This window comes from Fistularia commersonii, chromosome 1 (assembly GCF_037954325.1).
Source record: "Fistularia commersonii isolate RoL2024-O1a breed Wild chromosome 1, RoL_Fcom_v1.0, whole genome shotgun sequence".
NCBI classification, from domain to species: Eukaryota; Metazoa; Chordata; class Actinopteri; order Syngnathiformes; family Fistulariidae; genus Fistularia; species Fistularia commersonii.
Window position 1 is genome coordinate 12,874,009 of NC_141284.1, and position 72,089 is coordinate 12,946,097.

General features: G+C 41.2%; 2 pseudogenes across 1 annotated transcript; both read right to left on the bottom strand.

Moving 5' to 3' along the window:
* Window positions 1-28,386: 28,386 nt before the first annotated feature.
* LOC147237413 (cytochrome P450 1B1 pseudogene) lies at window positions 28,387-29,962 on the bottom strand (annotated as a pseudogene).
* Window positions 29,963-31,459: 1,497 nt separating this feature from the next.
* Window positions 31,460-34,461, bottom strand: LOC147237414 (cytochrome P450 1B1 pseudogene; annotated as a pseudogene). The gene has a single exon (XR_015106323.1). The product of XR_015106323.1 is annotated as a cytochrome P450 1B1 pseudogene (transcript).
* Between the last annotated feature and the right edge of the window lie 37,628 nt (window positions 34,462-72,089).

Consider the following 72,089-nt stretch of genomic DNA (forward strand, 5'->3'; position numbering starts at 1 on the left):
CTATCCATCCAGCTTGGTCATTTTCAGTTTAAGTGTGACGTGTCTCTTGTGTTATAGTTGGAACACGAACCAACGAGGTCATGTAATTAACACATCTCATGCTAAACTAATGTTTGCTTTTTTCCAAGTACAACATTAATGAGCCATTTCCAAAAAACTGTAATAGCGCTGGCAAACCTATGTTTTTTGTCATCACTTTTTTTGCTTTTTTCTTTTTTGCTCTTGTTTCTTTTCTCCAACCTATTATTTGCTAACTCCTCGATTCAATACGGGTCAATATCAAGACAACAAATGTCATAAAGATACATTGCATGTCTATCATTGGACAACATAGACCCAGGTATCCAGAAGGTCTGAGAGTGCCAAAACAGGAAAGTCGGTTTAGAGCAAAAAAAGGGGAGATCAAAGGTGAGTCACAGAAAAGAATTTCCCCTGCACTCCATCACTGTCAGGTAACGTCTCCTCACAACAATAAATGAATATGTTATTGAAATGAATATATCTTGTAAATTCTAAACACTGTGAGACAAAACAAACAGCAACACAAACCACATACTTAAGCACATCATTACATTCCAAATAGTCTTGACAGTTGCTTTTTTTAACCGTCTTACAATAACATCAAGTAGGATTAAACCATCTTTCAAAATTTTCAACAAGACCTCTTTATTGAAGTACTATTTTTCAGGGAGTATTACTGCATGTAACACTGACTTTTATGACATCACCAAGGCACACAGTGTAATATTAATTAATTTAAAAGTTGAATGTATGGTATTACATGATCAGGTGTTATACATTAGAAAAGGTTATGAATAATAACACATCTTCTGATTAATCATGCATGTCAACATTTCAAGGGTACTATTTGATTGTACTATACATTTATTTTGTCGCATTTCCCCTTTCTTTTTGCTTTGTAATTGTTCTCTCTTCATCAAATATTTCTTGCTGATTTAATGTAAGTTAGAATTACAAGGTTAAATACTTGAAAAAAATGAAATAAATTCTCAAACGTTAAATTCTTGAAAAGATCAGTGTTTGTTTTCCTTCGTCTTGAATTCGTGTGTGCTAAACAATAAGATGGAGTGTGCTAAAAAAGAAGCTAAAATAAGCAAAATAGTACTTTTTTTTAATTTTTTTTTTAATCAAACTAGGAGTCACTACAGTGCACACAACCTCAATGAGTCTGGTTATGGGATAGGCAAGTAATGACTGTCATTTGCAGAACAGACACATTATGGGTTGAAATCAAAAGATTAGTGTTTACAAACTGAAGTATAATGAACAGGATGGCTATTTGAAAATTCTGTTGTAGTGTCAGTAGGTACAGTATTCTGTGAGATTTAATAATTTCTCTATTTAAAATACACCCACCATTCATAGTAACCACCCTGCTCTAATTTTTGTTGCTGTGTTGATGAATACATTGAGCAAAAGGATTGGTAATCATCTAGAATAAATCATAAAAATTAGAGTTACTTTTTGACCTCCAATAAGTAATCTTTATAACACCACAATACCAGAACAGTATAAGAACATAAGTAACAGAAGTATACCAGCTTAGCATGTTCCAATATTAATTTATTAGGCATCAAGCAAAAAAAAAAATCTGCTCGTTTCTCATATTTGTGATTTTTTTTTCTTGTGTATGAAGAATAATCAAGTGAGCGTGCTGACTACTAGATATATAACACGACCCTGTTTCATCACAAGTCCAACTCCATTGGTCAGTGTGAAGTGTTTCTTATTGACCCCTCTGGTTGCAAGCATGGATCTCTTTGTATTTTCAAGACTAGCCATTTTTTTATAATTGAATACACTTCTTCTCCTTTCAGCTTTTCCCTTCAGGGGTTGCTTCAGCAAATCAACCTTCTCCATCTGACCCTATTCTATGTATACTCCTCTCTCACACCAACAACCTTCATATCCTCTCTCACTATGCCCTTAAATCTTCTCCTTGGTCCTCCTCTAGACCTCCTGCCTGGCAGCTCCAATTCCATCATCCGTCTACCAATATATTTACTATCCCTCCTCTGTACATGACCGAACCATCTCAGTCCTACCACTCTGACCAAAATATCTAACATGAGCTGTCCCTCGAATAGACTCATTCCTGATCCTATCCATCCTGGTCACTCCCAAAGAGAACCTTAGCATCTTCATCTCTGCGTCCTCTAGCTCTGCCTCCTGACGTTTTGTCATTGTAACTGTTTCTAGTCCATACAGTATTCGCTGGCCTCACCACTGTCTTGTACATCTTTCCTTTAATTCTGGCTGATAGTCTTCTATGGCATTGTACCCAGGACACTTTTCTCCACCCATTTCAACCTGCTTGAACCCATCTCTTCACCCTTTTCCACACTCTCCGTTGCTCTGGATTGTTGACCCCAAATTCCTGAAATCCTCCAACTTCTTGATCTCTGCTACCTGTAGCCTCACCATTCCACCCAAATCCATTCCTCTCATTCACACACATATACTCTGTCTTGCTGCGACTAACTTTCATCCCTCTCCTTTCCAGAGCATACCTGGACCTCTCTAGATTTTCATCAACCTGTTCTCTGTGCTCACTGCAGATCCCAATGTCATCCGCAAACATCATGGTCCATGGACATTCCTGTCTAACTTCAACTGTCAGCCTGTCCATCACAAGTGCAAACAAGAAGGGGCTCAGAGCTGATCCTTGGTGGAGTCCCACCTCCATCTTGAACTTCTCTGTTACCCCTACAGCACACCGCACCACTGTCTCACAGCTAGCATACATGTCCTGCACAAGTCTAACATACTTCTCAGCCATTCCAGATTTCCCCATACAATACCAGAGCTCCTCTTTTGGCACCCCGTCATATGACTTTTCTAGGTCTACAAAAACGCAATGCAGCTCTCTCTGGCCTTCTCTGTGCTTCTTAGCATGCTCCCTGAGGCTCATCGGCGGATGGTAACGAACATGGTAACGAACACAGGAACGGAACAGACTACGAAATCAATGATCAGCATACCTAGGGCTCCACCAGCTACAGCAGGACACAGGCTCCGGAACTGCTTATGTGGCTGGACAAAGGTTACTTCCACCCACAGCCTGAAGATACACCACGACAAGAGCTGGTGCCTAAAGAAAGGTCAAAAGGGATGTCGCATCAACCGCTACTTTTTGAGAAGCAGGCCGAGTAAGTCGACTTAAGTCCAGCAGCAGGACACACACCACAGTCTGCAGGACATCAATGCACCTGTCCCAGAGGAGGAAGAGCTAGGCACAATAGAGGAACCTGAATCCAACACAGCACCTCCGTTCAGCAGAGAAGAAGCTCCTGGGGTGAAGGCCATTAGAGAAGTGGCCAAAGTCCTGCGACAAGTCACTGTGGAAGGAGATCAACACTGATCTCTGCAACATCGTAGAGGGGATCGAAAGCACCACCATGAGGAAGTTGGAGAGAATGGGCGGGTTGATCTATGCCTAAGGAGCGGAACGGTTCGGTGTGGTTGAAAGCAAACGATTAAATAGAACAGAGGAGGAGAAGGGGGGAATAAACCTGCCGCAGGAAGAAATTCAGAGTAGGCTTACAACACTGAGGAGAGCTGAAAACCTCCGCAAGAAGCGGCGAAGGAAGGAGCAAACAAAATCACGCTTCTACAAAGACCCTTTCCACTTTGTGAAGACTTTCTTCACAAAGAGTGGAAGTCTCTCAGTGTCAAAGGCTGATCTGGAAAAACATCTGGAAAAGACCTGCTCAGATGACCGTCACCATGAAGAGGTTCCACTTCCAACTGACATGCCATCAGTCAACCCACCAGAGCACGAGCTAGACATCAGCCCACCCAGATGGAGCAAAGTGGACAAAATTGTGCTTAGAGCAAGAGCAGCGTCGCCTTCAGATCCGAACGGAATACCATACAGGCTCTATAAAAACGCACCAGATGTCCTGCGATTTCTCTGGAGACTGATGAGAGTCGTGTGGCAAAAGACGGAGATACTGACGTCCCGGCGGAGAGCTGGAGGGACCCTTATTTCCAAAGAAAAGGATTAATCGGAAATCTGCCAGTTTCGCCAGATCAGCCTCCTAAATGTGGAGGAAAAAATCTTCTTCAGCATGGTCGCTCACAGACTGGCAGGATTCCTGAAGGAAAACAACCTGATCGACATATCAACCCAGAAAGCAGGCATCTCAGGCTTCTCCGGGTGTGTGGAGCATGCTAGTGTCATCTGGCATCAGATCCAGGTTGCCAAGAAAGAGGGAACAGATCTTGATGTGGTGTTCCTGGATCTTGCGAACGCCTTTGGCTCAGTCCCTCACAACCCCCTGTGGACAGCCTCCAACTACTTTAGTGTCCCACCAGCTCTTACAACCCTTGTCAAGGCCTACTTTCAGGACATTCAGCTTGTGCACCACAGCATGGCAACAGCTCGCGGTGGAAATCATGGCTGGCTGCACCATCTCCCCCTTGGCCTTCACATTGGCCATGGAGGTCATCATACGGGCCTCGTGGTGGGTGGTTGGCGGACAGCGAATAAGACCTGGACTGAGGCTGCCACCAGTCAGAGCCTCACAACACTCACCACAACAAAGACTTGAACAGTGCAGCGACTAGGCAACCTCCAAGATAACATCGAGCTGGCTCGCATGAAGATCAAGCTGAGCAAGTCTAGAAGCATTTCCATTGTCAAGGGGAAACTGTTAGACCACCACTTCTACATTGTCGAGGAACTCATTCCAATGGTCTCTGAGAAGCCTGTGAAGATGATGATGCCTCCCTCAAGGATAAAGAGCAAATAGAGCAGCTCAGGAAGGAGGTTACCAGCAGCCTGGAGAACATTGACAGAACCCTGCTTCCTGGCAAGATAAAGCTCTGGTGCATGCAGTATGGACTACTCCCACACCTCCGGTGGCAGCTAACCCTATATGAAGTTCCGCGCTCAAAGGTAGAAAAGCTGGAGAGACTGGTCAACTCATATGCAAGGAAGAGGCTTGGGCTTCCCAGGTGCTTCAGCAAGTTTTGGCTCCATAGCAAAGGGATGCTACACCTGCCCATTTCCAGTCTGGCAGAGGAGTACAAGTGCGCCAAAGTCATATTGGAGATGATGCTATTGGATTCGAGCGACCCATTCGTAACCCAAGCGCCCCCCATCCTGGCAACTGGGAGGAAGTGGCTGCAACTGAACAGGCAAAGGCAGCCCTCAGACACAGGCACATAGTGGGCCGAGTTCAGGAGGGGAGGAGTGGACTTGAGCTCGGGGCCAGTACACCAGCCTCGAGCAAGGCCAATCCAGCCCAGAGATGCAAGCTGGTGGTCCAGGAAGTTGGCTGGGAAGAGGAAGCAGGAAGGTGAGCACAAGCTGTGTCACAGGCAAAGCAAGGGCAGTGGATGACATGGGAGGGAGTTGAGAAGCGGTAGATCTCCTGGAAAGATCTGTGGGAGATGGAGGCCTTCAGGGCGAGCCTTGCCATCAGGATGGCCTATGATGTCCTGCCTTCTCCTGCAACTCTAAACCAGTGGTATGACGAAGACCCCAAATGCCCTCAATGCTCAAGCCCAGCAACGATGAAGCACATCCTAGTGGGATGCAAGACCAGCCTCACCCAAGGTCGTTGTACCTGGCGGCACAACCATGTACTAAAATGTCTTGCAACGGTGCTGGAAACTCCCTGGACAAGCATGAACGCCCTTTTCCCCTGTCATCCTGTTGGCATGCAACTCCATCTGTGCGGTAGGGGCAAGCCACCCTCGCTCTCATGAGAACTGACCTTGAGCAACCGGGCAGTGCACGGGACCTCATTCTGTGGTCATCGTCACTCAGGCTCGTCTACATCATAGAGCTCATGGTGCCCTGGGAGGGTGCAGTGGAGGAGGCCTATGAACGGAAGAAGCTGAGATATGCTGAACTTATTGCAGATGCTCAGCAACAAGACTGGAAAGCAAAGGTTCGTCCAGTGGAAGTAGGCTGCAGAGGTGTCATAACCACCTCAACATCTAGGCTACACAGAGAGGTGGGAGTACAAGGACATGCCCACAGACAGGCAGTCAAGGACCTCTCCAGGGCCGCTGAGAACGGGAGCCGGTGGCTGTGGCTGAAGATCCAACCTGGGCCTTCAAGTGAGCTGATTGCATCGAGGGAGTGAACCAGGGACGCTGGGATTCATTGCTGAACCCTCTGGAGAGATCGTAGGCCAATCAGCGAAACATCCATGAAGGAGGGCGCTCACTTGACAACCCACAGGAAGCCATCGCTCACTTGAACCGCACAGAGTCTCATCAGTGTCTTAAGTATGCTTTTATTGAGGAAAATCAACACCTAGTCCTACACAACAGATTTCAAAGCAAATACTGCATCTGCAGTACTCTTTCTAGGCATGAAGCTATACTGCTGCTTACAAATGCTGACTTCTGCTCTAGGTCGAGTTTCCACTACTCTTTCCCATAACTTCATCGTATGGCTCATCAACTTTATCCCTCTATAGTTGCTGGAATTCTGCACATCCCCAGTATTCTTAAAAATGGGCACCATCACACTTCCTCTCCATTCTTCAGCAGGCATCTTCTCATTGTGTAAGATCCTGTGGAATAAACTAGTCAGAAACTCTACCGCTGCCTCTCCTAGACACTTCCACACCTCCACAAGTATATCATCAGGACCAACTGCCTTTCCCCTCTTCATCCTCCTCCATGCCATCCTCACTTCACTTTTACTAATCTCTGCTACTTTGTGGTCTACAATAGTCTCCTCTTCTACCTTTGCCTTTCTTTTACTTTCCACATTCATCAGCTCTTCAAAGTACTCTTTCCATCTTCCTATTACTCTTCTGGCATCTGTCAATACATTTCCCTCTCAATCCTTCATCACCCAGACCTGTTGTACATCCTGTCCATCATGAACTCTGTAACACAAACCTGTGCAGATAATTCTCTTCCTCCTTGCTTTCCAACCGAGCATACAAGTCATCGTATGCCCTTTGTTTTGCCTTTGCTACCTCTATCTTTACCTTACATTGTATCTCCCTGTACTCCTGTCTGTTCTCTTCGGTCCTCTCCGTGTCCCACTTCTTCTTTGCTAATTGCTTTCTCTGTATGTCCTCCTGCACTTCCTCATTCCACCAAGTCTCCTTATCTATTTTCCTTCCAGATGACTCACCAAGTACTCTCCCACCTGTCTCCCTGATAACACTAGCTGTAGTTGTGCAATCATCTGGAAGCTCTCCCTGACCACCCAGAGCGTTTCTTTGACCTACAGAAGCCCAGTATCCATTGGTTTCCTGTAGGTCATCTGTACCAATGGTGGTCGTTGTTAACCTAGGCCTCGATCGATCTGGTTTGATCTGGTTTGATCTGGTTATTATGATTGATTAGCATGTTTGGTTTTGGCAAAAGTTTTATGCCGGATGTCCTTGCTGACGCAACCCTCTGTATTTATGCAGGATTGGGACTGGCTCAGGGAGACAGCAGCCCGTGCCGCCCTGAGGCTGCATTTTTATAATTCAACACACAACAGTGTACATTTTTGCAAGGTTTACAAAAGTATTCTTTCCAAGGATTCTATCCCTGAAAAGAAGGCCATCTATTTGCTGCCAATGTCATTCACCTTTGTTCCACCTCATGTGTGGTAAAATGCCCCTTGTATTCTATTTTGGGGGGAGTGCATAAATAATGTTACTGAGAACGCTATAATTTGACCTATTACTTTAAAAAAATATTGACATATATGACCCCCCATGGGAGCCCTCCCTCAATTATGAAGAATGATGAACTATTCATCTGCTGGCCCCATTTTATTCTGTTATTTGTTAGTGAGCTTCCAAAATATCATGTACACCAAACTAGGTTTTCCCACATCATAGACGTTATATAGTCCAATTGGACTTTAGTAGGAATATGTTTAAGCTGGAAAATCAATGGGCATCCATCCTGTTTTCACTTGGAACTCAAGACATACAACATTAACAATGTTACAAGTTGCTTATTTGCAAGTTATAGTTTTGCCTTGTTGTGTTATGAGATTTGCAAAAGCTGATAAACAGTTAGATGTGAATCGCTTAATTCAAGTTTTCATATCAGTTGATTCAGTTGCATACCAGAAAGAAAGTGTTTTACTTAATGTGTCAAAATCTTCTTGTTGTTGCAACTGGACTTGAGTTTAATTAAAGACATTTCACCCCTCATCCAAGAGGCTTCTTCATTTATAATGGCCTGGGGGGCGAGGGGGGTCCGAATATAACTATCAGGGCTTGGGGCGGGTCTAGGTTACAATGGCTAGTTATGCAAATGCAGGAGTTGATTGGCAGAAAGTAGGTCAAAGGGAGTTGTTATGGTCATGGTGGTGTCAATAGGTAGGAACAAAACTACAACTTTTGGGGATTTACCTTGATTAGAATCTGAAACCAAACTTCTCAGAATGTGAAACAAAGGAGTGAGAGCTGTTCGATCACATGGACTGAGGCTCAGGTGGAAGTTACGGGGGACTGGTTCTGGTGGTGGATCCTTCCAGGTTGTTTGGAAGGTGCAGATAGCCCTGGTTGGAGTGTGTTAATCTATCTTAGCATTGATCCTAGTAAATCTTTGCATCGAAGAAAGGTTGTACCCAAGGACCGCGCCTCTGTTCGAAGATGTGTTTTCCGTTTTGACAAAGATGGGTTCTTTGACTCCTCTCTTGAACCATCTTTCTTCTCTTGCCAGAATGCGGTCATTGCTGTCTACAAAGGAATGGCCCTTATCTTTCAGTTGTCGGTGGATCCACGAGTCCTGTCCTGAAGTGGTGGCTCTCCTGTGTTGGGCCATCTGATTGTGTGGTAGTTGTTTAGTCTCCCCAGTGACATCACGATCCTCAGTACAGGTAACAGCATACACCACATTTTCTGGGTGGGTGTTTGGTCCTTCGGATGCATCAGTCTTTGCCTCAGGGTTGCTTCATGGCTTCTCCTCAATACAGTTAATCGCAAAGTAGTTTGTCTATGGCCCCATTCTTTTCAAGATGCTGTAGACAGCTGATCACTTTCTTCTTGTATGTGTTGATCAGGTCCCATTTCAGGGTTTCATAGGTTGTTGTGACCCCGAAATGATTGTCCACCTTTGCTTGGTAATCTTGCTAAGCTTCTGTATTGGAGATGTGGTTGTTGAATGTGGCTGTTTCTGTTGCTGTGGAAAGGTCTATTATTGGGATCCAGTCTGGTGTGACTGCAAAGCTTAGACCCTTAGACCAGCCTTGGTGGGGTTTAGCTGATGGGTGGACATGTTCCTAACCCAGTTCTTGTTATTGCCGTTGGTCCTTTCTATTCCATGTAAGGGTTGTTTTGGATTGGGCCTTGTTTAGTTATTTCTGGAGGGAGCAGAATTTCCATCTCCGTACTTTTTTGCCAATGTTGTGTTGAGCTGTCTGTGCCTTCACTACAATCCTGCTAACTTCATCCATGACTAAACTGCAAAGAAGTGATATTGTTTCTTCCCTTATCTGTGTGGATTTGGTTTCCCAACGTCTATGATGAAGTGATAGATGTATATTCAGAAACTGCCCACAGGCCATTAGGACTGAAGAAGTCTCTCAGATGAGGTGAAACATCTTCAAGAGAAGAAATTCAAAAGAAAATTTTGACAAGAATTTGCCGTCTCAGTCATCCGTCACCTGGAAGACTGAGAACCTCCACAGACACTGACTGTGTTTATTCATCTTAATATAGATAATGAATAAATACATTTTTTTCCTGGTCAATTCAGAAAATCAGGCAGTGATCCCTTTTAAACTTAAACAAACAAATAAATATACTATTAAAAATTCATGCCAAGGCTTCATGTTGAATGCTCATACACATCCCACGTGGGGGGGAAGGGGAGGGCTGGTGTGGCAATGAGGGATTTGCAGAATTGCTGGGAATTGAGGAGTTGGGCGGCTCTGGGGACAAAGGTTGCTCTTCTCCTCTGGGCCACCCCTTCTCAGCCAACTCATGTTCATATTTGTGTTCATATTCACATTCGCGTTCGTATTCGCGTCCGTGTGTTAACCCAGTCAAAGACATAATGTGCAACTAACTGAAAGGTTGGTATTCGACCATTTTTAAACCATAAAAGAAATATGTATCCCTGTTTAAGATTGGCAAAGCACGGTGACCTAAATTTCACGCCTCTTTCTCTAACTATTTTCATCATGACCACATTGCTCAAGAGGACTATAAATAACATCTTTTAAGTTTAGACAGTATTGCCATTATTTCAAAAAGGGGGCTGCTTGTGGTTATGAGTTATGATTAGACTCATTAAATTTAGGGTAAAGATCACTGTTGAGAACTCCATTGTTCTGGTTGTGCTTGGTGTCTGGGGTTACAGTTTGAACAAAGCAATTATGTGTTCCAGCAACAAGTTTGTATAGAGGATTGTGTTAGTTGTAAAACTATTCTTGCATGCCATTAATTGTATTTTTTCACCCATATGTTTGATCTGTGCTTAAGAAAATAGCCGGTTAATATTTTCACAGTACTGTCATGGACAGAATCACCGTGTTTTCAAACAGTCCAGATGCCCTGCGGCCCCTGTAATTCCCAACTTCCAACCTAACAACAATAAACACAACAAGTGGTCTGTTGCAGTGTGTACGTTGAGACCAATCTCAGAGAACACACACAAAATCTCATACTGGCAAACCCCTATTGACACAAATTCTCCTGGGTAAGCTGAATCTCTCTCGCTCTCTCTAAACAAAAGGGGGAAATCAGAATGTAGTTGTTGGCTGCAGCTTTTGGCGGCACTCTGACCGCTCCAATGCAGAGATGGCTGTGATGGGACTGTGTAGAGCAGAATAACTTATTTGTGCTGGCACCAGAGACAAGTGCTACCTTGGAGGCCATTCCCCCAAGAGTCCTATATGTCTTAATTCCTGGCAGCCAACACGACATGGGGTGGGAGTATGTGGGGAAGAGTAAAATGAAGGGAGAAGGGAGGGCTGGTGTGGTATGCTGTGGAGCCTAGGCTGCTGGGGAGTCAGCCAAAGTCCAGGACTTGCTTAATGGGCTCTCCTCTGCAATGTGATCCCAGTTTTGAGAATTGGAGCAGACACCCCGACTCCTTTCTCCTCTGTTTTCCCGACTGCGACAGGGTTCGCTCTTACTGGTGGTATTCGGGGTGAGATGAGAATCTCTGGCATCACCTTATTATAGAACAGGACAGTTCCCCGTAGTCACCTGCGTGTGTGCGTGTATGTGTGTGTGTGTGTGTGTGTGTGACTCAATCTGACTCAGTGGCTGCCAGTCATTCCTGGGCTCCACATCCCTCTGACTCATCAAATGCTTCAGAGATGGATGGGAGAAACAGAAACTTTGTAATTGCTGAGCAGAATTCTGACACAAGCATTCTAAAACAATTTAGACAATTTAAGAAATACAAACATTATATAACTTTCTTCTAGAACAGGCAATGACATGGGTTGACTTATAAGAGTGGGGGTAGGAGCACACATCTTGTATAAAGGTTGTAATCAGAAGGCGATCAGTGACTGCAAAGTAATGGTAGGTGAAAGTTTAACCATACAGTATAGGATGGTGATCAGTAGAATGACTTTGCTGATGAGGAAGATTAAAAGGACAAAGACAGAGCAGAGAACAAAGTGCTGAAAGTGGAAAAGGGTTTCAGGGCAGGGTTGACACAGGCCCTGGCTGGTCAGGAGGAGCTTCCAAGTGACTGGATAACTGCAGCCAATGTGATCAGGGAGACTAGTAGGAGAGTACTCGGTGTATCATCTTGAAAATAAGGAGATAAGGAGTCTTGGTGTTGGAACACTGAAGTGCAAGAGTATATGCAGAGAAAGAGGTTTGCTGAGAAGAAGTGGGACTCTGAGGGGACTGAAGAGTTTAGACAGGTGCACAGGGACATGCAGCACAAGTTCAAGGTGCAGTTGGCAAAGGCCAAACAAAGGACATTTGATGACTTGTACGATAGGTTGGAGAGTAAGGAGAGAGAGACTGATTTATCCAGATTGGCAAAACACGGAGATGGAGATTGGAAGGACATGCAGCAGGTTAGGATGATTAAAGATAGAGAGGGAAATAGATTGATAGATGGGAGGATGGGATGAGTAAAGATGGCATCGAGTAGAAGAAGTGACTGTAATATTTATGTTGTACTTACGATATGCTCAGAATGATGACGCAGAGTGTCACGATATGCCGCTTTATTGCTGTGGGAAATGACTGAACGCCCGCCTAGAACATCATGTATTGTATATGCTTACACCAGCGTCATGACGCAAGCAGTATTATTATCATTAATAATAATTTATCCTATATTAATCCCCATGGGGAAATTCGTTCTCTACATTTAACCCATCATGGATGAACCATGAGCGGTAGACTGCCGTCCACCAGCGCCACGGGAGCAGTTAAGTTCAGTTCCAAAGAGGATTGCTCTTCCTCCTGCTCTATGCAGCCCCCAAATATAGAGCATAGAAACAACCTTATAGATACTTTCAAATATAGATCATAGGACCAACCTTGTAAATACTTTCAAATACAAAAATAAACAATATGAAGTATGCACTTAGAGTTGAATGTTATACTCAAGGTCATTTCAAGTATAGAGCATAAACTGAACAATGTTATAAAGATAACTTTTTTTCATCGTGTTTCAAACTAACAAATTCAGTCCATTACTCAGTTTCAGTTTTTGTTTTTTCCAATCCATTTCAATCCCTATCATTTTTTTTAGTGTCCTGTTTTCCTCAGGCTGTCAATGTCACTGAGGTATTGTGGAGGCTGTCAGCGCCTGGCCGGGTACCTCGCCGACAGCAGGGTTGTATCAGCTGTGACTTTATCCTCTTTTTCTGCTGCAGATGTGTTGCCCAGGCTAGGGTTGAGCTTCTTGAAGAATGAGGAGTTTCTTCTCGCAGTGTCCTCTCCGCTCAGCAGTGACCATAGAGCCCTTGACCATAGTCACTCTGTATGGCTTTGGATTGTAGGCTGGGGTGAGTTTATTGTGCCTGGGCTGAGAGTACAACACCATATCGCCAGGTTGGAGAGGGTAAGGTGCAGCGTGACGGCAAGTGTCTGAGTACACCTATCTTGGCTTTGGCCTTGCAGTCTTTCCTGCGCAAATCCTCATCTGGTCTGAGTGCGTGCTCACTGAAGGCTTCTTTGTGTGTATCCAGCATTTGAGCAGCAACTCAGCAGGTGATGATGTTGTTGCGCTGTGTGATGCTTGGCAGTTTCTCTACATCGCTTCACCTTGTTGATCAATGTCCTGAAACCACACCTTTTCCCTCATCATTCCCTGATGATTGCCTCGTGTGCGAGCTGGAGGATCCTGTGCTTGAGTGAGGAAGAAATGACGATCCTGGAACCCTTCAATATGATGTCATTTTCATGTGACACTGTAAGTTCACTTTTCACATGCTCATATTGTCTTAGTACATTGTCCTTTGTGACTGTGTGCCACGCATTATTTCGTATGAGAATTCTGACCTGCGTTTCATCTTTGAGAGTCTCGTGGTTAATTTCATTCAGAGTCATTGCTTTTGGTGTGTTGTTCTGTATGATGAAGTTTACATGCTCTTCAGCTACTTTTGGTGCGCCAGTGTTTTTGGTGTGTGACTGTGAATTGGGTGACGGGACATGTAGTCCGCCGAGTTTCAAACCCTTTTCTGTCCTCCACCTTGAGGTTGAATGGCTGCAGTTGGAGTCCCCATCGCTTGATGCGGGCTGGTGGCTTGGACCTCGGGTTGTTCCAGATGAGCTCCAGTGGCTTATGATCTGTCACCATTGGGAATTCTTTGCCGTAGATATATAGATGGAATTGCCTTGTGTTTTTTCAGCTGTATTGCCCCTAGTCCAACCGGACTGGCATCAACGGTGAGCTCTGTTTCCATGTTTGGGTTGAAGTATGCCATTGTGGTGTCACTGGTGAGACTTTGTTTCAGTTTGCTCAGCGCTGCATCCTGTTCCACACCCCACTGCCAGGGAGTGTCCTTCCTTGTGAGCTTTCTCAGCGGCTCTGTGACTGCAGCAAAGTCTGGAATGAAGTGTCAGAAGTAGTTTGCGATGCGTTCCTCTACTGCATCTTTGGGCTTGTTGGCTTGGCATATGCTGTTGACCTTCCTTGGATCAACTGAGACCCCATTATCAGAGATCACAAACCTGAAGAGCTCCAGTCAAGTCTTGTTGAACTCACACTTTTTTCTGTTTGGTGTGAGGCTGCATTCTTTCAGTCTCTGGAATACAGCAGTCATGGTCTAGTCTAGTCGTGGTCAGCCAGCATTGCCCCATAGATGATGATGTCATCACTGAGGTTTTTTACTCCGGCGATGCCCTGGAGCGTCTGACAAATGGTGTTTTGAAACACTTCTGCAGCTGAGGAGATGCCGAATTGATGCGCATGTACCTCCTCAGGCCTCAGTGCATTGTAAATGTGGTGATGTGTTGGGTGTCAGGATGTAATTCCAGCTGATGGTACCCCGCCGTCAGATCCAGCTTTGAAATCACTGTTGCTCCATTCAGTTCATAAATGACATTGTCTATGGTAGGAGTCAGTTGCCGCTCTCTTTGGATGGCTGTGTTTGCTTGCCGCATGTCGACACATATGCGTACCTTGTCGGGGTCTTTGGTTTTCGGTGGTGATACGATGGGTGATACCCACGGTGTTGGGCATGTCACTTTCTTGATGATGGCATAGCTTCAAGTTTCTGTGGCTCGGCTTCAACTTTTTTATGCACATGGAACGGGACTCTTTGCTGCAGTATGAATGTTGGCTGTATGTCAGGGTTGATGTGAAATATGACTTGAAAGTCCTTGAGCTTACCAATGCTGTCAAACAGCTCAGGGTAGCTGTTTACAAGCTTGTCTGTTGTGAGGTTCATTAAAAGGGACCTGATAGAGTGTATGATTTTGATTAACCCTAGTTCATCAGCTCTCTGGTTGCTAAGTAAGGAGCAGCAATCAACCTTGACCACATAGACCATCTGTCTTGTTCTTGTTTCACGCCTCCACACTGCCTGTGAACTTCCCTAGGAAGGGCAGTTTGTCTTTGGATCCATAGGCGAGTAACCTGAGATCTTTGTGCAGGAGGCAAGGCTGGAGACTCAGGTTGTTATAAGTCTTTTCGCTGATGATGTTTACTGAAGCACCGGAGTCGATCAGGTCTCCATTCAGTGTGATTTTGGTCAGTGGCTTCTTAATGTCTCTGTTGCTTTTGACAATGTATGCATAACATTTATCACTACTTGAAGATAACTCACATTGAGCTGGTTCACGCAGAGCTGGTTCATTTTGGGTTTCCACCTAGTTTCTACCTGGTCTCTTCCACTGTAGCTTTTCTTGTGTGTCTGTGTCTCTATTCCCAGCTTTGTTGTGATTATGACCTACACTGCCGTGCAAAGTGGTTTTGCTTGCCACAAGCTTTACATTGTTTGCCTCCTGCTGGATATTTGTTTGAGTGTGGCCATTCAAATATTCGTTTCTGCCACTTGGATGTTTCTTGTATACTGGTACTGTCTTCTGGGTTTGTTTGTGAACTTGATTCACTGCAGCAGTGAGATTGGAACCCTCTTTAATTCCTTTTGACTAACTCCGACAGTTCAAGAGTCCTGTTATACTCAAGGACTTCTTTTAATGTCTTGTTACTCTCTCTCAAGCTGTACTTGCGCACCCTAGATGATGTGCAGCTTTGAATGATCTGTGACTTTATTTCATTGTTCACATCACTAAAGTCGCGGTGTTTGGCGTGCATGTGTAGTCTGGTAGTCTAAACATCCAAAGTCTCACCAGGCGGTTGTGTAGCTTTTCTGAATACGTAGACTTCATACTGGCCGGTCTTTTTTGGCGGGAAATAGTTGTTGAGTTTTGCCTTCACCTGTGCATACTTGTCTCCTTTTCCAAACCATCATGTTGTAAATACCATGCAATCTCTCTCTGGCCGAATGAAGCATAAGGGCTTTCAATCTTGCATCCTCGGTTGTGTTCATGACCGTGGTGTAATTCTCATACGTCTGAAGCCACTTGTTCCACCACGGTCTGACAGAGCTCGGTTCATTCTCTGCGTAAAACGTTGCTAAGTAACTAGTGCACTTGCTACAGAGATCAGTTAGCTGATCAAACTCTTTCGCTTAAACTTCTTCCGCATATTTGTCTCTGGGACAGACGTTGGTGTAGTCAGTCTTTACTTTGATCTTTGTCTCCAGTGTAATATTTATGTGTTGTTTCTATACGATTTGCTCAGAATGATGACATGGAGCTTCACGATATGCCACTTTATTGCTGCGGGAACTTATTGAACTCCCACCCAAGACATCACGTCTAGTAAACACTTACACCAGTGTCATAACGCATGCAGTATGTGCAAACATCAACATCACTTCAGTTACTGTTTACTGGTATGATTATGGACCACGAAGTAGCAGAGATTAGTGAAGGTGAAGGGAGGAAGGCATGATGATGTACCTGTAGAGGTACGGAAGTGTCTAGGTGAGGTGAGGAGTTTTTGACAAGATCATTTAATAGAATTTCAGAGAGTAGGAGGATGCCTGAGGAATGGGGGAGAAGTGTGCTGGTGCTGATTTTTAAGAACAAGGGAGACAGGCACAGTTGTGCTAACTATAAAGGAACATAGTTGATGAGCCATACAATGACATTATGGGAAAGAGCAGTGGAAGCTAGACTGAGGGGAGAATTGAGCCTTTGTGAACAGCAGCATGGTTGTGCCAAGAAAGAGCACTACAGATGCAGTGTTTGCTTTGAGAATGTTGATTGAGGAGTACAGAGTTGGTTGGAGGAAACTGCATTGTGTCTTGGATAATCTAGAAAAAAAGCATAGACAGGGTGCCAGAAGCGGAACTGTGATAATGTATGAGGAAGGCCGAAGGGCCTGAGAAGTATGTTAGACTTGCGCAGGACATGTATGCTAGCTGTGAGACAGTGGTGCGGTGTGCTGTAGGGGTAACAGAGAAGTTCAAGGTGGAGGTGGGACTCCACCAGGGATCAGCTCTGAGCCCCTTCTTGTTTGCCATGGTGATGGACAGAAAAATAGAAGACCAGATACCCAAATTGTCCTCTATTTCTTCAAAATAAGGCAACAAGCAAATTTATATCAAGCTAGATGAAAATGAATTCTTGTATTTGTATTTATATGTAGCAGCATGTAAAAGCTGAGCTGCAGACCCTTGTGAAAGATTTCATGGACAGTCTAACTCAGAAAAAAAGTAGCTTGCTCCAGATGTGCTAACTCTCTGCCTACAGTGAATTATGTAACCACCAGGAGCTACTTTCCTCAGGCAGACTACTTCCGTAAGTGAAGTTTTTAAAAAAGTTCCAAGTATTTGATTCAGTGTGAGTGTTGTTATGGATTCCCACTCACACGAAGGTTTGGGCTAGGAATGCTGCTTAGGTCATGAGCAAGCGCAAACAATTCCACCTATGGCAGGCACTAGAGAGAACTGTATGCTTTCCATTATGTACCTGAATGTCTACCAGTGCTGTCTTACATAATGCAATGAGATCAACCACCAGTGATTAAATGCTGTATGTATTTGTTATTGTTGCCACTGTGTAGCTTTAGCCGGCACTGAAGAGCTTTCCCTGCGTGTCCATTCTGGTGTATTCTGCATTCACAGCTATTTGAGATTTTGTGGTCGAAGGCTGAAGATTAACACCTGGCTGCTTTTTATTTTTATCTTAAATTTGATGACTTTCTGTCATAGCTGATGTTAAATTTCTTATTTGGTTGTCAGATGTGGCTAGGTAGGATAATGAACATTATCTCTCTCGCTCTCTCTGTCTCACACATGCACACATGCACACACGCACACACGCACCCACCCACACACACACGTCAGTTTGTTTGTATATTCTTGTTTGTTTTTGTAATTTCAGATTAATTTTTCTCTCGGGGGATGGTAAATCACTTGTTTGGCTCCTTTGTCCTCTCTCTGGATCAGAGCTGGTCTCCTAATGCTGGAAGAAGGAAACTACTAGCCAAGTCCTCTAATACTAGCAGGCTGAGTAAATGGTGTCTTTGGAACCTTGTATTATCCCCAGCATTTCTCTAAGCACCCTTGATCCCCACTGTGTTATTCTTCATGATCCACACCTCCGTTCCAGCTCAAGAGGTCTTCCAGGACCACTTGCTGTGTCCTGATTGGTCCACGGCTCCCGCTGGTGGACCTGTTTACTGAGGTGACTACCATTCAGGGGCCAGGATGTCTTGTATTAGCGATATATTTACATGGAATATAAAAGTGAAATACACAACACTACAGAATGTTGTGTTGTAATTGTTTTAACTTGCAATTTGGGTCAAATGTTCCAAGAGTTGAAAAATAATTATTACTGTGGCAGCAAAGACAGAGAATTTTAAGATCACGTTAACCTCTCAGAGTAGGTGCATTACAAAATAGAAATTGAGCACTATTAAGCACTATTTCTTTTTATGCAGTCAAAAGTTACTTATAAGTCCAGAGAAGATGTAAAGTATGGTTTTCATCTGTCTCACCCGCTGAGATGCAGAGTGAAATGTGACATAGTCAACAAATCTTCATGTCCTAGACAAGCCATCCCATATCTAAACAGTGTAACATTCACCCAGCGTGGTAAGCTCCAACAAACTGTTATTCTTTCAGCAAGCAGAGGATTCCCAACAGACAATTCCCACTACAAAGGGGGAATGTAAAAACAATTGAAAACAAATTGGTTTGAATTCAAAAAGCTTATTGCAAAATTGTTTTGCTCTGGCTTTCAGGCACTGCCAAGACGAGATGCAGAAGTATAGCATGAAAGCAAGAGCTTGGGTAGCAGCAGCACATATGAATTGTGGGCAGCTTGTTTCACTGAGACACTTTAGTTGGGAAGACTCTTACAGATGTTTCACTATTCACAACAACATGAAGTGTTTTTTTTTAATAGATTAAAAGGGAATACCTGATCTTCATTCTCCATGGTTCTCCATCATCAATGACATATACATCAAGACATTCCAGTTTCCTGTCTGTTTATTTCTCTTATGCTCTGGATCAAAAAGACCACATCTTAAATGCCTTCAATGATTTGAATTATAATATATTGCTCCGACAATCATACCAATGATTTTAAAATAATTATTGTGGAACCAAGTCATTACAGCAGCTGAACAGAGCCAAGGCCACTGTTTTAGACCACAGGCAGACTATTGAACTAACAAAAATTTCATTTAATCATTTGTTTTTGGCTGGAATCAACTATTTATTGACAGGAAACCTGATAGGGTTCAATACAGCAGTTTGCTTTTGAAAGTCCTTAAAAAATAAACATTCAAACTTTTAATTACTTTATTTCTGAAGAAAATGTAAGTAGCGCATGAACATGACAATGGAAATCCAATTATTTTGTCAGGTCAGTACCTCTTATCCTCTTGCCTTACAGCATGTTTTTCATAATTCCACTGGCAGCAGAGAGTGAATGGTTGGATGTCTTGATATGTGGGTCCCTGATTGACAGGTGACCGGCTCAGCTTAAACCCTGCCTTTCACCCTATCATGGTGTGTAAATTATAAATTTATTACATCCAGAATTCTTTGCTTTTTTACTGTTAGAATAAAAAAAAAGTGTATTGCAATTTTGAAATTCAAACGTTTTACAGTGAAATTGTATATATTGTGTTATTTGCAGTCTACGTGCCACTTCATCTTCGTTGTCCAAATTGATTCTGGACTTTTAATTTTACTCAGTAAGATTTATTCTGTTGTCTTTCAAATGTATATTTTGTTGGTAATTCTTCTATGTGGCTGTGTGAAAATACACAACAATCCAGCACGTCCAGTTACAGTTTTCTGCTCATCTTCAACTGATTATCCCTTTCTCACAATCACGAGTGAGACATCGGTCTGTGTGGCTTTTCCAATGTTATCCTGTTGCTTAGGAAATATACAGAGCGATAATCTGATTTATGCCCTTCCTTTTTCATAACAAATCTTTGATCTTCTTCTTGGAGGCTCCTATACGCCTCCAGAGGCGGTCCTTGTTTGAATTGTACAAGGATGGCGCTAGTGGTTCAGCACTGTCTGCATGCTCACCATTTATCTGGCACAAGATTGAGGGTGGCAGGTATGTTCCTGACCCTCCAGCGATTTTCATGAGACAACTGAGATCATGAGTTAATTGAAACATTAGGATAATTTGAAGAGAATTGGAGGCAAAGGGCAGCCCTGGCGGAATCCAACTTTCACTGGAAATGGGTCTAACTTATAACCGTCAACACGGACCAAGCACCGACACCAATCGTACAGTGACCATACGGCCCCGTATAACGGGTTTCATTACCCCATATTACTGGAGCACCCCTCACAAGATTGCCAGCAGGACTTGGTTGAATGCCTTCTCCAGATCCACAAAACATTAACCCAGGTTGGGCAAACTCCCATGCCCCCTCAAGGACCCTGCAGAGGGTTTAGTGCTGGTCCACTCTTCCACAACAAGGATGAAAATCACACTGCTCCTCCTGGATTCAAGGTTCAATGACCAAGAGGACCCTCTTCTCCAGTACAGCTGAATATACCTTACCAGGGAGGCTGAGGAGTGTAATCCTCCTGTAGCTGGAGCACACCCTCCAATAAGGGGATCACCACCCTGGTCTGCCAGTCCAGCGGCACTGTCCCCGACATTCACGCAATGTGGCAGAGGCCTGTCAGCCAGGACAGCCCTACAGCATCCAGAGCCTAGAGGAACCCAGGGCGTACCTCATCCCCCCTTGGGGCCCTGCTACTGAAGAGCTTTTTGACCGCTTCTGCAACGTCAGCCCCAGAAATAGGTGTGCCCCCTCCAGAGTCCCCCAGCTCTGCTTCCTCATAGGAAGGCGTTTCGACAGGGTTGAGGAGGTCTCGGAAGTATTCCTGCCACCGATCTACAATGTCTCGACATGAGGTCAGCAGCGCCCCGCTCTCACGGTACACAGTGTTGATGGAGCACTGGGAGGCCTCCTGGATGCCTCCCAGGGTAAGGATTCTAGGCACGTCCATCTGGGAGGAGGTCATGGAGAAGATTCGGGAAATGTTTGAGAGACTCTGTCTCGAGGCTGGCCTGGGAACGCCTTGGGGTCCCCCCAGAGGAGCTGGACCATGTGGCGAGGGAGAGGGAGGTCTGAGCCTCACTGCTCTGGCTGCTGCCCCCGCAACTCCGGATAAGCGAGGGAAGATGGATGGATTAACGTAATTTGCTTAATTTCGGGCTCACAAAGAATCGAGTGTTGCTCATGTGTCTTTTTCGAATACACCCTTGAGCATGTGGAGGGTCAAAAATGTATCTGTTGACTGTCGGTCCCCATGTCACACTGGTGCAAGTGAAGAGTTCGTGCAGTCGAGCCTGATGTTACCTCAGCCTTGGCGTTAGCGGCTCTCAGACAGTCTGCAGGAAGAAGGCAGACAGCCTCCACACCCACTTTCTTTGCGGGTTGGCCATCAAATCACCATTCAACAAAAATCTCCGGAGACAGCGTTGCACTGTTTCCATGTCAAACAGAAGTGACATCTTTAACATGGTTAAAATGAGTGTCAGTTCATAAGGTGAGCTCTTGTGTGGAAGCAAAACCACATGCCGTCAGTTCGCTCATACTGACCATGCAGTTCACTTCTTTCCACTTTTCCTGAAAGTAATTCTTTGTTTTATGAAACAAAATGTGACAAATGAACTTTGTTGTGATTTTATATCAGGCACCTTCTCTTTTTCACCTCTCCAAAGCACATTTTAGGCACAAAAAGTCCAAACATCCATGGTTTCATTAATGTATTGGGTAACTGCTTGGTAAGAAGGGTCACTTCTCATGTGGTTGTCATGGCTGTATGATGGATCCCAGGACAACTCTAGAGGACTTTCACAAGTATAGGAAGACTTCTAAACGTTCAGGTGGTAAGAATTTAATGTAAACTGGAACAATATTGTAATTAACCTCCTCATTCATGACATAATGTAACAAGCTAAAGGAAAGACAGCCTTTGGGAAAAATAATGGAAAAATGGACCATAGGCAATGGAACATATTACAGCATATCAATTCAACTTTTATGACTATTTTATTGGGGCAAAATTACATTCTTTACACTTCTTAAAAAGATGTTGATCCGTTTGATCCTGGGCATCGCTGAGGAAAAACAATCCAAGGCCTGTTAAAGTGGCAGAAGAACTAAGTGATTCCCTTTCAGAGACAGAGAGAATAGAATGGAGAGAAATATTGTTTAGAACAAATCCTGTAATATAACAATATCAACAGCTACTAATAACTCACTCTGGTAAGGGACTGGAGATGGGGTATTCTAACTTGTTGCAGAACCCATCTTGTTTCAATGATCTGGGGACTTGATTCATAGTTATGTTGCTATAGTTATGGCGTCTTTTCTCCCTGGTTCTCTGTATATGAACCTTAAAGAAAATATATATAGGCCCTCTTACATCCTCTTTTTTTTTACAACATAATTATTCATTGTCTGCTTCGATATTTGATTCTTCGTGTCACACTGAAAACACGGACACTTACAGTCATTTTATTTGTCTGCAACATTTTGGATAAAGAGTGAAACTGTGATCAGTGTGTTGGTGTTGAGGCCAGTGATATAGGAAAGACTGTCACCAGCCAGTGCTCGGTCACAATGTTCCGCTGTGTGTGTGTGTGTGTGAGTGTGTGTGGGGTTGCCAATAATTGCTTTGGTGTAACTCTACTCTTATGTGTCATGCAATATACAGTGTCTACAGTTTGCATGAAAAGCCTCAGTTTTCTCAGTTTTCACAAAGTGCTGAGCTGTCTTTTGTGTTGGCAGAAGTGAACCTTGTGGGAGGTCATGCTGCAGCTCTGTCTACGTGCAGAAGATGAAAAAATGTCTTGTTTACATTTTGTTATTCTTTTAGAACTGAAACTGAGATGGTTACAGGGATTCACCATGAAAACGTGAGAGGGTTGGCTTAAAGAGAGTCTTTCAGCTGGACAGGGCTTCTTGGATGTTTCAGAAACTATGGATGGAAACAATGGAGGTGAGGCAGCCTGGTCCAACTCCACTGGTCCTCTCGGTGTCAAAGCAAGTACAGCAAATTTGGGAATGAAAGCTTGGACAAGGTACAGGATGTTTTTAGCTGCGGCTTTATCAATCCTAGTGGAGAAAAGCCTTCCAGAGCGGATGCCCCTCTTCCAACTATGCTGGTCCACACTGATTTGAGCTCCCTTTTTTGAATTAAATTTTGGAATAGCTAGAAATGTCTGGATGGGCTTTGGGCGCGAAAATGAGAGATAGATAAATGGTCTCTTTCATACCTTGCGGAATCAAAGCGCTTTACACTTGATTGCATTTGCCCATTCACACACACACTCAAATGAATGGCAGCAGAGCTGCCATGCAAGACACTTACTGTACCACTGGGTACAACTTCGGGTTCAGTATCACATCCAAGATCACATCAGTATGAAGGGGCCGGAATTGAACTTCCAACCAGATTGGAAGGATGCTCTATCAACTGGTCTGATTCATTGATCCCACAATGGTGAACTTGCAATAGTTATCATGAAAGTAGCAATTATTGTGATATAAATGACTGTAGGATATTTTAATAGTTACTCTGGTTAGGAATCACTTGCAAAGTGTAATACCTGCAATTCTCAAAGTAAAAGCTCAAAATCAAGGAAACATTTGAAAGTGCACTATTTTAGTTGCATAATTTAAACTTTACCAAATGTTCAGAAGAGCAATATCTCACTGGTGACACAAAGAATGCAAAAGCAAACTAATATTTGGCCAAGACAATAAAATAGTTACTCTGGCTGGATTTATAGTCACATCTGGTCCTGCATAACAGATCCCTTAAGGGTGGCACATATTAAATTTAGAAATAAATTAAAAAAACAATCACAATCTAAAATGTATATCTTTGATACCAAAATGAGTTATCATATGTTTTATTTAATTTAGAATACAGGTAAATGTGGTGGAATCATTTTGGTATAATAATTAACTTCGAAATGTATTGGTGAATAAATTTAACAGGGAAAAACAAGGTAAGGGGAATGCTCCTCAAAGACACAACAATGTAAATGGTGAAAATACTTTACTCAAGTGCATGTACTTTTTTTCACTTTACATTCACTACTTTACATAGACTTTACTTTCAGCAGCCATCACAATTCAATGGAAGTCACAAGTGGGATTATTTCATTAAAATACAACCAGATGAGAATTTTCTAAAGAAAGAAGTACACTTGAAGTTCATTTCATTCGATAAACTCGTGGTTATACTGTCTGTGCATTTGTAGTAAGACTTTAAGTCTAATATTTCAAAGCTTCTCAGCATCTTGTTTCTGCTGCAAAGCTAATCTTGCAAAATTACTGGACTGTTTTGTAACAACAATAGAATAGCAATTCCAGTGTTTAGTTGGTAACAAATATGCTTAAAGTTCACTCTGCAATTGTGATAAGAATGTATAGCTATACTACAACACATTTTCCAATACATGCTATCCTGTATCTGGAAAGAGTACTTGATCTTCAAAAAAAAATCAATGATTTTCAATCGCTCTTTTGGATTCCAATTTTTTCAAGATCAGCCAAGGACTCTTATATATAATTTTGTTAAGATTAACTCTTATGGATACACAGTAAAGGAGGATAATGGACTAAAAGTAAATAATCATACTTTCAAGTATGAAACAGGTCCAAACAGTGGTTACTTAATGAAATCAGGCTATAGAAAAGAATTCACATACATCAAACAACCATATAAAAACAATTTTATTGCATTTAATACTAATTGCCGTGATGCTCAATGTCCAAAGTAGTTCCTCCTTAACACGAGTACCCAGTTTCTTCTCCTTCTGAAATTGACTATCAGCTCCTTCGTCTTGGCCATGTTGAGGGTGAGGTTATTTCTGGAGTAGCATGCCAACAGTTGTTCCACCTATTCGCTGTAAGCCATCTATACTTCTCCTGAGATGAGTCTTGTTGCGGTGGTGTCATTTGCAAACTTGATGATGGCGCTGTTAGGGTGTCGTTGGGGGGCAGCCATGGGTATAGAGTGTAAAGAGGAGGGTGCTCAGCACGCAGCCCTGTGGGGAGCCGATGCTGATGCTGAGGGCTGAGGAGAGATGTGGTCCTACTCTCACCCTGTGGGAGTGTTCTGTCAGGAAGTTATAAATCAAGGTGCAAATGTGCCGTGAAAAATCAATATTAGGGAGTTTGGTGACCAGTTTGCTTGGTATATTGGTATTAAAAGCAGAAAAAGCAGCCTGGCATAGCTCCCTTAATCCTCCAAGTGAGTGAGTGTGGCGTAAAGGGCTGAAGCAAGAATATCTTCTGTAGATCTGTGTCAAGAGTGCAGAGTGATCCCTTTTGAAATATTCACGAGTGAAGCTTGTGGCTGATGTTCTGACTCTCTCCTTGCTCGGTTTGGGGTCAGGAGTACGAGGTCCTGATTTAAAGATATGAATCTTTCACAGCAAAACTGACACAAGACATCAGGAGCTATTATTAAGTCTTTGACCTGATTTAATTCAACGGTTTGAATAACAATGCTTTGTCTACTCTTGCCAACACTAACCAGTGCAATCACTTTTTTCAGTATAAATCATATTATTACATGGCAAATAATTTACCAGTAGGTGTAGTAGAGTCAAAGTAATCAACAGACCCAACATTCATGATATGAATGCTCCTGAGTCTGTGTAACTGAATAATTAAATGAAAGGGGCGTGTTCAAAATCATAGCAATGTGGAGTTCAATCAGTGAGGCCAATCATAATGTGAAGAAACGGGTGTCATTCAGGTGGCCCTTATTTAAGGATGAAGCAGCACATGTTCTACATGCAATTCTCTCTGAAATCCAGAGAAAGTGGGTTGTGCCAGACTTTGTTCAGAAAAACAGTGTGCTTTAATTAAATCGTTAATTGGAGAGGGGAAAACATATAATGAAGTGCAGAAAACGATAGGCTGCTCAGCTAAAATGATCTCCAACGCTGTAGAATGGAAAACCAAACTAGACTACCAATGGAAAGGATCGCACAAAGCCAGATTTGCGAAGACTAAGCGGATGATCAGCTCCAGGGAGATCAGACACAGTATGAAGTTACCTGGGAGAACTATGACAATTAGAAGACGCTTGTGTGAGGCTAATCTATAGTCAGGAAGCCCTCACAAAATCCCACTGTTAAAAACACTGACATATAACAAGGACATATTGAAGAGAAATGGAGAAACGTTTTGAGGACTGATAAAAGTAATATTGTTTTTTTGGGGTCCAGGGGCCGCAGACAGTTTGTCAGATGACTCCCGAACACTGAATTCAAGCCACAGTACACTCTGAAGACCATCTCTGAAGACATGGTGGTGCAAGCATCATGATATGGTGCTGTTCCTCTTACCATGGTGTCAGGCCTATTTATTGCATACCAGGGATCATGAATGAATTTGCTTATATAAAAATACTTGAAGAGGTCATGCTGCCTTATGCTGAAGACGAAATGCCCTTGAAATGGGTGTTTCAATGAGACAACGACCCCAAATGCACCAGTAAGCAAGCAGCATCTTGGTTCCAGACCAGCAATATGAAGGTTATGGAATGGCCAGCCCAATCCCCGGACCTTAATCCAATAGAAAACTTGCGGGATGACATCAAAAATGCTGTTTCCGAGGCAGAACCAAGAAATGTAGAGGAATTGTGGAAGGTTGTCAAATTATCCTGGGCAGGAATACCTGTTTACAGGTGCCAGTAGTTGGTCGATTCCATGCAGCACAGATGTGAAGCAGTCCTTAAAAACATTGGTTATACAACAAAACATTAGTTTAGTGATTCATTAAAATGCAACATCTTAATGTTTTTTTTCAGTTTATTGAGTAAATATTTGAGTTTGTAATGAAAAATGCAGACACTGCTATTTTTTTGAACAGCCCAATGTAATTTTTTCCTTCATTTTCTGTAAAGAGATTGATATTTTTTTCTTCTTATTTTGATGTAAAATATAATGTGCAGTAGTGCTAATGAATGAAATGAAAAATATGATAAGGATTTTGAGCTTTACTTACATTTAAAAAAAAAGTGCTGTTATTTTGAATACAACAATATGTAAGAGAGAACAGTGGATGAGTTGACACGAGAATGGAATGTGCAGTTATGATTTAGGCATACATAGATGTGGTAGACAATATGCAAGCTGTATATCTGTTAAACTTAAATGTGAAATGGTCTGGCTCATACAAGGATAAATGGCTGTTTTGGATGGAAACATTTATCATCCCATCTCCAAGACAAAAGACAACCAAAAAACCCCATAAGTGATATTTATTTGTCATGAACAGGTATAACAACAATTCATGTCCATCCCACTAAATATTCATCAAAAAATAACAGTGAAAATATTTAGTACAATCTTAGATATTTAAGAATATGGCTTTGGTAATGTTACTAGTTTATTTCTGTTCATATTAATATCTATAATCACATTTATAATAATATTTACACTCTTCCTAACGACACATATCCAAATGCACTGCCGACAGCAAAGTAGGAATTGCACTGCACAGGAAACAAGTTTCTACCCTGTGTATGTGACAATAAATGCTTTGAATCTTGAATCTTGACTCTATTACAATGAAAAAGTGCATTTACCTTTTTATATCATGTTAAATATGTGAAACTCTGACAGACATACAGAGACTATTGAACTATTGGCAAGAAATAAACAGATTCCCCATTGCCAGTCAGGTTTGAGCATGAATATTTGGTCACAATTAAATAAAAATGGGGGTCTAAAATAGCGACTCTGAAATCCAAATCGTAAGATTATCGCTGAAAACTTTGCAAACATCCCAGGCCTATGACATGAATTTTTGTTATGCTTCACCATGTGAATTCCTCTAATCACTCTCTGCTGAATGGGCATGACAAGTCCCTGTTTTACACATTAGTGTAACATTTACAATTATGTAAGTCGCTAGATGGGCAATATATCATTCGTTGTGCATATAATGGTATAGATGCGTTGTGGATATTTTCTGTACTTTGGCTATCTTCATTATTCACAATGTGGTGAAAGAAATGTCATGATTTATTTTCTTGTCAGGAAAGCAAATACAAGGTCATTAAATGAAAATACATTCTGGCCTTTTCGATAAGCCTCGACACATCATACTTCTTTTCGAAAGAAGTGAAGCATTCTGTCAGACAAAATGAAGGTTTAAAGCTCCTAAATGTGTTGGTTTCACTTTGTAGACATGCAATACCTTTCCAGTTCCTCAACACAGTCTCTGAATAAATCTAACAGACATTTCCAGAATTAGCTCCTCAAACAGTTCAGACACAATGTGCCTTTTATTGTCGTGTAAAGGGGACATATTTTTTCAAATAACAGTGTTCTTTTCGTTTTTTTTCATTGATTACATAGCAGCATAATTCAAGTAAAAAGCTGATGAGCCATTGCCTCTCTCAATTACCAGTTATATATTTTTTACAGCACATATCTCATATTTCACTGGTGTTAGAAGGCAGGTTTTACTGACGAGTAAATACTTTCCCTCTGCGTTTGGCAGTGATCTTATAATCTAAGGGCTTCAGTGTTAAATCATAGGAGCAGTTAAAAGACACCTCTTCACTGGGGCACTTCTCAAAGCTACACTGCTGTAGTAAAATGGCAAAAAACCAAAAGATCTCTACTTTGGCAATCTGGTCACCAATACATCTTCTCTTCCCTGCTGAAAAGATCATAACGCTATTGGTAACGTCCTTGTCCAGAGACCTGTTTGTATTGAGGAATCTTGATGGGTTAAAGATGTGAGGATCCCTCCCCTTCTGGGGGTCGTGGTTGACAGACCACTGATTAATGAAGACCACTGTGCCTTTCACGATGTGAAGTCCCTCGATAATAACATCAGAGGCTGTGGAGTGTGGAATAGTGACTGGGACAAAACTGCTGAACCGCATTGTATCATAGATGAAGGCGTCCACATAGGCCAAGTGCTTCCTGTCCTCAATGGAAGGCAGTCTGTTTCTTCCAACCACTGTGTCTATGAGCTTCTAGAGTGTGGTTTGGATATCTGGGTATTTAGCCAGGAGAAGAATCATCCAGTGAAGAGCAGTGGAAACAGTATCCAGCACCAATCAGGTCTGAAACTGTCCCCTCTGTGCTCCCTTTGGTGAGCCCGTTATCAGCCTCACCTTTGTGAGTCATACTGATAGTGGCATCGCTCATATCCCTTGTCACTGTAAGATCAAAGGTCTTCTATGTTCTTCCACTTTGACTTGAACAAACCCAAAAAAGGCTTTGTTAAGGTTTTTGAAGTTCTTAAACACACTGTGGACTGGGCTTGGGAAACACTGTAGCCATGGCATCACATCCACTAAGCTGCCTGCACCAACCGTCTGTCCGAAATCATCCACTCGTTGTAAAATGGCTCTAAGCTCAACATCATCATGACTGTAGGGTTTTCCAAAGCACAAAGCACAAATCACATTAGCTGCAGCTACTGTCAGCTCATGAGCAGGGTTGAAATACTGGCCCTGATTGCTAAGTTTAAGGAAAATCTCAACTAGGTCTGTGGCTTCAGCCACAATTTGCAGCTCAAAAGCTTTTTTGGTCTGACTGTTGGCAGATGAGAATGCTCTGATCGTTGATTGAGCAATTTTCCTGTGCATCTTCCACTGTTTGCCGTAATTGGTGAAAGTCATACTTTTCCCCCCAGAGACAGCCTGAAAAGACTGCAAAGCTTGGTCTGCCTGCAAATTCTGTGCTATGCTCTGTCAGAGCTTGACGTGTTGCCTTGTCTCCGTTCAGAACCACAATGTCACTGCAACCTAATTGTATCTGGTATACATTGCTGTACTTTTTGGCAAGTTTGGCAAATGTGATGCATGGCATTTCCCACTACCGACCAGGCAAAGGGTCCTGGCAACCTCCTGTCTAGCTTCAGGTTCCTGATCTGTAGACAGACTTCAAGGCAGACAAGAAAAGTAAAGGAGGCATTCTCTGAAGATGCTGCTGCCCTTCATGGCAAAATCAGGATCCGCTTGAGTCATTATGTATCCTGCAGTTTGCCTATTCTCCAGTGCGTCAAGCAAAAATAACATTTCAGTAGAAATGGGCAGTCATATTGGAGTTCTTCTTCTAGCGTATATTATAGATGCCGTGGCTGTAAGGTGTAATTGTAAAAAACAAAATGACCATGGCAAAAACAGAATCCAGCTTGCCATTACCGCCTCAACCCTCCACCAGAGAAATTAGAAGGGGTCGTTCAGGTTGAGTTGTTAGCTCTGACCCAACGTGTCTTCAGATGATCACCTCAGAAGAATGCAGATTCAAGCCTTAACACTTTGCTTAAGGTGAGAGGGATCAGGAGCAGTTTTTTTTTAATATACACTGCTCAAAAAAATAAAGGGAACACTTAAAAAACACATCCTAGATCTAAATGAATGAAATATTCTTATGAAATACTTTGCTCTTTACACAGTTGAATGTGCTGACAACAAAATCACACAAAAATGATCAATGGAAATCAATTGTATCAACCCATGGAGGTCTGATTAGGAATCACACTCAAAATTAAAGTGTAAAAACAAACCCCAGGCTGATCCAACTTTGATGTAATGTCCTTAAAACAAGTCAAAATGAATCTGTGTTGCTTCCTGAGTGGACACTATGATTTCACAGAAGTGTGATTGAGTTGGAGTTACATTGTGTTGTCCAAGTGTTCCCTTTATTTTTTTGAGCAGTATAGTTTCTCCCCTCCCGTTTTGACAACAGCCTGCAGACCTTAGTCCTTTTCCTATCCGATCTTCCTGTTTGAAGCGTTGTTTCTGGATGACAGAGCAGAGCAACAGAGCAACTGAAGAGGCCAAAACTAGAATTTTACCTACAACTTTTAACTGCAACTTTATTTGCAATGAAAAAACAGGGAGATATGACAGTGATGCAATTGAAAAATAAAAGGCTGTACATACTATATGTGGCATGAAGGGTAAAAACTTTAAAATAAATATGAAAAATGTCAAGATATAATACTTTTACTGGTTGTGGAATTTTAGATGGATAGTCTTAGTAGTTAACAGATAAAAACAAGGTTGGTTGATTTTTATGCTGTCATGAGAGGAATTTGCTGTTTGCACTTTCCTTGGACTTTGTATCGCTATTTTCAAGATGGCTTAGTGTCTTAGTGTTACACGCAGGAGGGGGAAAAGTCTCTCGGATATCATCATGAAATCTTTCACTTTCCACTCCTGCTGACATGGATCCATCAAAAAAATTCTGAAGAATTTAGAACAGCGACTAATGTCATTATTGATCATATTGATCTGCTATAAATGCAACGTGTATTGTGCACCCTTATTTCAGTGTATTTTGCATTGGGGGGGGTAGTCAAAGCCAGAGAGTGTCATTCTGGTCTGCATCAAACATAACTGTCTTTGCATTACAAATGAGCTTAGTTAATCAGGTCATGACAGGCTGGTGTAACCCAGTTGTGTTTTATGACAGTCATTCGTGAAAAACACCAAAACACTCATCTGATTGTACTAGTCAAATAACTCATTTATTTCAAATGATTTCCTCTGATTTATAGTATACCTTGTAGGCCTGAAGAAAAAGAAGAATCATATATCGAAGAAAGAAAGTTTGAAGCGGACGCAAAATATGACATGACTAAGATCATCAACATTTCTATTTTATTAAATTCAGATATAGCTTATTTTTCCCATCATATAAAGCTGTCACGCAGGTCCCAAACAATGTTACGATCCATCCGAAATACCTAGAACATTCATTCCACACCGACTGAGTAGTTTGTTGCCGTCAGACAGAAAGAGAATAAGATCCACGGGACCTCAAAAGCAATTCTTGAATGCGAAGGTTGTGACATCCAAATAGGTTCATAAAAATTGGTTTGTAAACAAAAATGTTTATGATAATGCCTCGTGAGTAGAAGAAAAGCTGCACATTTGCGATGTGCGAACCGCTCAGACGAGCGTTTGGAAGGAAAAAAAGAAAAAAGGTGGAGCTTGGATGTGTACAGTTTGTGAAGTGCTCATCTCCGATGGATGCATCCTGTTGAAAGACTTCCTCTTTGCATCCAAGCCTCTCTATTTGCTTCCAACACAATTCTTTTTATTTGTTTAATGTGTTACAATGCTTTGTATACAGCAGAAGTAGATAACGTTTTATTTAATTTCATACCTGAATAAAGACTGTAAAAAAATATTTTTTAACTGCTCTGTGTGACAAGGTTACATATTTATTCTTAGATTATTATTAGAATTTAGTCAACAGGCCACTAAGTGAATTTTTAACATTCAAAAGCATTTCATACGCAGCTATGTTCATTTAACTTGACATTTAAGGTACGTTCATGCTCAATAGTGGATGCAAAACAGGCACACAGCTTAATATTTAGCAATTACATACAAAAACTGATCAAGTATAGAGTATTTCATTCTGCACAAATTGAAAACCTTTTGCACTGACCCCAAAAGTCCATAGCTTGAATTCAGCTTGTTGTGGAACATTTCTTCTCCAAAACTGTATTCTCAACCCTGCACTAACCACAGTTCATATACAAACCATATTAAGATATCTATTAAATATCATCTTTAAATATGACAATCTTGTAATAGGATTTTGTGCAAGTATGCTGATACTCACTGTAAAACGTCATTTGAGGGAAAGTGTTAAGTCTTTGCTCATATTGAGTCCCATACTGTTACATGCAGTTCATGATGGGGTGACTAGGTCGAGTTGCTTTCCTCGTAGCTTGGCACTGACATGGAAACTGAGGGGCTTCAGCGTGAGCCCGTAGGAGCAATCTAAAGTCAGAGGCTCAGCGGGGTTGCTCTCAAAGCTACACTGATGCAACAGAGCCGCCGTAAATAGAAACACTTCTACCTTGGCAATTTGGTCACCGATGCATCGCCTTTTACCTGTGGAGAAAATCATGACACCGCTGGTAATGTCTTTGTCAAGGTCACCATTTTCGTTTAGGAAGCGTGTGGGGTCAAAAACATGCGGGTCCTTCCATTTCAGGGGGTCGTGGTTGACGGACCACTGATTGATAAAGACCACTGTGTCTTTAGGGATGTGCAGACCTTCGATGGTGACATCTGAGGTGGTGGAGTGTGGGATGGTGACTGGGACAAAACTGGTAAAACGCATTGTCTCATAGATGAAGGCATCCAGGTATGCCAAGTTGCTTCGGTCCTCAACTGAGGGCAGCCTGTCTTGACCGACCACTTTGTCTATGAGCTCCTGGAGCTTTGCTTGAACATCTGGATATTTAACCAGTAGCAGGACAATCCACTGCATGATAGTTGACATTGTGTCCTGGCCTGCTCCAATTAGATCTGTAACTGTCGACTCTACAAACTCTTTCGTCAGTCCGCTGTCTTTCCCATGCTCTATCACACTGATGATGGCGTCGCTCATGTCCCGTGTCACGTTGGGGTTGAAGGAGTCTCTATGCTGCACCACTTTATCTTTCACAAAGGCAAAAAACTCCTCGTTTAGACTTTTGAAGTTCTCGTAGACCCTGCGGACGGGATTTGGAAAGGACTGAAGCCACGGCATGACATCTACCAAGCTTCCTGCCCCAACTGTCTCACCAAACTTGTCCACTTTTCTCAGCAGGGTCCTGAACTCCAGGTCATCATGGCCATATCGCCTCCCGAAGCAGAGAGCGCATAACACATTCGCAGCAGCTACCGTGAATTCATGACTGGGGTTGAAATAGCGTCCTTCAGCACTGTGGCGCAAAAATACCTGAACCAGTTCCATGGCCTCGGCCATTACGTGCTGCTCAAAGGCCTTTTTGGTCTGACTGTTTGCAGAGGAAAAGGCTCTCAGGCTCGACTGGGCAATTTTCCTGTGCGCTTTCCACTGTTTGCCGTAATTAGTAAATGTCATGCTCCTGCCTCCAGAGATCATCTGGAAAGAAACAAAGTTTGGTCTCCCTGCAAACTCTGTGCTGTGTTGTATTAGAGCCTGACGTATTGCCCTGTCTCCATTCAGAACCACAATGTCACTGCAACCTAGTCGTATCTGGTAAACATTACCATACTTTTTGGCTAGTCTGGCAAAAGTAATGTGGGGCATCTGGCCCAGCTGCATGGCGTTGCCCACTACGGGCCAGGCGAAGGGTCCAGGCAGTCTCCTCTTGAGCCTCAGATTCCTGACCCACAGACAGGCTTCCAGGCAGAAGAGAAAAATAAAGGAGGCAACCAGAGCAGGTTGGACCTGTCCACTCCATTCCCTGATGATGCTACTGCCCTTCACGCCAAACTCAGAGTCCAGCGCCATTGAGACCCACTTGTTCCTTCGGGAAAAAAAAAAAGAAAACTTTTTAGAAGTGTCTCAGTGATATGAATAATGAGGGACAAAAAAAAAATCCAACAAAAATAGTTAAAGCTTTTTTTTCCACTTCAGAACGAAGAAAAATCACACATGTCAGTCAACTGACAGAGAAATGATCACAAGCACTTGATCAAGGGAGAAAATAAATCTAGTCTGTGGATGAAATGTTTTTTTCTTTCGCAGGTCTTTCATCCAGATTTACGATTAAAAATGTGTTTTTTTGCTTCATCCCGGCTTCTTATATGTTTTGCTGTTGGTGGGCAGGGCCCGGGATAAGTTTCATACTCCTCCCATTGTGGATGCCCAGCAAAGCCCACTCACTCCATTATCTCTCGGAGGCGCGCATCGGGGACCGCGCAACAGAGCGTCCTTGCCGGAGGACGGACTCAGCAACTGGTGACCGATTCAGGGAAACGTGTGAAGCCAATTTGTTTTACTAATTGGAGGACTGGCACCGTTTACACTTCCCCAAAGAGTATCTCTCTAACATCATTTATTTTTTGGCTGCAGAAGACTCGACGGACGCACCGGGGTCAGAAAATGTTTGCACACGGTTTGTCCGTCTCTAAAACGACTTTATAATCTAATTGAATTTCTGCTAAATGTCCCTTTCAGCCGAGCGCAGGACAGACAGTAATTTAGTCGGTTACCAGCTTGGCGTTGAATTTCACCAGAGAAAGCCCTGCATGCAACTACGTTTGCGCATTTACGAGGTTGTAGTTATTTACGAGTCCGGTAATCTCTGGAAAAACTACAATTCCATCACGTTGTTTTGATGTCTCTAAAACGACGCTGCGTGCCATTGTGTTTGCGTCATGCCTGAGGTACACTTTGACTTCACAACTTGTACTATTTATATATTTAGGCGTAGACTTTTTTCTGTTCTGTATCAGTCATTTGTTTCTAATCTGAAGAGGACTTGATAATTGGCCCTTTGCAGTTTTGCTCATTATGACATAATTCTCTCAAGGCTTCATATTTTCAAGAAAATAAATATATGTCAAATCACAACACCACTGGTATCCTACTTATTTTAAGCACAACGATTCTTTTGAAATATTCATATGTAATCAGTCAATAATGAATCTGAACTCTTTCTCTTCTTTCTACCTTCTGCCATCCTTCCTTCTTTCCTTCTTTCCTTTACACTTCACCACGGAATAATTTGACTGCTCCCATAAATTCAGACGCACTATGAATTATTAAAACTCTTGACTTTGCAACCCCCCCACACACATACTCACAAAAGCACAGTTGTTAAAGGTTATGTCATCGCTTGGCAAACTTCAGGAGGCCCCTAAACCCCTTCAGCCACCCCCAGCTCCTGTCCTCTGAAAGAGAAAAAGTCTGAGATCTTATGAGTCTATTTGATAGATCAATAGCTAAATATAGATCAAAAGATACACACACACAACTACAGTATAATGAGAGTATATGTGTTTTGGACCCATATTGAAATAAAGGTAAATGAATGGAATTGTTGACTATTGTGAAGGAGACTATGTTTTTCATTTTCTGTCTGGAAAAGCTGCCGTATAACATTATTATACAGGATATTCCCTGTATCTTTTCACTATAAAGGTTATATTGTGGACGTGTATGACTTTGAATATTTAAAATACTTGTCAAGGCATCCCACAGGACGGCGTGTAGCCCTCAACATTAGCTTCTACATTTCCAGAACTTGTGTGGTTTATGTATAAATCGAAATATATAGTATACTTACCAGTTTCAACTCTTATTTGCACACTGAAAGAAGAGGAAAAGTTAATAATAATAATACATTTTATTTAAGGCACCCTACTTAACACTCAAGGATGCTGAACAGACATATACACAATATACAGATTTGAAGATGTCATGAAATAGCTTCATAAGTACGCACAGTGGCAAAAATAATTTTCAAATTACAATTTAAGGGAGTTATTCGAGAATATTAAAAAATCACCTAATTTTTTTGTGAATTTCATTTTTTACATGTGATATTTAATGTAAAATCCAACCATTGGATGCAATTAGTTTATTGTTACTGAACTTCTTGGAATAAAGTTTGGGTTGATAATGACTTCTTTTGTGTGTCTGTGAATATTATGGTAAGACAAAATTATATTCTTGAGGAGACACTTAAGATTTGAAAATGACAAGAAGTCATATTCAGATAAAGCATTGTCCATATGCTTCTAAAGTTTGATAACAGAGTTAAACACATGACTGCTACCTGCTGTTTTTCTGTATCTTCAAAATAACCTAATTTATGGGAAAAGCCTTTATTCACTTGTTTTCTTATTGACATCTTGTTTGTGAATATTGATTCAGTTTGAACTCATATCTTGATGCTCACAGGCGAGTTCCAAACCGTACCAATAAGTAGCATGCATGTGTAATAAGTCCCAGGGGTGTGTTTATGTGTGTGCATGGGTGGCCTGTGCAAACCACAGCTGTATAAAGGTCTGCTGCAAAGAAAAGAAAAAAAATAAGGAATATTGGTTTATTTTTCATTGTTGTTTATCTATTATGTAACATTTGAGAAAATGAGAGCATTATTATTAGATCATTAGTTAGTTAGTTTTGTTTTGGTTTTTTCAGTGTCTTTTCATCAAGAGAAAGTGCAAAGTATCGCAATACTTTGTTATCTTTCTCTGGAATCTTAAAGGTACCTGGCACTTTCAGGTAACTTTGCCTAAAGTTTGATTCCTGTTTAAATTCCTCCTCCTCAAGTATCAGCACTGGTCAGTAATTTATATGCATACATTTGTCAGAAGGAAGGAAACCCCATATATTCTGTGAAATTACATGGTAAATGTTGAGGGGTTTTACTCCAAATTGTTGGCTTTATTAGAAATGTTTGGTGTTTTTACAACTGTTCTATTACCTGTCTCAGACTGCGGAACAACTGACATGACAGATGGGATTCAAGTTCACTCTCCATGCCTAACTTTGAAAACAACAATAAAATGCAACTTAAGGGTAAAGTTACGTTTTTGTGTATCATTCTTTCAGTTATTGTTCTTAAACAGTCCTTCACCAATGTCAAGTTCTGCTCTGTCTGAGAGCTGTTTGTCTTGAGAAATGCGGTGTGGCCGAGGACCAAACCCTCCAGAATGATTCCTTGGTTAACCAGAGGCATAGCAATGTCTTTGAATACGCTCCTTGCACTGGGGGTGACTGTTTCTTCTCTCTGCCGTGCCTATAGGGGGAACCCCCCCCCCCCAAAAACCACCACCAACACCACCACCTCCTCCTCTTCGCCCTAGTCTGCTCCTCAGCTCGCACACATGTGGCAACTCGCATCCCCATCATGCTAATTAGAGCCAGGTTCATGGCTGAGGGAGAGGGTGGTTTAGTGTTGGGAAGGGTGTGTGTGTGTGTGTGTGCGTGTGTGTGTGTTTGTGTATAGAGAAGGGGGCTCAAGTGTGCGTTTTGCGTGTTGCTGCTGTGTTGGCCTGTGATTACCTCTTGTAACCTGGCTGTGAAAGGTTGGCTCTGACCCGGCGTTGACTCTGGCTGAGGCTGAGGGGGGAGGAAGGGGAGCGTCTATATGCTGCTGCATGACATGTGCTAGCGGGTAGGCGCTCGCTGTGTGGAGACGGGACCAATGGCAGACCAGGCTGCCCTGGCTCTGGAGCTAATCATTGTTTACTAGTCTCATTTCCACTTCTCAGTGAGCTACTGTCACGCACAGCACCAACAGGGAGGAAGTAAGAGGGGTAGGGGTAAGGGGTTTTGGTTGTAAAGGAGGGAGGGTGCAGCACAGAGAGGAAAACCAGGGGTCCCATGGCCAGTTGGGGAGCTTGTGGGACAGAAGAAAGAGAAAAGCAAATGTTGATAAAATACTTTTTTTTGTTTGTTTTCTCAAGAGAACAAAGATAAGACATGTCTTAAAAAGCTGCAGCCAAAAACAACCTCAACAGACAAGTAAACAGACCAACACAAACATCATCTGGGCCAGTGCCATCCCAGACAGTCAGGAGGTAACCACTGGACGTTGCTGGGTAGAGATGGTCTTGTTTGAAACTAGTGCATTTTTGCTCGCCAGACCACAAGGCACGGATAGAGAGATACTTGGATAAAGTGTCCATGTCTGACCTGAAAAAAAGAAGACAAAGCAAAGGCTTCATTCATTTTGTGGAGGTTGTGCAAACTAATGTGGTATAAATAAGCAATATTTTGATATACAACCCACACTATTCAAATTAACTCTCGAGGCTGGCGGGTCACAGCATCACATGGCCTTGATTATAGTAACATATGAAATTGTGTCCGTCTTGGTAATAAACAAAGTCCATTGTGCTCTTCTCTGCAGAAACATAACACTGATCCGCTCCCTTCTATTTTCATGTGCACTATATGCACGTACATGTAAATCCAAAAGTACCACTGACAAATCTCTTTTAAATTCCTCATTTTATTCGGAGTCCAAAGACACTTCACGGACGACACTGATCTTGAATGAAATTATTTCAAAAAAGAAGTTATTAGACCCTGATTACTTTTCAGACACATTTCATACATAGCAGGACAAACCAGCGGATAAAAGAAAAAGTGTTGTGTCATTGATATCGCCTGGTTTGTGCCATTCCCAAAGCCTCATTTCTGAAATGTTCGTTCAAAAAAAAATAGGATCATATGGAACGAGCAGCTGTGTGGGGAACTCGATATAACTTAAGGAGAATTAGACTGACGCTCTAGTGGCCTGTGGTCACTTGGAGTTCGAAAATACGCTCCCGCTGACTCTGGTTATTTTAATAGTTCGGGCCGGTTATGTTACCTGGTGAACAAGCCACATAAGAGGGGACAACATTACTTCTGGAAAATTCTCCCCTGCATTGATATGAGATCCTTGTTAAGCCATGTAGGAGTATTGTAACCTAAGTCCAATATTTTCTTACACATGCAGCCCTTTCATGTGGTCCTGGAGTTGAACATAGCTGTGAGAGGGCTGCGCTTCCTTCACTGTACACACTCAGACTGCATCACTGATCGAAGGATAACTTTTATATGGCATTACGTCCATATTTACAATGAAGAATTGTGATCAAAAACCTGCAATGCTGGTTGAAGCCATTCGGAATTGCACACCATACCTCCGGAAAAGCTTACAATACTCTCGTAGTACTAATGAAGTAATTGATCCCAGTAACATAGGTAGTGTTTCCCCCCTGGTCTGGATCCTGGCTGTGAGCCCGCTGAGCTTCACTTCATGTCCCACTGCAGACAGGAGCCATTTATTATGTGCAGTATAGGGATATTTGGTTCAAATCCCATGGAGTTTTCGCGTGCGTGGGGGAACAGAGCGGGATATGCTTGCGTGCCGTGCCGGCCTGGCGTGCTCGGAGCTCGGTCACTGAACTACGGCTTCCCCGGGGAGCGTCGGTGGGGGATGGGGTGGGCTGGAAGGGGCGGGTGCGGGAATACGGGGTGCAAGGGGGAAGGGGCTTGGGGGGACTCGTAGAGATTAAAATGAGAGGAGGGCAGAACAAGAAAGAGTTAGAAATGGCTTCCAGATGACCCAATGTCCGTGAACACAGCAGACCAAGACATCAGGGCATCACAGGGAGCGGAGCAACCCTCACCACCGCCTGCCCCCTCTCCAACTGCCAGCGGTGATGTGCAAGTTTGACAAAACATAGATACACATAACTAAACTACACTACTTTTAATTCACATGGTTCAAATCTATTAAGTGTTTGTTCGCAAGATTGCAAACAATGCATGATTTAAAAAAATCAAGTACGTCGACATGCGGGTTATTTTTATCTATATTTAAAATGTATTAATTGATTTGAAGGATCCATACAATCGGGTATTAATTAAGTGAGAAAAAATGTGAATTAAATTAAATTTAATTTAATTTACTTTAATTCAATTCTGGTACTCATATATTTCAGTTTGATTATTCAACTCATTCTGTTCTTACCTTTTGCAGTTCATGTGAAACACAGATTAAAAAAAATTGGGTTTAACTGACCTGTTTCTTTGCCATATTTTACATACATCATATATCACAATGCAAGTATTTAGCTTCATCTGTACAAAATAAAATTATTCACCTCCTCCGTCTTACCCTGTTATCTAACCTTGTATCCTCTTTTCTCACACCAACTAACTTCATGTCCTCCTTCACTAAATCGGTAAATCTTCTCTTTGGTCTTCATCTAGGCCTTCTGCCTGGCAGTTCCAACCTTGTCATCCTTTACTATGAATATCAGATCCATGAAGTTTGTTCACATAATAATTATTAGAGGACAGATGAAAGATGGAGAGGATAATCGAAATTTCAAGTTTCTTCACCCAGTTACCTCTCCCATTGATTTTAATTTTTCAAAAATCCCTGCTGTGGAAGTTTATATCGCTGGATCATACTTTCAAAAATTTGCAAGTCCTTCACTGATTCCTTGATTTTTAGACCAGCTATTGCGTATTTCAAGTGACAAAATACATTTAATTCATCTTATGTCCAAATTATTATTTTATATATTCATAATATTCAATTAACAATTGATTATTAATAATTGATTAATATTATAATATTAACAATCGTATATGGCTTTGCATTGCACAACTGGTTTCAACAAATAGTCTTTTGGGTTGTTCAAGAGAAAACTGAAATCCACCTTGAAACGAAATCACTTGCACCTGGACAGATTTTGTGCACAGATAGAAAGTGGGAAGACAGCGGACTTTGGGAGACTTTTGTATCGGAGTTGGTGAGAAAGGATTCTTTCTAACACAAAACAAAGTCATGAGAAAAGAGGCCAGCATTTAAAAAAAAAACAGGAAATGCCCCGTGCAAGATTGAAAAGATTGTCTGAGTGGAAGAATAAACACCGCAATGATTGACACCCTTCTTATCGCTCACATCTGCTTCACTTTTCTCTCAAAAACAGCTCTTGGTAACCAAGAGTATATTTATTGTGAACTCCATGTTGCATTTCACCATCTCTGCTAAATACCAGAAGGGTTTTTTCATAAATTCAGCCGCCCTGCATGTGTACATTAAATTTTTGCAGGTATGAAACTTACACCTCTGACAGGTCATGTGCTTCAGCTGCAAAAAGTCATGCCAGATGGCTGAGGCTCAGGCACAGATGTGGGCTCGGGTCAGGGGAGGATGGTGTGAAAAACCATGGAATCCTCTATATTTGGAACAATTTTCAGGAAAAATTGCATGCGAATTTAAGTCAACCGTTGAAGACTGGCTCAACCGTTCTGTGTTGAGTAATAAGAAAAATGTTTTCAGTGCATGACAATTCAAAGGATTCAAAGTGTTTATTGTCATATGCACCGTAAGGAAACATGTTTCTTTGCAGCAGTAAATGCCAGACAGTATAACAAGGCGATCTTGACTTTTACACTCCCTAGATATCACTCAGTTTGTAGTCATTGGACATGAATTTCATTTTTCTTTTCTTTCCTCTTTAATTTTTATAGATTCACATGTTTATAATCTGTTTTACCCCGTTATCATTCTTTGAGCTGTTTCAGGTTACAGGGTTGTTGTGTTCGGGGCCGATGGAGCCAGAGATTCAGCCACAGGCATTCTGAATGTTACGTGCAGTATGGATACTACCAGCACGTTGCTCTTCTCATTGTGTAATTGGGCGGCTAAAGTTCCGTGATTCCCTCTCTTTTGCACCTCCATATGTTCCGCTTGAGCAGCTTGGTTCATTTTAGGATCCTGAAAATGAAGCCGGGTCAGCGTGCGGTCAGGTTACCCCCTTCACTGCTCCAAATTCAGCAGATGAGTTGGTGATATTGCCACAGCAGTGGGACGGTTCACAGAGGGCAAAGTTCATGCTCTGTCCTGGGCCATTCAGAGTAGTCCAGGGGTGTCACTGGTGCTTATCATGGCATGATGGGAATGAAAAACTGCTTAATTTATAGTTCAGCCATCAAGTGAATTAATTATGTTCAACAGCAGAAAATAAAATATATCATGAATATAAATAAAACATTTGAAATTCCTTTTGTCTGTGGATGGCCTTAAAATTGGATTATGTGCTTTGAGTACCACATGTTGTATTTGCATACCACAGCCCTTACTGGGATTGTAAAATGTGAAGCACTTTCTATAAAACACTAATTTTACCTGGGCCAAATAATTCACTGCATCCCTACAAATCCTCACTGGTGAAAACAGGCATCCTGTTTTTCCAAACTTTTTTTTTTCCAAACGCTGTGAAGGTGGTCTTCAAAAGGTCTTCCGATTCCCTCCATATATGTGCATGACTGAGTCAGATGGCCTCCTCAAAAATCTTATGTCTGTTGCGTCTGACTGCAAATGAAACAAAAACAGAAAATGAGGTGTGCAGCTGGTTTGTGGTAATAGGATGCAGATGGAGAAAACAGTTGAAAAAGATGAGTATTTGGTTTTTAGGTGCATGCATCCCTGCGTGCAGGACAAAATTTGTGACCCTTAGTTTTGTAAATATATGTGTATGCACCCGACAGATTCGTGGCCGGTATAAACAAGAGCAAGGAGAACAATGTTTTCACAGAACTTTTGCCACTTGCCGTTATCAACTGAAATCTGCTGGTCTTTTTTTTTCTTTTTTGAAGAGACTGATTATCTTGTGTGACCTGGAGATATTCAATACTCTTCTTGTCGCTACTTAGGAATCAGAGATTTCTGCAATAAGCAGCTGTCATGTTTATACGTATGTACGTGGATAAAGAAGAAGCGGTTATGGCTCTCGGAATGAGCTGACCTAACCATAATACTGTGATCAATGAAGCTGACAATACTTCAACAATATCTTTCCCTTTGGCCTTCTTTATGAATTAAAGTTTGCATATTTGGCTTTGGATGACAGATGACCTGTTCCCGTGTTACTTTTTCCAATATGTGAGGCCCTCCCCTCAACAGGGCTGCGCTGCAGAAAGACAGGAAACACTACAGCATGTATTTTCTAAATGATCATTTTAACAAAAAAAAAAATCCACTAGAGCTCTTGATTGGTATAATATAATCTGAAGTATAAATTATGATTGCATCCAAGATTTTTTTCTCATTTTCTCTGTGCCTTGACCTTTCTTGGGAGATTTAACAATTATATATATCTGTTTTAAATGAAAGAAAGGATACATAAGGAGCAGGCACTATTTTTTTTTTTTTTGCTTAAAATTTACCCCCAGAGATCCAAATTTGTGCACATTTACGCAAGTGGATCATTTTTCTGGTGCATAGAAAACCTACCAGCTGGAATATCCCTGCTTGGCATGTTGGAGTGTTCCATGTGCGCCATAAGTCCTTCATCTTCCTGTCAGACTGAAGTGCAGATTCTGCTTCTGCTGTGTGGAAATAAAACAGCCATTGATCAGTTCAGATGTTTTCCTTAAACCAGTTGTGCTCATGTATGTATGTATGCCTAAGGATGCTTTTAAGAATCTAGCTCAAGACTGGACATGATCTAGTTTCAATGATCTTGAATCCTTCTCTCAATGGATTTTGCCTGTATAAGGATTGTTCTTTTATGGGGGAATGTAAACACACAGCTGCAAGCAGACTAATAGAAGAGACTATTACTCAACTTACTCAGGCAATATTTATTTTATTGTCATAATAAGGAGCAGAAAGCAGCATATATTTTCCCATTGTTGCCATCATTGAGTTCATGGCAAAGCTGGAAATTGATTTTCTGTTCTTATACTTATTTCTCACTCCCACTGTAAAGCATGAACAACATGAATGTAGGAACGCTGACTTTTGTGAAGTTTTTCAAAATTGGTTTAAATGCCAAAAGAAATGTTGAATTGTGTTAGGAGCGATGCTTTGGTCACAATTCTAAAAGAGCCTGCATTATTTTTTTCTTTTTTTGGATATAATATAAATATAAAGATCAATGTTGACCCAGTAATTTTAAACAGAATTGTATGCCTTTTCTGCTTATTTGATATGCCTCTGTAATTTATGTTTTAATAGCGTGTGTGGGGTGAGTCATTTATTTTTGGAAAATAAAGATGGCCAAAATTGAAGAGGACACATAGACATTAATGCTGTGTTTAGTCATACAACTGGGATTTTTACGCAAACAGATATATTGATGGATAGTGTAATCGGAGTCCCACCATGACAGCTTCCCAAGGAGGCAGACCCAGACACAAACAAATAAAAATATGACCTCTTTACCTTGTCCCCCACGTTTGCTTTGCTGCCCCCTTATGTGTTTCACCCTCCCCCGAAGGTGATACATTTCGAAATACCACAGTTTCTGTAACAAAAAACGGGAGGCAGCCTCACAATCCAGAGGAGAGAGCAGTCTCAGAGGAGTCCCTCCTGCACAATGCATTCCATATGCTCTCTCAGAGGCCAAGAGGCACCGTATACTTCACATCTGGCAGAGACCACCTATGCTAGCTGACGGAGGGAGACCGGCCTCATCAGTAATCTCCTCCTTTTTTTATGTAGTTTCTTTGCATACTTGTTTCGCTCTAACATCAATTTTAAGTCTAAAAGAACAAATTCAAATTAAAAACATTTTTTGTTGTTTCCTGTAGAAAAACAGAGGTATTTGATTTCAACCTGGGTGCTTCATGCATGGATTTTAGAAAGTTACAATAAGTTTTCACTTCAGTCTCCTTGTCAAATGCAGATGGATGACTCCATTTCAATGACATGATCACCAGACAACAATATTTTTGATGTGGTTAAGGTGAAAGACAGATTATCTACCAGTGCAATTCAGTTTAGGTATGTAAAGACAAAAAATAATTCAAAAAGGGATATGAAGGTTAATATGTTGCTTCTCCTCTGCATGTAGTTGAATATATGGACTTTAATGGACTTGAATTTTGAGAAAATTGAGACCCAAGATTCTTAGATGTACTTTTCAAGGTCAACTAAGGACATGTGTGTGCGTGGCTATGTGTGAGATGTATGTCTGTGTGTGTGTTCATCTGGGAACTGAGCGAAGATATCGCTTCTTTGAGGTGCACTGAAGTGAGCAGGGATGTTTTGAAATTAATTCCTAAAGGTTGAACAATATATCTTCCCTCTCACTTTTACCCTCTCTAAGGAGCAGATAGCTTGTCTTTTATCTCTTCTTCCCCTTTGCTCCCTCGCTTTATTACCTCCGTCAGCCCTAATTTGGGTTGATGGGGTGGCTGTTGCATGACAAGACACATGTCTGGGCCCCTGCGTGAGAAGACTGGCTTGCTCTTGCTGGGCTTGTTTTCTTTGCGTGACCATGTCCCTCCCTCTGTCACTCCTGGCACCTCCCGGCAGGCCCCCCCCCCCGACCCTGTTCATGCCCTCGTTAGCTGGCATGTTGCTGGTTTATTTGCTTTGGCTAACTGCCCGTGTGAACGGCATATTCTCACTATGCTCAAGGAGAGATCATCTTAGAATGGAGCAAATGGCAGAGGTGTCGGCGGAGAAAGCTGCATGCGGATGTGTGTGCGTGTGTGCGTGTGTGTGTGTGTGTGTGTGTGTGTGTGGATGGAGACAATTTTTCGGGTGGTGCAGTAGTATGAGCACCTGAAAGCTGTGGTGCTTGCATGTGCACGGTGATGCCTGCCACTATATTTGAGCGTATGACCTCCCTGCCTGGTCAAAGGGAAATGTGCCTTGCTGTAACTGCTTTTGAGGAATGACATGCACAGGCAGGTCACTCAGAGTTTACTGTCCCGGTTGCTGTCCATGGGATGTGCTGGTGAAAAGGGAGCATGAACATCGTGGCAGTGTGCAGAGCATTGTCTTGTTTCCACTGATGTAATCCACAAAATGCTAATGCGAACATTCATATCTCCAAATAATCTCTCAGTCCAAATTTCCTCCATTGTATTCTGAGTGAGTATACAAATATAGATCAGAGGAATGGGACAGGACTAACACAAATCTGAAAAAAATTATGAATCCAAGGTGAGCACATGCAAGATCTTCTTGTGCCTGATTCTGTGCCACTTAAAAAGGAAGTTTCATAGTTTCAACTCGGCTTCTACTCTTTGATGCGTGCGGGGATCAGAAGAATGGATAGGGAAAAAAAATATGGTGATTTTTGAAGTAAAGTGAGAGCACTCTACATGAGACTGCTTCAGTGTAACGTCCGAGGCCATCTATCTTTTTGCTGAAAACTGGTTGTTTTTGTCACTGAGCAGCTTAAAAATATCAAAAATTATTCTGAAAAGCCCAAACACAGGGGAACAGATATCAGGCTGTCGTTTCACAGGAAAATGATTGTAAAGTAGAGTGTTAAACTTATGTATCCATGAAAACTGTTTTTTTTTAGTGTGTGTGTAGGCGCATGTGTGTTCAGAGACATTTCTTATCATATCCTGACTGTCTGTGTACTTGAAGCAGGAAGGGACCATGATGCAGTTGTTTCGAAGCTCTCTGTCATCTCCTGTAGTGACAGTTTAAAGAGCAAAATTAAGATAAAAATATGTTAATGTTTTGTTCTACAGCAATAAATTTCTTTTAGTTCTTCAATGTGGTATTTTCATAATTTAATATGATGCACTCGTCATTCCTATAATAAGCGTATAACTTATCTAAGGTGATCTTAACAGCTCATTAGATCTCTAAAAGGCTTAAATTAATTATTAAAAAAATATTTTAAAATGCATTTCAATGCATTTGCTGATATAATAATATAGGTGGACAGTAAGAGTGATTGTGCTGGTAGAGGTTTTATAAAACAAAGAAACATTAGAATTGCTTTTGAGTCTGACAATCATATAACTTTTAATAGCTGTTATGTATTATGGGAACCTGATCTCGGCTGTTGACGATGTATACTGTATAAACAATCTGAGAGCTAGAGTTGAAAACAGACAGAAAGTTGCCGTATCATTTCCTGTCTCCTCCTGCCTGAATGTCGAAATGTCCTTGAGCAAGACACCGAACCCCAAGTTACAACCATTGGCTTGTTTCACCCCTTGCATAGCAACTCTGCCGTCATTGGTGTGTGTGTTAGTGTGTGTGTGTGTGTGTGTGTGTGTGTGTGTGTGTGTGTGTGTGTGTGTGTGTGAAGGGAGGATGATGGATGCAATCTAGTTTAAAAACTATGAGACCATTTCAACCCTTCAGACCATTCAACATTTACCAATGTCACTCTTCACTAGAGTTATGTTCACAAAAGAAATGAAACAGACAGGAGATATAGTAATCCGGAAAATATACAAATGGCAAATAGCAGCATAACTACCAATTAACATTGGGAATTGCACAGGATCTTGTCTTTTTCTATTAGGATTCATTGACATTCATTTCAATAATTTGAGTGCTCATTTTTCTTTCAGCTCATGTCTGTTCAGTCTGAAATAATTCACCCACTTTTTCAGCACTGGTATGCAAAATAAGTTAAAAGCAATGAAAGTTGAAGAAATAAAAAAAAAAGAACTACAGGTTTACATGTCTGTCAAATGTCCTACTGTGCTTACCTTTCTGGACACAACCTCCTTTTTGGCTTTAAATATAAAATCAGATGTCACTTCTTTAAATGCAGAACCATTAATGGAGCAATATGTGTCTGGTCTGAATATACTTATTGTCCTACCCCGTGGCTGAACTACTCGAGTTGTCTCACATTGGCCACCAATAAGTCTTTCCACAAAGTCAAAAAATGAAAGATCTCAAGTATATACATGGCATTCAACATGGGTGAGCCTTGAGCTGTTTTAAATTTTCATCATCTTTATAAATAGTGATTTGCACTTATAGAGGGGGGGGTAGACAGAGCATATATTCATGTGGTCTTAATTTCGCAGTGTGAGATGGATCTACTCTCCATGGTGTTAGATGAACTATCATTACACTCAACACAATAAACATATGAGGCTTGGAGTGAATCCTTCTGGGTGATGGTGTGTAAAGAGTTGCACCAAAGTTAGCAGACTGGGACTCCATCATGGTTTGGGCTGGAGCGCTCACACGCAGCCCTGATATAGAGACACTATGAAATGTATGAAAATGCCGCGCATGTGGAGGAATGGGGAGCTTCACCCGATGTCGCACTAATCATTATAGTCAGAGAAGAGACACAGCAAACAGCAACAAGATGAAGCCCGTAAATCAACCCGGATTACGGGACAGCAGGATAACTCAGCCCTACAAAGTCAAAAGGATGTTCTGGATTAACCTCTGACCCGTCTCATTTGGTACCTCCTCTTGAATGTAAAAACGTCTGGGTCCAGACCCAAGAAGTCATGTTTTGGTTATAAATACAGACAAGAGTCACTAACAAGGAGCAGTGGAAGAGGAGGCAGTTCACAGGGCCAACTTGCTCTTTGCTCTTTTAGTCTGTAAAAATTATAATCCACGCAGAGTTGTGAAGTTTTCGCATGATATTAAATTTGATTACTGAGAAAAATCACAAGTCGGGTAATGCCATTTTACTGTATGAATTAAATAAACGCATTCAAAGAGTATCTTTGCGAAGATTTATTCCCCCCAATGAACACTGATTAAACTTAAATTGTGTGGTTTATTTTGAACTTGACCACACATTTGGGCAATTCATGAATCACTTATAATCACGAGCCACATCCTCATTTTTTGAGACGGCCATAAATGACAAACAAGAGCCATTAAATATGAGCCATGGAGAAGATGAAAACACGGACTTCTGGTGTTCCAGGAAACAAACTTTTCTGGTCCCTCACGATATACTGCCGCTAACCCAAATGTAAACACACACATCCAAACAAGATTTGATCAGGACTGGCACGGAAGGGATGCTTTCTGCATTCGCATGTAAGTTTAGTTCATTTATTTACACTGGAACATTATGAAGTTAGTTGGTGTGAGAGAGGAGGATACAGAGAATAGGGTTAGATGGAGAAGGTTGATTCTCTGCAGCAACCCCTGAAGGGGGAAAGCCAAAAGGGGAAGAGGAAGATTTATACAGGAACATATTCTCACACTTGTCGGTCTAGACGAGGGCACTATGGAGTCATTAAGGGGATCCCCACAAAGTGCAGGGCAGGGAAAACAGACAGCCTACCAAAAGAGCAGCTTGAGTGAAATCAGATCCCTCTGGGCTCCAGATGAACGCACAGTCCTGTATACATGCACATACATAACGGAGACACATTAAACGGACTTAGTGACATAAGAGGCCTCCTTTTCTATTGGACTTAACATGACAAAGAAAATGGGTCCTTATTTCCAACTATATTCTTACTTGGCTATTCAACGTTTGCGCAGTTGGCAAATATTTGGCTGTTTAACACTCCAAAATCATCACCAGGCCAATGAGCCAAAAATAGTGTAGAATACAACATAGTCTACAACACAGAAAAAACCATACAATAAGGACTTATTACAGAGTTTTTTTTACACAACTCAAAACCATTACATTTATAAAATTTTGGATGATCAGCAATAAGTGAATAAAATGCAATTTTCATTTTCAATAATGCACAAAATGCTTCTTGTAGTAATGTCACTTGATGCATAAACCAGAAATAATGACGACAGGACAACACACCCAAAAACAAACAAACAAAAAAAAAACAGAAGCAAAACAAAAAAATAAATAACTATGATGAAATACTATTACTTTTTAACCTTTTCATCTTTCCTTTCTTGAGGTCGTGTGAGCTCGATTCAAGAAAAGTCTAGTTGTGGAAGTAATTTAACGAGAGGCCATAAATATATTGCCTTTTAAGAAAGAAAACACACTGACATCATATGCATTGCCATAAAAATGTAAAACAGATAACAATGTCTTCTGTTAAACCTGGCTCTAATACAAATACTATCAAAGCACTTTGAATTACATTTCAATTTTGTATTCCTTTTTATCAGTAAATAGTAAATTGTAAACAAAGGCAATAGTTAAGCCATTGTTTTTATTGATATATATATTTTTTCCCTCTGATTGCCAGCACCGTCATAATTCTGCCGCCGTTGTAGAATATGTTGCTTGTAAATCATGCAGCAGAACCCCTTGCTTCTATAAAGTCAGCTGCACTGCTTGGTGTGATCTGATGGATATATTTGAAGTGACCTTTTGATGCACACAGTGAGGAGGAGTGAGTTATGGGGAGCCACTAAAGAGATCCCCATTACGTGACATGAAGGAGAATAATCCTTCCTGCTGTTGCACATGACGTGAGAAGGGTAGACAGGCAACCGAAGGGAGGAGAAGCTTATAATCTAGAGGTCAAAATTTCTAAATGTTTCAACAGGTCGCGCCCTCAATCACCACCGCACCTCCCCCATCTGATGAGAGATGATGAAGAGCAGACAGGTCAAGCAAGAAACCTCATCTTGGAAATAACATCAGAGTTGTTGTGTTGTTTGTGAAGCTTCTCCAGTTGCCCTTGGTGTTCTAGATCACCTCAGATTTACTTTCTTTTCTACATGAGAAGAGGCTTTTTTGTTCACGTGAAAACCTAATAGAATTGGTTTGAATGGGCTTCATCTGCCCATCATAAATCTGTAATATTCAATACAAGCCTTCAAGTCTTTCAGCCTGGGTGCATTGAGTCTGGGGCCACATCAAGACAAGGTTACCGGCAGCTCACAGGTGCCCGTGTCAAAACTTATAGCCGCTGCTCCCCACTCCGTAGTCACGCAAACATTGCCCCGTGCATGGACCTCAGCCTGGTTTTACTGCAGCCAGCAGGGAAACCAGACGCTACAAAGGCCCCCGTCCACATCAGTTTCATGAGAAAATTTACTAGGAAATAAATCATTTTGAGAATTTATGAAAAAGGAGAAGGGAGAGGCAGGGCAGAATGTGCAAAATGTAATCCCTCGACTCCAAGACAAAGGCAATACAGAGGTGCATGAAATGATTTTGCATTCTTGTTTATTCTACATCACAAAATGATTGCATAGGTCACATTTTGAAATCCATAAAAATTTCAAGTTGACAAAATCCTCACATACATGCATACATGTATGAATATTTGTGATTGTTGGTGCCTGTGTATGTGTTTTATTTTCGATGTACACTATATGGCCAAAAGTATTTGCTCACTTGCCCTAACTCTCATTTGAACTTAAGTGGCATCCCATTCCTGAGCCACAGGGTTCAATATAACGTCGGTTCACCTTTTTCAGCTATAACAGCTTCAACTCTTTTGGGAAGACCATTGACCATTCTTCCAGAAGTGCATTTGTGAGGTCATAAGCGCTTATGTTGGATGAGAAGGCCTGGCTCTCATTCTCCATTCTAATCTATCCCAAAGGTGTTCTATCAGGTTAAGGTCAGGATTCAGTCAAGTTTATCCACACCAGACTCTGTCATCCATGTCTTTATGGACCCTGCTTTGTGCACTGGTGCACAGTCATGTTGGAAAAGGGATGGGCCAGCTCCAAAGTGTTCCCACAAAGTTGGGAGCATGGAATTGTCCAAAATGTCTTGGGACAAGCTGAAGCTTTCAGAGTTCCTGTCACTGGAACCAAGGGACCAAGCCCAGGTCCTGAAAAACAACGCCACTGCGTAATCCCCTCTCCGACAAGTGTCACACTTGGAACAATACAGTCAGACAAGGACCATCGCCCTGGCAACCGCCAAACCCAAACTCATCCATCAGGTTGCCAGATGGAGAAGCGCGACTCGTCACTCCAGAGAACACGTCTCCACTGCTCTAGAATCCAGTGACGCTGTGCTTTACACCACTGCATTACACGCTTTGCATTGGACTTGTTGATATGTGGCTTGGATGCAGCTGCTTGGTCATGGAAACCCATTCTATGAAGTTTTCTGCGTACTGTTCTTGAGCTAATCTGAAGTTTGGAGGTCTGTAGAGATTAAAAGCTGGTTACCTCTTTGCGCTATGTGCCTCATCTGCAGACCTCGCTATGTCAATTTACATGGCCTATCACTTTGTGGCTGTGTTGCTGTGGTTCCCAAACACTTTCATATTCTTGTAATACAGCTGACTGTGGAATATTTAGGAGCGAGGAAATATCACGACTGGATTTGTTGCAACTGTGGCATCTTATCACAGTTCTGCACTGGAATTCACTCTGCTTCTGAGAGCGATCCATTTTTTTCCACAAATGTTTGTAAAAGCAATCTGCATGCACAGGTGCTTGATTTTATACACCTGTGGCCATGGAAGTGATTGGAACATCTGATTCAGATTATTTGGATTGATGAGCGAATACTTTTGGCCATATAGCATTCACCACACACCCACACACACGTGAATAAGACACAAACAATCTGAAGGTACTTACAAGCTTCCAGGAACAAGATCTTGGGATTTATTGGTCATTTAAGATCAGTAATTTGGCTTTTACATGACAGGATTCAGTCCAGACACTATTTCATGAAATCTTTCAAGCTAACGCCTCTCTTTCTGAAATATGCTTCTCATACAACAAAACTAATTTCACATTTTGCCGGTGTTTGAGAAAGCAGGTATAATTGCGATTCCTGTTTTAATAAAGCCTAGAAGTATGTGGAACAGAGTCTTTTACTACTCAAGGTGGGTTTGAATTTTTTTATTCCAGGCGTGCAGTCCCCCCATAATGTTTCAGTATTTCAGACAGTTTTCAGACCACCAGTGTACATATGGTTTAAGGCTGAATATAATTAAAAGTGTTTCCTCGCTTCAGCCCGAGGTTGGTTTCACTTTGGTGGCCACATATTCGCTGTGGTAACAGACAGTTTCACGAGTTGCCGTGAAAATTGAACATTCTTCACCCTTCTCTTTATGAAATAATTCAGATTGACATACTTACTACAATGTTCCCAGAGGACTTTACGTGAAAGCTTTCTTTCATACACTTATCAGAAATGTCTTGTTTTCTCCCAATAACTGTCACCCACAAATAAATTAAACTTCACTTGAAGTCGCTATCTATATATACTGCTCAAAAAAATAAAGGGAACACTTCGACAACACAATGTAACTTCAAGTCAATCACATATCTGTGAAATCAAACAGACTTGCGTTATGGACATTACATCAAAGACCGATCAGCCTGTAGTGTTTTACTTTTGAGTGTGACTCCAAATCTAGACCTCCATGGGTTAATAAATTTGATTTCCATTGATTTTTTATGTGATTTTGTTGTCAGCACATTCACCTATGTAAAGAACAAAGTATTTAATGAGATTATTTCATTCATTCAGATCCAGGATGTGTTATTTCAGTGTTCTCTTTATTTTCTGAGTAGTGTATATGGATCGTCACAGATGTACAGTTTGAAACTTGAGCTTGATGTTGTTATTGATCTAGTTTCAACAGCTGTTACATGCAGGCTTACAGGGCTTCAAATTGAGATATTGTATCAGTGCTGGGTGATTGTTTGCACACCGAGCTCACAGATCAAGGTTGTGCCTTTAGCCAAAGTCATATCCAGGTGCATCATAGAAAGCCACTGATAATCAGTGAAAGGCCTCTTTTGGGGAATTCGGTGGGTGGGGGGGGGCAAAAATCAGATTTATATGGCAGTAATTACCCCTGTGCTCGGCTGGCGTGCGGTTGTCATTTAGGAGATTAATCAGTCACGGATAAACAAACAGGATTTGCTCTTTGAATGTGACTCTTCAAGATGTGCTAATAGAACGACTGCTCTGTTGTCCAGATGAGATGAAATAACTTTTTTGCATATCTCTAATATAGACTCTTCAGCACACAGATTCAATCTTTTTTGACTTATATATGTCAGTTAAACGCTACACAGGCATAGTGGTAGTAGTAATAATAATAATAATGATATAATAATGACAACAACAACAACAACAACAACAATAATAATAATAATGATAACAATAATAATAGGACAGCATAGTCATGAGGGATTCACGAATTCAATAAAATTGTAGTTGTGCATAGTCATAATTTTTAGAGCGTCTGCTTTCCCTCAAATATGTTATCTCTATAGGTAGCGGTGAGCTCATGTTTTTTCAGCCAGTTAACGATCGCTACACAGTGGATACACTTCTCTGTAGGCATGAGGTAATTATCTGCAGGCACGCAAAGTGCTCACTGGTAAACTTTGCCCCAACACTGCACAGAATGTGAGGGTCAAGACTTCCTGCAACCCCTTTTTTCTATGTTTTGTCATCTCTGGTCCATATGGGGCCACATCACCCATAAAAAGAAGCTATTTTTCTTACTAACCATGTACGTTTTACATTCCATTCCGTGACTGGACCTTCGACTGAGGAAATATGAGATATTTTCTAAGTGAATCACAATGGTTCATTTTGCGAATTGCACCGTGAGACAAGGCCTCTCTTGAAACGGTTATTTGAACAAATTGCTTGCAGGAAACTGTTGCCACTTCCGAAAAGTAGACATTTCATGTCAGATTAGTCATTTATTCATGGAGAAATGACGTTTGAGGATGAGTAAAAAAGGTACCTATTTAACTGTTAGACCCATGTAATATAAAAAGAAATAGTGCCCCCTTGTGACAGAACAATCATTGTTGGAGGCTCTAATTCACGGACTCTAAAGCATTTGGAAAAAACAAAAAAATAAAGAGACAAAAAGGTCTTCCTGGAATGATGACGTCTTGCGATCACTGCTCTGCTATGTTACAGGATTGTGCCAGTCAGGCGTTTTAGTAACTCCCATCAGTAAATCTGTTTGTGTCACCCGGAGACTTTAAGTCAGCTAGTAGGTGAAGACAAAAAGTCCTATAACTTCAAAAGCAATTTAGGAATATTAAAATGCCATTGAAGGCTAAGATTTGGTTAAAATTTAAGAATATGTTCACAATTAATCTATAATAAATCTTAGTAGAATTAAGTGTACTTAAATCAGCCTCAGGGCGGCAGGGCCCGGTGTCTCCCCGAGCCAGCCCCAGGGGGGCACAGGCCAGTGTCTCCCTGATCCGGTCCCAAGCCTGGATAAATGCAGAGGGTTGCATCAGGGAGGGCATCTGACGTAAAACCTTTACCAAAACCAAATTTGTGAATCGAACCTAATATGAAAGTGTAGCCAGACAGCATAGGATGGTGGTTTGTAGGATGACTGGTAACAAGGAAGATCAAGAGGACAAAGGCAGGACAGAGGACAAAGTGGTGGAAGCTGAAAAGGGAGGAGTGTTGTTTGGTTTTCAGGGAGGAGGTGAGAAAGGCTTTGGCTGGTCAGGAAAAGCTTCCAGATGATTGGACAACTACAGCTTGTGCTGTCAGGGAGACAGGTAGAAGAGTACTTGGTGTGTCATCTGGAAGGAAAGTAGATAAGGAGACTTGGTGGTGGAATGAGGAAATATAGGAGTATATGCAGAAAAAGCGGTTACCAAAGAAGAAGTGGGACACTGAGAGGACTGAAGAGAACAGACAGCAGTACAGGGAGATACAGCCTAAGGTAAAGAAAGAGGAGCAAAGGCAAAACAAAGGGCGCACGATGACTTGTATGCTTGGTTGGACAGTGAGGAAGGGAAGAATGATTTATACAGGTGGGCGAAACAGAGCGATAAAGATGGAAAGGATTTACAACAGGTCTGGGTGATTAAGGATAGAGAGGGAAATGTATTGACTGATGCTAGAAGAGTGATGGGAAGATGGAAAGATTACTATTAACTGCTGATGAAGGTGGAAATTGAAAGAGAGGCAAGGGTAGAAGAGGTGACTATTATAGACCACAAAGTAGCAGAGATTAGTAAAAGTGATGAGGGTAAGGCATTGAGGAGGATGGAAAGCCGGTTGGTCCTGATGATATACAGTACCTGTGGAGGTGTGGATGTGTCTAGGAGAGACAACAGTCGAGTCTCTGACTAGATTACTTGGCACGATCTTAGATCTTAGTGGGATGTGCAGAATTGCAGCAACTATAGAGGGATAAAGTTGATGAGCCATACAATGAAGTTATGGGAAAGAGTAGTGGAAACCAGACTGAGAGCAGAAGTCAATATTTGTGAACTGCAGTATGGCTTCATGCCAAGAAAGAGTACTACAGATGCAGTATTTGGTTTGAGAATGCAAATGGAGAAGTACAGAAAAGGCCAGAGGGAGCCTTTGTAGACCTAGAAAAAGTATACAGGGTGTCAAGAGAGGAACTCTGGTATTGTATGAAGAAATCTGGAATGGCAGAGAAGTATGTTAGACTGGTGCAGGACATGCTAGCTGTGAGACAGTGCTGCGGTGTGCTGTAGGGGTAACAGAGAAGTTCAAGGTGGAGGTGGGACTCCATCAGGGATCAGCTTTGAGCCCCTTCTTGTTTGCAGTGGTGATGGACAGGTTGACAGATGGGATTAGACAGGAATCTCTATGGACCATGATGTTTGCAGATGACATTGTGATCATTATGGACAGGCTGAGGAAAATCTAGAGAGGGGGAGGTATGCTCTAGAAAGGAGAGGAATGAAAGGTTGTTGCAGCAAGACGGAGTATTTGTGTGTGAATGAGAGGGACTCAGGTAGATTGGCGAGGCTACGGGGAGTGGAGATCAAAAAGTTGGAGGATTTCAGGTACTTGGGGTCAACAGTCCAGAGCAACAGAGAGTGTGGGAAAGAGGTGAAGAGACGGGTTCAAGCAGGTTGGAATGGGTTGAGAAAAGTGTCCTGGGTACTATGCGATAGATGTTTATCAGCCAGAATGAAAAGAAAGGTGTGCAAGACAATAGTGATACCAGTGATGCTGAATGGCCTAGAAACAGTTACAATGACAAACAGACAGGAGGCAGAGCCAGAGGTTGCAGAGATGAAGATGCTAAGGTTCTCTTTGGGAGTGACCAGGATAGATAGGATCAAGAATGAGTCTATCAGAGGAACCTCCATCAGCCACCAGCCACCAGCACGGGGGTTCATTCTCCACCGTCCATTAGAATGGGGGAAGAGAGACACCAGTGAGAGAAACTGGACATGATACACAACATTACAATGAAAAAAGCAAGTGATACATGGTCTTTTACTTCCTTTTCCGTGAAGATCTGCCATCCGCCTTCCTCAGGAGCGTAACCTGTTTCTGCATGTGGTACCATTTCCTGTCATCCAAAGGGTGCAGATCTTGCAGTTTGTTAATGGCGCTGACCGATTTGATAAACTAATAGACTTATAGACTTATAGACTTATCATAACTACTTGTTATTAAGTAGTTGGGGATGTCAACCTTCTTGTAGAACAGGTCCCCTGTCCCAGGTCCCCAAACTATTTCCTGCGAGGGCCAAATAACTTTTTCCTTCTCTAACGGGGGGGCCGGGCCAGTTTATAACAAAAAGTGTGACAATCGCAGAGGTGTCTAAATGTAAACATTCATTGTTTTCCAGAAAGCCACGTGTAACCAAAAATTAACCCCTTCAGAGATCTTGACAGGAAAAAAAAAAATCAGGAAATAAATAATAACATTATCAATGACGTAAATGTCACTTTTCATGAAATAAATAATAACCAAATAACCCTTTTCAAGTTTTTCACAGAAAAAAAAAGACCAAGGAACATTAACTTTCTTGTAGACACAACTGTTTTCAGCTCTCTCATAGCAAATTCACTGTGAAAACCAAAACAAGCAGGTTATGAAACTGAACTGATACCAAAACCTACTGAGTTAAATAGAATGCCAAGAAGGGTGGAATACAATGTTACATTCTATGCATATACAAGTCACGATTACGTGGCAAGAATTAAAAAAAAGAAATCATAATGCATCTCTGGAATTGTTCAGGGCCGTAGTTTGGGGACCACTGTTATGGAAGGTATTATCTAAGAAGACATTAATGTCCTCTAAGGAGTAAAGATCAGTCTGTACCTTGTTGGTTCTGCTATCTGAAACAGGGTCTGACTTTGAACCACATTCCATGCCTTCGCCCTCGCCTAACTGGCCTCCCATCCCACCTGTACTCACAGTAGTTTTGTCATGTATGTCACCAATACAGCTTGGGAGCTCACCTGTTCTGGCTGTCACCATAGCCTCTAGCGGGTCGTAGCTGGAAATGAACTTCCAGCTGCGACCCGCTCCGCAATGAGAACGGGGATTGGCAGCGCGTGCCTTGTCTGCACCGGGCCCTCATTGATGGGCAAAGGAGTCGGGTTCACCAGACCCGCGGCACTGGTGGAAGTAGCTGCACTGGGCGCTGATACATCATCAGGTGCGGCAGCCGAACTCACAGCCGTAGCTGCCATGCCAGCCACTGCAGCTCCCGCAGGCTGCGCATCGAGAGAAGCGGCCCAGCCGTGACGCCATTATTTTGCCATCATTAACTGAGCTGCTCTTCGTTTCTGGCTTCTTATGCGGACAAGCAACGCGTTTGTGGCCCACACATCCACATTCAAAACATTTCATCTGCTCTGAATTGGCGTACACCATATATGAGGCGTCACCATACTTCACTGGTAATGAGACCCCCAGGGTTTGTAACGGCACCTCCATAAACAAGACAACCTGCCTCCTCAGGGCCTGAATATACTTCAGCCTAGGATCCTTGCACCCCAGGCTGACAGTTTTAAAGCCACTGGCAACCCTTTTTAATTCACTTTCCAACAGATCCTTTGGAATGAACGGTGACACACCGGTGAGCCGCGTTGAGGGTGCGGACAGGGGAGACACCTGCACAGAGGTATCGCCGATGACCACACTACTAGCATCTAGTTGGTGGACGAGCACTTCCAACTTCAGGAAGGCAACCACAGCTTGGTTCATTCTGGATGCGTACAACAGATTTTCGTGTCCTAACTGCCCGCTGGGTGCAAGCAGTATTATCTCCATGAACACCGTACCGTCAAGTGGCATTATCCGTACTCTGTGCTGGAGAGACGAAGGGGGGGGCTTGGAGGACGCCATCCCTCTCTGTTAGCTAGCAAAGCTGGGCAGGTGTGCGGGCACACTTCCCGGATCAAACAACCGAACAAAGTAATCAAAAATTCGTGAACATGAACAGAAATGACACAGAGATAAAATAGACTAAAAAACAGAGTACATATATGGAAAAAGGCGGGTGGAAAAAGTGGGCCAAACAGTCCAAAAACACCCTTTCAATCTCCGCTCCCCTCTCGCGCACAAGAAGAGTGTAGAGACAGATTCGTAGCCAGGATAAAGCAACTAATTTTGAAAAGATTTTTCATCCAAGAACTTTGAAATCAAAATGCTTTTTCAATAATTATCTTATTTTTGCACAGTCACAAATGGCTTACATCACCGTTTACTAAAAAGCTGAACTGACTTCTTTTGCAATATTTAAAAAAAAAATACTGAGGCCTGAATTAAATGGCAGCTATGTTAGTGAATCAGGCACAGCAGTGTCAAGGCAAAATATGTTTAAGGCAAAACAAACAGCAAAAAAAATTACCAAATAGGGAATACGTGTCACTGTAATACAAATGTTGATAAACTAAAAGGATTTTCTTTTACATTTCCTAGAACAAACATAGTAGAATATATTATTAAAAAATGTATTTAAAAAAAGCAGTGACTTTGCCAGCTTTCACATCTAGATTTGAGGAGTAGTTTGTCACCTATTTTAGACAGTCTATTTGAAGCACGAACAGAATGCAATATTGATTTTCACCATGCGATTAAAAAAAGAAAAATATTCAATTTTTAAAGACGTTTCCCAACATGACTTAATCTGCACAACATTTTATAGGAGATGCATCAGTTACAACACTGTATAAGAAGTGAACAAAATAGATTTGAAAGTATGACACAACACTGACAGCAACATCTTCATATTTTCTTGAAACTTCTATCAGCACAATGCAAATTAGCCTCATCATCTAATGTCCCTTATTTCTTTCATTTTCAGATATTATGACAGCCTCAAGAAACCACTTCATTCAGCTCTGAGTGACAAAATAAATTTGAGCGTTATATTATTGATCTCAGAAATATAGAACATGCTGCACTTCTAGACCGATGCTGATATCAGGAAAACAAAGGTCTTCACTAAAGTAGACAATGTGAAATTGAATTGCACTTTTTGTAAGTCACTTTGGATAAAAACGTCTGCCAAATGACTGTAATGTAATGTACATAATAAAATGAATAAATAATAATAAATAATGTTTACTGTGTTAGGAATTTCTTTTCAAGTTCCTCTCAAGTAAGTTTAACCAATAGATGGCAGTGTCTGTCTGGATTTCTTTGGAAGCATGTGGTCTGTTTCGACGGGGAACTGCTAGTTCAGCTGTGATCAGTTCTAATATCAATTTTGATCATAATGTGTCAGTTCCATTTTGTAAGAATTAAAATTTCATGATGTGAAATTCTATATTTTGTAACATGAAATGGGAGTACAATATCCTGCTTTGATAGCATGGCTTTAGTCAGAAATAGAGTGTGTGTGTGTGTGTGTGTGTGTGTGTGTATATATATATATATATATATATATATAAAATTTGTTTTTTTTTTGTTTTTTTCAAATGACGTATACCCAAAAGCTGTTGAACAACGTACCATAAATAATACACATGCACATGAGTCTATCATCAGGTAGAAGGAGTTTACAAAAGGAAATCTGGTAAGGAGTCTAACAAGGCATGTGAAAAGAAAAGAAAAGAAAAGAAAAGAAAAGAAAAGAAAAGAAAAGAAAAGAAAAGACAAGAAAAGAAAAGAAAAGAAAAACAATCTGATTTTGACACATATACCTGTGAGGTTGATGTTTATATTTAGAACTAACAGAAATGATTGTTTAACAAATGATGGTTCTGAGCAAGGTGTTTCACAACCAAACAAAGTTCAGTTTCAGGAATAATTCTTATGACAATACGGAAAAGAAAGACATAAAAGCAAAGACATATTTTCTGATGAACTACAATATACAATATACAATATAACTACAAAACGACCAGGCCACTTGGATTTCATTGTTGCAGTGTCATGACAATTGTGTTTTCATGTTGATTGCAAAACTGCCCAAGTTGATATATGTTATGTATGTTTAAATTTACAAAGTTCACCTTTAGAGAGCGTTCAGTGAGTCAATAAGTTACTGTTGCGACAGTTGACATAATGATCTATTCCAATATGACATAGTTATGTTAATGTTGCTTTTGTCAGTGTGAATACCTTACGTCATGTTAAATATAGGACATTTTGAATTTTGTCAGATACTGACACACTGACAATGAATGCACAGTTTCGTTTTGTTTTTAATGTCCATGTTACAGTTGATAGAGAACAGAAAAAAGACCATCAGAACACAGACACACAAATTCAATATGTAAAATAAGTTAAGATAATCCATTATTAGTCACACATATGGGAAACTGTACCTGTGGAAATGTTGATTGTACTGATTAAAAAATAAAAGTGAAAACTCCCTATAGACATACTGTTGCACAACAGATATGATTATAAAGTCAAACAACAACTTTATTTCAAAAATCAACTGTTAAAATGTTCTGATAGCTTTAGTCTTGAATTTAATTACGCTTTATATAATATGATCTCAAGAGTAAAAATGCATGACATGAATGCATAAATGAAAATAAAATACCAAATGCCCAAGACACGTACCAAATGCCGTATTGAAGGCAAAAAACAAAATAAAAAGAAGAGTGTGGGGTAAAACACAGAAAGTTAGTAATAGGTGTTTTATTAGGATTGACAAATAAAAAGGAAGGCCACTTCTAACGTTCAAAAACATACACGGCCTCTAACCGAAGCCTGCGTTGGACACCGACGCGTTGGGCAACCCCACTCTCCTCATTTTTGACGGATCTGGAGAAGGGTTCGTTTTTGGGTGCAGCGTCGAATGAGGAACGTGATTATTCATTTAGAACAGAAAGATGTGGAAAATACAAACTCCGCTTTTATTTAGGTTAGGTTAAGATACACACGTCCAGTAGATGTTGATGTAGCCATGACGCTCCAGGTTTGTCTAAAAAGGATGAGAAAGGGGTTATACAGCGTCGGAATGTGACGCTGAGGGAACGTCCCCCATTTGTAAAACGATTGATGCTTTGGGAATAAGAACGTGTTCCCAAAACAGCTGGCACTCTAAATGAAAAGGGGATTTTTTAAGAAGTGAGGGGATTAGGCATCATGGCTGAGCTAACTTTACTATTTTCATCATCAGTTGTTACCTAACAGGTTCCACCTGACTGACATGACTTCCTGCATGATTGCATTCCCAAGCATCAGTTGTTGCATGTTAATAACACACTGCTGGTAATGCTGTTAATATTCCAGTCTGATTTCCAACATAAATAAAAAAGAAGTTGCACTTCTCACATCACATGTCAAAAATATCTGCTTGGTAGTCCCCTGAGAAATGCAGACATATATGAAAATCAATGTGATTTTTGGACAACAGGCTTGCTGACTTACAGTAAAGAATGTGTAAAGTCACCAATAATTTATTGGGTGCAAAAATGAGATAAAACATACACATGTAGGCAAAAAAGTTAAATAGCGCTGTAAACATGTATAGCACAGACAATGAAACGCCAATGGACATATACTGATGGACAGAGCCTTTGGAGGAAAAACTTGAGCTCCTTATGGTTGTTAACAGGTTGCTAATGCTGTTACAGCCAGCCTGCTCAGGCAATTACTGCACCACCACCAGCACTAAACCTGTTTAAGCCCAAATTGCAGCGTGGGTAGACCTGGTTAGGTTCATTAATTGAGTTTTATTGACGGTTTGTAAAAACAATGGGGTCAGACTGGTGATGTCATTATCTTCCTCATTCACGTCACATGGTCATCACTGGAAAATGTGACCTGAGTAACTTGGATAACATTGCTGATTTGTCATTTGAAATGTTCAATGTAGTAAGTGAAGCATCTGCACTGCTTGTAGCTATGCCAGCATTCAGCGTTGAATTAGTCAGTATTTTCTGCTGAGGTCAGAGATAATTAAAGCTATTTTTTAGACTGCAAGTCTGCGTTGTTTTTGGCAGCAGATTTCTTGGTGAATTGTTCCATGACGCTCTGGGAGATAGCCAAGGGCTTGGTGCCATATGGCAGAGGAATAATTGATGCCCCTTAATGGAGTCTTGGCCTTCATGCCATAGCTCTGCTTTTACCCAAGAGAAAGCAAGAGAGGGCTGCAGTTGAATTGTATGACTGGAGCTTCCCTGATGAACTTGGGTGTTTGTCTTGCTATGGTACGCAACAGCTGATACGATTTCATCTTGCCAGTTGAGGATCTTGCTAGGAAATGGCCAGACAATTTGTCAGAATTCTCAAACTCATTGATAAAACAGAAGACATCAAATCAAACCCCTGACATACAGCCTAATCCCTCAGTGCGCCTGGCCGGTGCATGAACTTTCCTTCACTGAGGTCAGCGGATCACCTGCCATCCATACACGTAGGGCGGCCTCATGTTACTAATCGTCTTGTATACATCTTGATACATGTGTCAATATTTATATCCACAGAGTATAAAATATTGTCTTAGTCAATTCAGTTGAGAAGATTAAGATCTAGGCCTCGGTGAGATATGACCCATCCTGTCATTCCAATTAGATGGTGTGCTTTGAGATACAGCAACTATGTTTTTGCTTGGTGACCTCATCCTCACAGTCTTAACATGTCGGACTACCCTTAAACTCATGTATCACTATTAGGTTGGATCTTTTGATCAAAGTGTACACAAATGAAGAGAGGTGGAGGAGGGGAGGAACAAGCTTCGCCTTGTGATACGGAGTATGAGATATTACAAAATAAAAAGCCTAGTTTTATACTGTCTGAGGCTTGTGAGGACAGCGGCTATACAGCAAAATACGAAGCACTCATAGGTATGTTCAGTACCAACACATCAAAGCATATCACTCCCGTGGGGAACTAGAATCTTCACCAAACCACTAGGTTTGCATGAAACCTTGTTTACCTCGCTGAGCGTCTGTCACCACATAAAACCATAATTGATGCGCAGTGAATCCTGAGTAGTTGGCATGGTAGCGCTGTGGTTAGAGTTTCCGCACCACAGCAAGAGAGGTTTGGGGTTCAATCACGACAAGGGGCCTTCTGTGTGGGATTTGCATTTTTCCCTATATCTGTGTAGGTTTTTCCCAGGTTCTTCGGTTTCCTCCCAGCATCCAAAAAATCCACAGTGGGCTGATTGGAGACCCCAAATTTCCGAAATGATTCAATGAGGGAGTGAATGGTTGTTTCTATCTACCGACTGGCAACCAGTCCAGGGTGGACCCAGCCTCTTGGCCAGTGGCAGCTGGGATAGCCCCAATAACTAAAAGAATTAAGTCTGAGTTTACTGCTCATACAGCTATGGATCTGGGAAAAATATTTCACTTTACAGGCATTCATTTGTTAAAACCCGACTTGACTTGTTTTCGGGTATACAAGCAATTGCCAGGAGTAAAGACCGAATACAGAGAAACGCATTCATTAACTCAGAAGATGTGTATGTCCTGTTTTGGCTTCTTTTGAATCCTTCCATATGTATTAGATAAAAGAATGAAATAAAGCATGTGTCAACAACATGTTTACCACGTCATTACATAATTCAATTGCCAAGCACTTGTAACACTACCACTACTAATACTATTTCTATTTCTGTTACTATTAACTATTACTTCTTTTTCTAGTTCTACTTTTACTGCAAATAATAAATATGATAATGAACTCCTGTTCCATACTTTGTTTTATCCTTTTGAAATATGTTCTCTGTCAATATGCTTTTCTTTAAAAACACTATAGTATTTATATTATATCTATAACATCACCCTATATTTACCTTATATTAGCCACTTAATGTGCTTCACAAACAAAGTGATTCAGTGAACAATCTGGATGGCAAAAGAAAATTACAGGCGGTAGAATTTCTCATGTTAATTTTTAATCACCTCTCTTTTACAAGAACACGTGTGGAATCCTATATTGACCAGTGCTGTGTCTCCAAGACCTCCACCAACAAAACAAACAATAAGGACAAACACTGAGTGATATGGATCTTTCATGTAGTTGACAGAAATGCATTCACCACAATCCTAGAATTACCTAAGGCTCACACAAGGTCACCTCAGGGTGTGGAGAAACATTTGTGATTCCTACCAAATAATGAAGAAAAAATAACCATAGACCTTCTAGTTTCATCTATACAAAACCTATAGTAAAATAATGGATTTGTTTTGTTCATCGGGGTCACGTTGAATTTGAATCAATGTTTACCAAAAACAAAAAACAAAACAAACAATGAACAAGAAATCAGCTTTTTTCCAACCACAGCAAGTTAACAGCACCATCAAGTAAATTACCATCAGCGTGGCTAATTTTCCAATGTGATCTATGTTTTGGCTGCCGCAGGAGAAAGTTCTGTTAGCTTTCTTTCAATCGCATACCCTTAGTGCTTTTTTGTTTGGGTGACCTATTTTTGTCAGATGATCTGTTGAAGAGCCCCCCCCCCCAATATTATATTGCAAACATGGATAACAGAGTCATGTGCATTCTGGCCAGCCATCGTAAATAGCTGAACCTCAATATCCACTATATAACCACTAAACCACTCATTCACTTGCTTAAAGGGTCCTGGTTCTCAGGACAGCTTTGGATGAGCATTTGTTTATCAAATACAATACAAAGCTTTCAGTAACAGTAAAACTGGGTAGTTCCATTAAAGGCTACATGAAAAATAATGTGGTCTTGTCATCATGCCAAAGTAGTGGAAAAAAAACAAAGAAACCTTGAATGACTGCAACCCCGGCATCACCACTTTGATCTGAAATGTTCCAGTTACATTTTCAAGAGAAAAATAAATTCAAGGCGCAAAAATTGTCACTCTTGCCATTTAAGAAAAACAAAGGAAAACCCGATGAGGTGTTTTCTATCCCTGCAATTTGTCATGTTATTCTTGTATGATTACTGTCTAGGTTTTAAGAGTGATCCCCATAGAGATCTGTGTGAATTAGTTTAACTCTAATATCAGAGGTAAACCATTGAAGAGGGTAAAATGGAAGCAGAGGGAGAAGTAGTGACAAAAAGGGAGTGAAAGGTGAAATGATGGTCAGCTTATCTTCCTTCAGCTCTTGGTTTGGAGAGGCCTCACTGGTATGCACGGAGTAAGAGAGGGAGGACTGAAGATTGCTCAGATAGTCAGATTCGTTGAATTTTAAAAGAATTATATGTAATTTTCAAAATGCCCTTAGCTCCACCCTGAAATATACACTATGTGGCCGAAAGTATTTGCTCACCTGCTTTTACTCACATATGAACTGAAGTGACATCCCATTCTTAATCCATAGGGTTCAATTTGACATCGGTCCACCTTTTGCAGCCATAACAGCTTCAACTCTTCTGGAAATGCTTTCTACAAGGTTCAGGAGTGTGTTTATTGGAATTTTTGACCATTCTTTCGGAAGGTTGCGAGGTCACACACTGATGTTGGACAAGAAGGCCTGGCTCTCAGTCTCTGCTCAAATTTTGTGCACTGGTGCGTCATGTTGGAAAAGGAAGAGGCCAACTCTAAACTGTTCCCATAAAGTTGGGAACATGGAATTGTCCAAAATGTCTCCGTATGCTGAAGCTTTCAAAGTTCTTTTCACTGGAACTAAGGGGCCAAGCCCAGGTCCTGAAAAACAATCCCACATCATAACCCCCCCCTCCAACAAACTTCAGACTTGGTACAATGCAGTCAGACAAGTACCATTTTCCTGCCAACTGCCAAACCCAGACTCGTCCATCAGATTGCCAGATGGAGAAGCACAATTCGTGACTCCAGAGAACGTGTCTCCCATGCTCTAGAGTCCAGTGGTGCCGTGCTTTACATCACTGCATCCGACGCTTTGTATTGCACTTGGTGATGTGAGGCTTGGATGCAGCCGCTCAAACATGGAAACCCATTCTAAGAAGCTCTCTGCATGCTGTTCTTAAGCTAATCTGAAGTTTGGAGGTCTGTAGCAATTGACTCTACAGAAAGTTGGCGACCTCTTTACACTATGCGCCTCAGCATCCACTGACCCTGCAATGTCAGTTGATGTGGCCGACCACTTCATGTCTGAGTTGCTGTGATTCCCAAACACTTCCATATTCTTATAATACAGCTGACAGTTGACTGTGGAATATCTAGGAGTGAGGACATTTCATGACTGGATTTGTTGCACAAGCGGCATCCTATCAAAGTTTCACACTGGAATTTACTGAGCTCCTGAGAGCGACCTATTCTTTCACAAATGTTTATAAAAACAGTCTGCATGCCCAGGTGCTCGATTTTATAAATCTGTGGCCATGGAAGTGATAGGAACACCTGATTCAGATTATTTGGATTGGTGAGCAAATACTTCATACTATACATATACTATACTATATACTATACTACACACACACACACACACACACACACACACACACACACACACACACACACACACACACACACACACATATATATATATATATATATATATATGTGTGTGTGTGTGTGTATGTAAAGCAAAATTTATGTTTCTTTCACAAAGAAAGGGAGACTGGTTTATATGATACCCTTTGTCATATAGTACCTGTGCTCTTTTCTTTTTGCACAAAACATTTGCTCAAAATAGTAGTGCCGAGCTGGAATTGCTACTGCTGCCATGCAGGAGGCAGCATGACATCATTCTCTTTGTGTGGAGGTACTGAGTCTGCGGCTTATCTGAAATGCATCCAACTAATTTGTCTGCACTCCTAGTGTTTGCCCTGAGCCCCTGGGTTTATTTCTTGTATTTGACTGTTTATCTTAATTTCATTATTAAATGCTGCAATATATACCACACTGATAAGGTCAAATCTAGGCAACTTGGACTTTTCACTTTCCAAGGCTTCTACCACTACCAATATGGCACTGGCAAAATGACACTGAACCAAAAACCAAAACAAACCAAACAAAATAATACTAAAAGCAAAATTCTGCACTGGACTTTAGTCAGTGTTAAAAGAAATACAATCGGCATTCCCTTCACACACAAATGACTTATGGGCCATTCAGATTGTAGCCTTAGACTCCAGTATCATGCTGCAGTCAAACCTGATCATTTAATTTTAACAACTGTTCAGACCAGTAAACCCCCTTTACCAACCATATTGTGTTTTATGGGGTCTTCTAAGCTGGATACAAAGAGCTTCCCCACCCCCCCACACAGCACTGTTTTGTATATGTATTTGTAATTTGTGTATGCTTCAATTCAATTTTGTTCTTTATATACAGTATCTGCTGTAAGCTTTACAAATCAATTGGCTTTTGTGTTGTATGAAATATTTTCAAATTTTGCACTGTGTCAATCACAATGACTACACTGGAAATTCTAGGGTCTGTAAAGTGATTTATAGATATGAAATGAAAAAGAAACGAGTGACCTTTTACACTTTTTTTGTCAGATGATCTGTTGAACTTTTTTTTACAGGCACAGAACTCTGCCCATCTAACAATGAACAGTATTACTGAGTAATTTTTTAGACTATGAGTTTCCCAAAGTTTATTCGATTAACTTCAGTGCTTTAACTGTGTTACTATGTTTGTACTGTTTTTGAATAAAGGAATAGTGCAGTCCTCCTGGAGTGCTGTTGTTCCTCTCTGGTTTAATCATAAAGAGTTCCATTTGAAAGCATGAATGTGGTCTTTCCTCCACTGCAGGTGGCAGGAAGACCCCTGCTGCACAAGGCGAGAAACCCCAGGATAGCACATTAGCCTGACAAAAACAGTAGATTAGGCAAACCGGGAGGTTTTTAGGGAGAGACCCCATATTCCCCCACTGAGACACAGGTCACCACCCATTACCTTCCAGTTGTAAACGCACTGATAGTTTCACAAATATCAATTAAAATGTTTTTTTTTTAATTTTGTGAATCCAAATCTTATTTACCTCTCTTCATTAGCAGATTGAATAGCAATAGCCATTATTATCACTGTGAAAGGGTTCATTGCTTGTATATTGGGTTGTATATGTTTTGGCACTTGTGAAGTATACTTTGAATTAATTAAAGTCTTCTCAGACTTAATTTTGCAGCTGTATAATAACATCTCTATAGTTGTTAAGCGGTGTGGCTCAGAAGCTTACAGTAGTTGTCCTTGAAACTGAACATTCCCCATTCAAATCCCATGTTACTCCCAGTCTGTTTTGTTGAACAAGACAATGAATCACTGCCGCTGCTAAGTGGCTAACTTCTGCTAATGGTTCAACCCTGATTGGTTAAATGCAGTGGTCAAAGTTTGCTGATGTCATGCTGTATATGTAACTGAATGTGACAATAAAGGTCCTTTTCTTTCTATAAAGGAACAAAGCAAAAAACAGGGATGAGAGGAGGAAAAGCAGCAGGATATTCCAAGTTATTCTTATTTTGCCAGTTGGATAGAAATAAAAGAATTTATATACTGCAGACTAGGTAGGGGGCTTGGAGGCCTAAGGTAAGAGGAGATCAAAAACTTCACATCTGATGTGTTCAGGCTGAGAAATCAATAAATCTCCCTTCATGTGAACTTGGTGGGAAAGAATGTCCCAGAATTCCTCACACAGATCCATTAGCGATTGTGATTTTCTTTTTCATTATAAGGAAAATATAAGCTGTTGTCTATGGGCAAAGTGAAAGGGCGAAGGGAAATTCTGAGAACTGAGATGTTTTTTTTATTACATTTCTTTGCCAAATGGGAATGTGAACATTAAATATGCATGTTAATCCATATGTTGACTCTTTTTTCATCAATAGTTCACATTATAGCCACATAGGGATATGTAAGACTGAGGCTTGCATTCTTCAGTTAAGGTGGGAAGGCTCTGTGTGCAAAGCCAATTTCTCACTTTCAGCTAATTGGCACAGGCATTTTAATCGATAAATCATGGTTTTTGACAGGGTGAAACAAAGGTTGAAAATCTCGAAAGCCAGAGAAGCTAAGCCTGAAAAATGTAATACCTGGTTGACACAAAATATTTAAAAAAATGTACCTGCAGGAAAGAAATATTGATCAAGAACCACTGTGAGATGTGTAGGATCCAAGTGCACGCGTCCATTGGTTGGTTTAGACAGGTATCGGGGTTATGTAGAGGTAAGGGTTTTGGGTTCAACCCACCTGCAGAGCGTGGTTGGATGAAAGTTGCAGACAGATTACATCTTTTGTTGACTTTCAAAACTATAATTTTCTCATTTGGGCATTGCCTACGTATAGCAATAGGCTTTGTCTGACATGCACAGGCTTAACATTTCCAAAGGATTTTAAGACCTTTAGGGTGTTATTCATGGATGATGTATTTTGTTAGAATTTTCATTATTCAAGCTCACCCACTTGAAAGGGGACCTTTCCCCTCTATTAACAATTGACATTTTATTGCTATCTCTCTGCTTGTGGCAGGAGTGTACTTAGGTGCGAGCTGTGTTATTTTATCAGTGCTGTACCACATATTGATTGAGGGGTGGATAAGAGCAAAATCAAAGGGATTCCTCATGGGGGAGTCTGTATGGAATGTGGTCAGATGGTGCTGGCGGGCTCAGTTTCACTATCACATCTCATTGCATCTCTCTACATCATATTAAGTTCATCTTTGCTGAGAGATGCTAATGACCTAATTATCAAACTTACTCTGTTTGATACAGAGGAGTAATTAGCGCAGGACCAGGGTGAAAATCAGGTTCACGTCTGATGATTACTGCTTTACTACAGTTTCAAATCTGACTGAACTTTACAATAAGGACTGGGTTTTCACAACAACTTGCAATAAAAATCAAGATTGTATTAACACATTGTAATACAGATTACAGTCAAAGAAACAATATTCACAATGCCCTTCATGTAGAAAGACTTATATCAGACTAATATAATTTACAATACTCATTCATTTTATTCATTGAACAGTTTGGAAATATTTTCTTGTTTTATTTCGCAAGTATTAAGCTTTTCAAAACAAATTGCCAGCGAAAAATGCAAAGTTACATCTTTTTCATATTTCACTTTTCAGTCAGGCTTGGGAACATGAGGTTCAAAAACTGGTCAAACAGAGCTGAGAAATCATCATTTTTTTCTGCCACCATATACATATCATCTTTAAAATTTAACAAATACATTTATGTGAGTAAACACATTACGCCTTTGTTAATTCAGTCAAACACTATTGCTAAATACGTTTCTTATTTCATATCTGTTCTTCAGCTGCCTTTGGAGATTCGTTATTTGACACTAAGAGACCAATCCTCTGAAGCACTTATCCTAAAGCACATAGCAGAGTCCTTATGAGTATGTACTATTTAACAAACAAATAATGTACACCTACGAAAACACATAGTCCATTTTCACTGGTGGACACTTAAAAACCATTAGTTGTTATGTAAAAACCAAGTATCTTCCCATCAATATGCAATAAGTGGATAACTGCATGCTTGCTGTGGCTGAAATTCTCCCAGGTTGTTGGCGCTGCTGTTGTAGAGGACCTGTCCAGCCTGGCTGACAGCACTTTTGTTTTCCTTGGATTAGGCAATCTGACATCATCATGGTCCATGAGGAGGTTCACGTAACGCTGCCCGGAGGTCACTGCACATTTGTGACCCCTCCCGTCCTTTACATATCCTAAGCACTGGCTAGACAGTAGACATGGTGACTCTCACCCCCACAGAAATACACATACACACAAACACACACACACACACACACACACACACACACACACACACACACACACACACACACATATATATATATATATATATATATATATATATATACACGTATGACTTGACACATCCCCAGGTCCTTGTGACCAGACTGTAAATTTTTAATGAAATATACATTAAGGAGTATGAGTGGGTCACATACATGATGTTACCTACTGCTAATGTAGACTCAGTATCACATCAGGTTTGAATGATTGATTTTCCATCAAACTATTTTTCGTCAATGAATAATTCATGATCGAAGCTTATGACACCTTCAACATATTCCATTACAAACTTTCCATCACATTTTCCTTTTTGATTTTAATTCTCTTTTATTTCATTGCAACATAGCAGGGTAGTTAGTAGACAAAAGTATTTCATGTAGCTAGCCTCTATTAGTCAATATAACTTAACTATTGTAATGGTATTCTTGCTATGTATG